Raw genomic sequence first — 72,089 nt, 5'->3', positions numbered from 1 at the left:
GGGGTGATCCTCCGCTGAATAACTTGTACAAATTTTTGAAATGAAATGAAATGGAATGCCTCTTTTGTTCGATGAATGGTTGTGATCGGAAAATTTCTAAATTATTAAACACTTGATTGTTTGAGTATCTTGAAATAACTGAAAGTGATTATCAACCCAAGTGTGAGAGATCGGAAAACACAATGAGCATAAGATCGGTAGAGAACCAACGCTAAACGGAACTTGATTAAAATTAGAAATTTGGCTTGAACATTTAAGATCGGAATCATCCTTAAACCGGAACGGAACCTTTGATTATTCTTAAACTTTTGAAAGGGAGATCGGCAATAAAACTGGTAAGAAAAGATCTAGTGTCAGTTCATTTCGTTTGCCAACAGAGATCAGGAATATACTTGACTGGTCCGGGGATTCGACAATGGGTTTGAGAGATCGGTGAGTGATTTAATAGTCAAAGGGATACTTGGTATTGGGGATATGTTTCAAAGTTTATTGATTCTGGGGATCGGTTTCAAGGTTTATTGATTCTAGGGATCGGCCAAAATATGGTGTCGACAATATATTTTATAGATTACCGGTAGGCAAAGTTCGGTAATTTATTAGGTATGCTATGGGATCATGCCACATCTTACAGAGGGGTAAGGTGTGACAGCACGGTATACTTGACATAGAACTATTTGATGTGTGGAGAATAGACTTCATGGGTCCATTCCCATCTTCATGCAGAAACAAGTATATTCTGGTTGGTATTGAATATATGTCAAAATAGGTAGAAGCAATAGCCACACCAACAAATAATACCAAAGTAGTCACAAAATTCCTTAAGAAGAACATCTTCACAAGATTTGGCACACCACGGGCAGTAATCAGCGATGAAGGAAGTCACTTCTGTAATCAAAAATTTGAAACACTATTGAAGAAATATGGAGTGACTCACAAAGTGGCAACACCTTACCATCCTCAAACCAGTGGTCAAGTAGAAGTTTCAAATAGAGAATTGAAACATATCCTTGAAAAAATAGTCAATCTCTCAAGGAAGGACTGGTCTATGAAATTAGATGATGCACTGTGGGCATACTGCACAGCATATAAAACTCTCATTGGAACAACACCCTTTCTCTTGGTTTATGGAAAATCATGCCACCTCCTTGCCGAGCTAGAACATAAAGCCTATTGGGCAATTCAGACCCTAAATTTTGACCTAAAAGCTGCTGGAGGAAAAAGGCTTCTACAGCTCAATAAGTTGGAAGAAATCAAGCAGGATGCCTATGAGAATGCTAAGATCTTCAAGGACAAGACTAAAAGATGGCAATGACAGACGCATAACAAGGAAAGAAATCAAGGAAGGAGACCTTGTCCTGCTATTCAATTCAAGGTTAAAACTCTTCCCAGGAAAATTGAGGTCAAAATGGTCCAGACCCTTCAAGGTAACTCAAGTCTTCCCGCATGGAGCAGTAGAAATATGAAGTGAAACCTCAGGTACCTTCAAGGTTAATGGGCCGAGATTGAAGCCATACTTCTCAGGGGATACAATTGAGAAGGGATTCACCCAATCTTACAGCACCCCTCCAGCTCAACCATAAAGCTAAAGAACAGTCCAGCTAATGACTATAAACAAGCGCTACTTGGGAGGGAACCCAAAACTTTTGTAACCTTTCTTTTAATTTGCATTATTTTACTTTCTGTTTTTAATTTTTTATATTCTATTTTGAAGGTACCCCAAATCAAAATTCTACAAAAGCAAGGAACTAAAAGCAAGGGAGGAGTGGAAATGTCAAGTCAAAACCACACAAGAGAAGATTTCACAAAACTGGGGACGTAACTCTATTGCTAATCTTTGCATTCATTTCACTCATATAGATAGGGACATTTTAGCATAAATAATATACATATATAAAGAAAAGAGCCAGAAAGTTACACAGCAAGTGTATATAGTTTTACACGCCCCGTGTAAAAACCTGGAATCCCAAAAACACGCTCGCATAAGCTCCAGAAACTTACACGGGCTAGACCCTATGTAATGTTACACGCCCCTTGCATCATATAGGGAGAGAAAAATTTTAAGTTTAAGGGAGATAAAAAGTTACACGGGTCCTTGAAATGCAACCTGTGTAGTGATACACGACCCGTGTATCAAGTCGTAGACTCAACACCCAGGGTCACGAAAACGCTCAAAACGAATAGACAAATGGCCTCTTTAAATGCTCTTCCCACCATTAAACTCCCATCCATTCAAGAATTCTTCCTCTCCATAACTCTTCCTCTTCAAATACCTCTCAAATCTCCACTCCATTCACAAACCCTAGCTTTTTTTCCTCTTCAAACATCCATGGCACATACTAAACGTCCAACAAGAAGAATCAGATCTTCCTCAAGGCAAGGAAGAGATTCTCCATCCTCACCACCCAAGCCATCACCACAACGCCCAAGAACGATGCAACCACAGCAAGCCCCACCTCAAGCACCTCAACCACAGCCCCAAACTGCACCCCAACCTCACCTACAGCCCCAAGCTGCACCCCAACCTCAACCAACTAGCACAATCAGAATTCTCCATTATTTAGCCATTTCGCGATTCCACCCACAATGATTCATGTGCACTGCTTCAAAACAGGAGAATTATCTCAAAAAAAATACATGGACTTCCGATTGTTAGAACAACTCAGACTGTAAGAGGAGATAGATGGGCTGCTTGAAAGCATTGGATGGACTCAATTTGCCCAACTCTAGTTCTCAGCCTATAGAGACACCACACTTGAGCTCCTGTGGAGCTTTAAGGTCTCCTTATAGCCTACAGATAGAGAGGACAGAGGCAGGATTGAGTTTAGACTGCTTGGTGTTGATTGAGTAATGAACATTGATAAATTTAATGCAATATTTAGTTTTGACAGCATTGGGCACCAGGAGATTCCACAAAATAGGATGATCTATAACAGTATTGACTTCTGGCTCTCCATTACACCAAACACCAATGTCTACAACTCCTGCAAGTCCAAATCTTCTGGTATCACTAGCCGGGCTCTGAGATATAAGCACAGGCTAGCCGCTCACACCATCACAGGATATGGTGATAGCTCGGGCGTTGTAAATGCCAATGAGCTTTTCTTCTTATGGTGCATGATCACTGACCAACTTTGCAGCACCAACTTTTTCCTATGCAACCATCTGTGTCACATATGCCACCAGCCTACAAGGCACATAGTGCTTAGCAGCCTCATCACAGCCATAGCACTCCACTTTGGATTCGTCCCTGGACATCACAGGTTACGTTCCATCACCGGTATCACTAGGATCAATCAAACCATCTGCATATCCATGGGGATATGTAAGAAGGTTGGAAACACATGCTTCCTCATCGATGCAGAAGGGAACCTCATCCCTAGGTAGGAAGAATTAAGGGAAGAGCCGGGTGAACCCTCACAGGCCCAGGAAGAAGCACAAGAGCCAGTTCACCATGAGTCTACTGCTAGAGTACCTCCATACACACCACCACCTACAGACCCCGTCCTCGTATACGTTCAGCGCATGGAGACCACCTTCAACAACAGGATGTAGGCACTCGAAGATAGCCTCCAAGAAGCCCACAGTAAGATCAATATGATAATTAAGAGGTTCAATGCAGAGGGACCATCATCACCATCAGAGACCTTCTAGATTTAGGACTTTAGGATAAGTTCTTTCATGTAAAACTTATATATCTTAGTCCTAAACTGTGTTTATAGGTCTCTACTCCTTGCTATTTTGCCCAAACTTTGAACTCTTAATACATGGTATGCCTTTTCGTAAATTTTTATGCTATCTCTTAATTTTACATATTGTGTTGCCATTGAGGACAATATCAAATTTGAGTTTGTGGGTACAGATGCATTTTATGCATTGCATTCACCTTACATTTCATTATATTGCTTAACTATATCCATATTATACTTGTGTATTAAAATCTAGAAAATTTCTTTACAAATTTTGAGAATTTCAAATGGTTTTTAACTTAGAATTATAACCAAAAATATTAATAAACTAATAATTGGACTCCATTGAATTGAGGAATGAATATATCTGGATAGGTAAAAAGGCTTTAATACGTTGTTTGCAAAAAAACTTAATCACCTTAGTGGAGCTAGACTAGTTAAACCCCTTCATAGCTATTAATCTATCACATTGAACTTGCAAAATTAAGAGAAGATTTTTGAAATACAAACAAATAAAAAAAATTGCCTCACCAGCTCTAGAACATGTCTTATAGACCTATCGAGGTGAAATCCTAGCATATGCTTGACAAAGAGATGATTAAGGCATTCTTTGATATAGCCTCATTGAGCCTTAGTCACCCCTAGTTACAATATATCTCTTGTACTCAACTTGAGCCCATATTTTTACCTATATGATTTTCCTTGTTTACCCATAATTATTTACCTAGCCCCTAGCCTAACCACTAACCATTACCCTTTTTGAGGAAACCTAATGCATAAAAGAATAGGTATTTCAGGTACAAAAAGAGAAAGATAGGGAGAAGGTGTGGAAACCAAGAAAAGTGCAAGTGTGCAATTAAAATTAAAGAAAAATTTACCTTTCCAACCCAACAAAAGTAATGAGTTTGAGGGAGAGGACAAAAAGAGACATTAAAAAAAAAAGGTCCCAAAAGTATCATGAAAGTATGCTTAGCACTATAAAGAACCCTTCTTCCCCACACAAAATCAGCAGAATAAACTTGGTATGCTTAGAACTTTGTGCATGAAAGCTATGCTCATATTTGCATTCCTTAAAACCTTTCACTGGTAACCAAGTCATTATCCCTTAGCACCATTACAACCTTTCTAAAGACCTTTTGATCTTTTAGAAGTATGTGCTACACTAGTGGAGATAGGGAATTAAGATGTGCCTATGGAGTTAGAATTAAATCAAACTCACCAATAATCTTCAATAGAGGCAAATTTGGGGGGAGTAAGTGTTTCTTAAATCTATCCTAATAAAACAAGTTATTTGTGACTTACTAATAGCCTTGCATAGAGGAATAATTAGTTGAAACATCATGAAGGGGGTAAAGCTTTAAACAGACAGCTATTGAAACCCTTATGCCTTAAAAGAGGGCAGTTGGTATGGAGGATTAAAGGAGTTTAATTGTATGCATATTGAATTTATAGTTATGTTTCTAAGTTTTCCCCTAAAATGTGTTCTAAAAAGGTTTTGATTTGCTTGAGGATAAGCAAAAGTTTGAGTTTGGGGGCATTTGATATACTTGTATTATATAGATGTTTTTAAGCACATTTATACAGCATTTCGTAGCATTTAGATAGGTAATTTCAAACATAATCATCAAATTCATTAACTTCCATAAATCTCACTGCTCTGCACTAAATTCTATGTTTTCTGCATATTTTCAGGTGTTTTAAGCGAGTTCCAAAGCATAGAAGTAAAGAAGGAAGCTTGGAAAAACTCAAGAAGAAGAGTATTGTTGTTGATTCACTTTACACGAGTCGTGTAAACATACCATAGACCCATGTAACTTACTGCTAGGAGAAAACTAATGAAGTCAAAGAGGAGACATAGTACACGGGCCGTGTAACACAACCCATGTAACCTGCGGAGACCCGTGTAAGATTCTGCCTGGCAAAGCTTAAAGATTTTCCAGAAAAACACTAAAACATGGGCCGTGTAATTGGACCCGTGTAACTAGCCAAGACCCATGTAACCTTCTACCCAAATATGAGATGCAACCTTTAAGTTCCAGTAAGTTACACGGCCCTGGGCTGTGTAGTGACACACGGGCTGTGTATCAACTGACAACCAGTTTTCTAATTTGATTTCAGCTCCAGTTTTTACACTCAGAACAGACTTTTGATACCTTTGGGACTCTAAAAACTTAACCCTAGGATATTGAATATAAATAGAAGCAGCAAAAAATAGAGAAAGGGATCCGATCTTCATACACACATCCTCTTATACATACATATTCATCATTCTCTCCAAGCCGTCTTGAAAAACAGTGCATTAGCATCAAGGGGGAGTCCTCAGCCAAAGTTCCACAAGTTTAAAGCTGCAAAGAATTCTCCTCGGTTCTTTTGTTCTATTTCTTTAGGCTATTTTTATGTTCTTTTGTTTTACTTTTGTTATATTTGTTAGACTCACCATGAGTGAGTAGTTTCTTTATTCTGAAATTAGTAGAGTAACGCTTGTAATCATTATTATGGATAAATATTAAGTTTATCTATTGGATTTGAGTTTTGTTCTTTGATTTAATATTTTATGTTCTTAATGCATGCTATGTGTCGGTACCCACTTAGACATGATATAAGATACTAATCGAAGAATTGAAAGGTGAAGGTTAGTATTGGAAAATTAGAGTATTAAACTTAGGAAATCTAACCTAGAAATAGGTTGAAATCCTTCGTGAAATTCCATAATTAATCATAGATCTTAAAGAGTTTTTATTAAGACTAATCACCAATGAAAGTAGGGTTTACTCTAATTGAAATACACCTTAGGTGCCTTGAGAGAGGACCTAGGATACCTTAGGATTAATTTCCATCAAAACAACGATTCTCAATCCAATGAATAGACAAGATTGAATCCATAATAAGGTTAAAGTGTAAAATATTAATTCTGAAATTGTTTTGACGGATTGTTTCATTTTAAGTTCATTGTTCTCTTAGTTTTTAGCACTCAAAATAGATTAGGTTCACTCTCCCATTATATTCAGTAGCCTAGACAGTCATGATTGCTGTGTAGTTTAATACTTGCTAATTAAATTTCTCGTGAAACTATACTCTACTCACTACTTTATTACTTGTTAGCGATCCGTGCACTTGCAGGGTTGTAAAACCAGCAAATAGTAATGGAATGTGTTAGTCCTGTTTCTTACTCTTTGTAGATTAATGGACATACAGTGGGCTTCTTTACTCCATCTAAAGGATTGAGATAGGGGGGTCCCCTTTCCCCCTATCTATTTTTATTTTGTGTGGAAGGATTATCACATCGTATAAACTAATCGCACTTACAGGGTCTTAAGATTTCTAGTCATGTTCCTATTATTTCACATCTCCTTTTTGTAGATGACTCTCTTTTATATTCCAAGGCATCGATGGCAAATGCAGAAGAGATAAATGCCATCCTTTCTTCATATTTAGCAACTAGTGGCATCAAGTCTTATCTTCAGTGCCAACACCCCTCTTCACTTAAGGAGACAAATAGCATCTACCCTTGGTATAGATAAGGTAGATAAGCCAAATGTCTTTCTTAGTCTTCTACCTGAATTTTTGAGGTCCAAGTAAAAATGTTCGCCTTTCTTAAAGATCGTGTGTATAGCAAGACAAAGGGCTAGAAGGAGCAACTTTTCTCAAAAGAGGGACAAGAAGTTTTGATAAAAGTTATTATAACAACTATTCCAGTATACGCCATGTTCAATTTTTTACTTCCTTCTAGATTATGTAATTTTATCAATTCTCTAATTGTTAATTTTTAGTGGGGCCAATAAAATTAAGAGAGGAAAATTCATTAAGCATCTTGGAATTCTCTTTGTGATCCGAAAGTCAAGGGCAGTCTGGGTTTCAAGAATCTTGAAAGTTTTAATATGGCCTTGTTAACCAAGCAGGTTGGCATATCATGACCCAACCAAACTCTATATTGGCTCAAGTATTCAAAGGGAAGTATTTCCCATTCACTTCTTTTTTTCAAGCTCAAGTTGGTAGCAGGCCCTCATGGGGCTGAAAAAGCATCTTATGGGGTCGGCGTATTTTAGAAAGGGGTATGTGTAGGCACTTGGGTGATGGCAAATCCATTCTCTGTAAGCAAGATCGGTGGATCCCTAAATCATTTCCTTCTCCTCCGTAAGTTATGAATTAGCACAATCTTGACATTGTTTGGGTATCCCAACTCCTTGAGGAATCAACTAAAATGTGGAATGTCAATTTGCTTAAGGAAATTTTTCATGAAGAGGAGGTTAAACATATCTTGTCAATTTTGATTACTATCTATAATCAAGAAGATAATATGGTCAGGCATTTTGAAAGGCATGGCTCTTATACAGTCAAGTCAAGCTACTTCATTACCCATTGAAGTCAAAATGAGGCTTAAATAGCCACCATGGCAGGCCCAGGGCCATACTCACAAGCTCGACTAGATGCCATATGAAACACCTTTGGTTTATTACCCTTCCATCTAAAATTTCCATTTTCCTCTGGAGTATTTTAAAGGAAAAACTGTTGTGTAGTGTGATGGTGAATAGACTTTTATCCCATAAAATAAGGTTTAATGTGGGATTTCGTAAATATTCCATTCCATAAAAAAAATAAAAAAATAAAAAGTTCTTCTGATTGCAAATTTTGTGGAGAAAGATAGACGTTGCAACATATTTTCTTGAGTTGTCCAAGAGCAGCAACAATTTGGTTCAACTCACCTCTTCATTTTATCTACTATTGATGATCGTCGAATCCACCAAAAATTAAATTAACTGAAATTATCAGTAATGAAATATTTTCTGCAGTAAGTGTTAATCCAGGTCGAACCCTAGAGACTGAATTACTAAATTTCGTGCACTTGTGTAATAGGAAAAGAAAAAGTGGAAGGAGGGGGGGGTTTATAACACTGAATCAGAAGAAATCAAGTTCAAAAATTAAAGAACTAAATTTAGGAATAAAACTCTCAATTTAAACAAACTTCAGTTCAAAGTAATTCACATTCCTATGCATGACTCGATCATAGACAAAAGAAATACAATTATCACTTATTGAATACTTAACGTAGATTTACCAAACAGCGAGGTAAAACCCCTTACTTCCCTATACTCATCAATTAAAGCTCAGCACTCTTGTTGACTCTAATTATTAACTAAATTGGTATTAAGCAATCCTCATCAAATTAATAACTGCTTTAAGAACAGGAAGTATTTAAGCTGAACAACGATTTATAAAGCATAAATCATTTAATTCACCCTATTGTTTCCTTAGGTTATTATCGAAAACTTGGATCATAATCAATAAAACCTAATTGCTACTCACATTCAATCTTGCACAACAATTACGGATTATGAAGATGAATTAGCAATTGATCAAATCAAACAATTAACTAATAGGCCTTTTTAGCAAATCATTCAATAGATCAAAAATAATTAAATTAGGAAACAATAGATATTCAAAATGGCATAATTTAAATTAAGAACCTGGTCTCACAAATCATGCATAAGAACTAGAATCCCTTGAACTGAATTTAGAAACTTAGCCACTCATCATGGCATACAAAAGAAAAATAAAATGGAGAAATCTAAAACTATGGACATGAATAAAGAATGAAGGTGTTGAAGATGTCGAAACTACTAAATGGATGTCTCTCCGCTGCTGCCAAAGACAATCTTTATAATAAAAAAACCTAATCCACAAAATTGGAAAACTTTTGAATTTCGAAAAGCTTTGTAATCATGGCTAATTTTCAGCATCTTCCCTTGTGATTCTGCCTCTTCCTTCTTCAGGAAAGTTGTAGCCCTACTTCTTAGCTTTCCAATGGGTACTCATTTGCCCAAATCGGAATTCTACAGCTCAAGTTATGGGCTAAAATTCGAGACTGGTTCTGACAGAGTATCGAGCCCATAATGACGACTTCATTGCCATTTTTGACAATTAAAACGGTCTTATCTCGCTTCCAGCCCTTGATAGAAATTGTAGAGGTGGCTCTTAAGGTTCAGTTGGGCCTAGGTTTGCTTTATTTGGACCTCCAAAGCTCCAAATATAAAATAAATCCCAAGATTGGTTGCAACACATTAAGAGTGGGCTTTTATAATAGATCCATAGCTCATTTTGACAACCTTGGAGACTGATTTGGGCTTTGGTCCCTCTTTACCATTTGTAGTGCTCTGACTTAGCTTTTCAATGAATTAAACAGCACTCAATTTGGAGACCCACAACTTTAGAAACACCTGAAAAATATAGCAAATGTCAAATTAATGCAAATGCTGAAAATTTCTCCATTTAACACAATTATTCCAACAACTCTCTAGAAATATGCCTAATTGATAATTATACTTTAATCAACTGAATTAGGTATAAAAATACCCTAGAAACACTAAATGCGATGGCAGTAAAATTAATAAATTATGCACTTATCAACTATGATTAATGGTGTCTCATTTATAGATTATTGGGAAGACATTATTCACTTTCTTTAAGGTCTGGATGAAGGAATCCATCATATTCAACTTGTGGCTTTTATCCTTTGGCATATATGGAAATATAAAAACTCTCTTGTGTTTCAAAACCAGCACCAGTCTTGGTAGAAGGTGATTCGATCAATAATGCTAATATCGTTTCCACCTCTCAAAGGAGGCCTCCATCTTCCCCCATCCAATCATGGATGCCACCAGCAAGAAATATACTCAAGGCTAATTTTGATGCAGCAGTATATTGTAAAAATGGGAAGGGAGCTATTGTAATTATCATTCGGGATTTCCAAGGTAGAATTGTGGATTAGAGATGAAAGGCCTGTTTGACATTGCTGTTGAAACTACTGTTGAGAAAATTACTTTTTTAAATATACTAGTTAGAGAGTGTTAAAAAATTATTAAAAATTAAATTTGATTAGTTTTAGTCATAAGAATACTAAAATAACAAAACAGCTTTTTCCAAACTGTTTTTCTCAACAGCATCTAAAATGATGTTTTTATTCAGAAAATCAATTTCAGGCTCTGAAACTCAATGCCAAACAGGGTTGAAGATTTTTCATCATATAGTGGAACCACTAGTTCTTGAAGCTTTAAAACGTAGGGAAGCTATTCTCCTCATCCCAGCTAGAGGTTTTCAAGAAGCCATTTTTGAAGGGGACTGTCAAATACTAATCAATTCCATTAACGACCGGCAACCTTCCTTTGAGATCCATACACTCACCAAGGACATCCAAAAGCTTAGCAAGCAAATGTCTCAGCCATGTTCAGCTTTGTCAAGCGTTCTTGCAATAGAGCAGCCCATAGCCTAGCTCAAATAACTCTTTATGATCTTTCTTTTATTTGAAACTATGGCCATCAGTGGCAAGTTGTATTTGGGTCCTTACCCACTTAATCCTTTCTATAAAATCTGTCTTTGCTTAAAAAAAAAATCCTGTGCTTGGCGATAATCCCAATGTCCAAGCTAGTTGATGCTCTAGTGGAGGTGTAATATGCATATGGTCTGTGGATTCAATTTGCCATGATTGGTCAGGTACTTTTCAACCAATACATTTTTGTGCTTTTCTTGAACCTGTGTGTATGTGTATTTATTTTTTATAAAAAAAAAAATCAAAACTTAATGATAAGATATGAGAGTGACAATAATTAGCAAGTTCACAAGATGCACTTAGGCTACCAAATATTGGAAAAAACCACACAAACGTATATCCACCAACAACATCCACATTCTGCGTCAAATCCAGCATTTCTTTGTTTGACAAATTTCTTTAAAAAAATGAAATTAATTAAATTACTAAACATTATATTAAAGACATCTAAGTTTTATGTACAAGATGGCACCATAAAAAGCAAGTGAAAAAGAAGTTTCATTTGATATAAGAGGAAAAATTACACACTTTTTCCCTCGTGGATTGCTTGTATTATGGGTGCAAAAGTGGATAAATGATTGTACTATTTGTTTAGTTACCTTTCATTAACAGGCACCAATCAATATTTACATATCTAAATCGAATCTCATGTTGGATATGGCTTTGTTAGGACCATTACCTCTGTTTTATACATATATATATATATATATATATATATATATATATATATATATATATATATATATATGAAACCATACTATTTTAAATGAAAATTTAATTTAAAATGTATTTTTTAAAATATTTATAAATATAACTTTAAACGGCCGTGTATGTATAATTATATATTGTCAAAGTAAATTATATTATATTCTATATAAATAAATTTTTTTATAAAATTTTTCTTGCAAATTATGTTAAAAAATTTTTTATAATTATTTATTTATTAAATAATATTAATATAAATAAATTTTTTTTTTGCAAAATTATAGTTCATAATGTAAAAAATTTAAAAATTTAGTAAAACATATTATTTGTTATGAATTATTTTTTACGGTTTTATATTTAAATAATTATAAGTATAAAAAAATTAATATTTTATAAATATATAACTATTTAAATATAAAATTTAGATGTAAGACTAATTTATTAATAAAATAAAATTTTTAAAATCAAATTATTTTAAATTGAAAAATAATTAACGGAGTTAACAACAGTCAATTTAGATTATCAGAACTAATTTGTTAACAAAATTTAAATTTAGGATCAAATTATTAGTCAAACAAATGAGGAATTCACCTGTCAATTTTGCTATTTCTCAAGGATTTAATTATTGTAATTTACCAAACTTGATATGATGGACTTTGTATTGAGAATATTTGATGAAATGGTGGAAAAAGGATGAGAGTTAAACATAATAATATTTGACAATTTTTTCAATATATTTTATATTGTATTCTAATGAGTTTTAGGCTCCATTTATTTTATAAAAATTATTTTTTTAAAAAATATTTTTTAAATTTTATAGTACAAAAGCATTTAAAAAAATAAATTTTAAGGAAGATGACTTCATTTTTTCAAAAAATAAAGTTATTTTTCATCTTCTAAACTTAGATAATCTTATTAAAATGTGAAAATACTTATACATATATAAAATAAACACATATTATTAATTTAATATTATAATCAAATAATAAAAAATATTTTCATGAAAATTTTTTTGAAAAAGATATTTTTCATGAAAAATATTTTATATATATAAGTTATTTTTTATAAAACAAAAGGAGACTTAATCTATACTTTATTTTGTCAAATAAGATAGAAATGATAGGAAAGAAAATTGTGTATATTCTTCAAACGTGATGTACATAATTTATACACAGAGACTGCACTAATCAATACATTTACAGCACTAACTACTCCCTTATTATAGGCTAATATAAAGCTTATTACTATATTTATACAGCAGCTAATTTAGGTAAAGATAATTACATAAAGGGTAACAAATATCTTTTCCAATACTCCCCCTCAAGTTGGTAAGTGGAGATCTAACACTCCCAACTTGCTGCGTAAAAATTCAAAGGTTTCTTTGCCTAAGGGCTTAGTAAAAATATCTGCCAATTGCATCTTAGTTGAAACATACGCCGGACGAATAATTCCTGACATCATTTTTTCTCGAACAATGTGGCAGTCTATCTCAATATGCTTTGTCCTCTCATGAAACACTGGATTTGCAGCAATGTGAAGTGCTGCTTGATTATCACAGTAAAGTGGCGAAGGACCTACTTGTGATACTCTTAAATCATGAAGGATATACCTTAACCAAGTTAGCTCCAAACAAGTATTCGCCATTGCTCGGTATTCTGCCTCAGCAGATGATCTAGAAACATTTGTCTGTTTTTTTGATTTCCAAGATATGAGAGAAGGACCAAGGAAAATACAATATCCTGATACCAATCTTGAGTTGTTCGGCAACCTCCCAATCGAGTCACAAAATGCTTTTAATTGCAAATTATTATTAGATGGCAAAAATAATCCATGACCAGGATTTCCTTTCACATATTTGAGGACACGAATTGCCGCATTCCAATGAGATTTACATGGCTCATGCTTAAATTGGCTCAACACACGAACTGAATAAACAATGTCCGGTCTAGTCACGATTAGATAAATTAATCGCCAACTAACCTTCTATATTTGGTAGCATCGTGTAATTTTTCCTTGTCATCAAGATCCAATTTGCAATTTTGTTCCATCGGAAACTTCTCCGGTTTAGCTCCTGTGTGTACTGCGTCGTGTAGCACATCCAAGGCATATTTTCTGTGACATAAAAATGCCTTGATTGGAACGGAAAACTCAATCCCCAAAAATATTTGAGGTCGCCCAAATCCTTGATATGAAAGTGCTTTGAAGTAAATATGATTTGAGGCGATTAATTTCTGCTCATCATTCCACATCAATAATATGTCATCAACATATATGAGAATAATAATAGATGATGCATTAACTTTGGTGAATAAGGAATAGTCGACTTTAGACGTGTATAGCCGCCTTCTTATAGAACATTGGATAATGTAGAGAACCAATTTACGGAGGCCTGCTTTAAACCGTAGAGGACTTATGAAGCCGACACCGTGTTCTCCCCACAGCGCAATCCGGTGGCGGTTGCATATATACCACTTCATTTAATTTACCATGTAAAAATGCATTACGCACATCTAATTGATAGGTAAACCGGTTTAGCGTAGAAGAATCAAAAGACATCTCAAAGTGGTGAGCTTAGCGGTTGGGGAAAAGGTTTCCTTATGTCGATCCCTTCAACCTGTGTATAGCCCTTAGCGACTAATCGAGCTTTATAGCGTTCAATAGTTCCATCAGAATTATATTTAATTTTATAAACCCAACGACATCCAATAGGCTTAATACCATGAGGTAAAGGAACCAATGACCAAGTGTGATTCCGTTCTAATGCTTCAAGTTCAGCAGTCATAGCCTTCTCCCATTGGGGATGACCATGGCCCGATCATATGTCCGTGGTTCCAGTATGAGTAGAAATGCTTGCCAGAAAATGTTTATGAGAAGAAGAGAAACGATTAAAAGAAAGGAAAGATGAGAGTGGATACCTTGTACCTGTTTGTGAAACCCTTTTACCGGTAGGATCATTGGTTTGAGTAGACAGAATGTAAGAATCATGCCATGCAGGAGGATGTTTATCTCGAGTGGAACGGCGTGGAGGATCAGGTGGTGATATATTGGGTTGATCAATGAGTGGCTGGGTTTCGATAGGTGCAGAAGGATTTGGTGATGGACTGTGAATGGAGGAATCGATATTATTATGGAAGGTATCATCTAAATTTGTTGAGGAAGGATCAGAATTTATTTTTGGTAAGGTGGCAGGATCTATGGCAAGATTTGGCAATAATGGTGGAGGTGAGGATAATGGTGAATCAGTTCTAGAAGAGGAATGTAATTCAGAAGTCATGAATGGGAAGATATTCTCATTAAAGGTAACATCTCGGCTGATAATAATTTGATTAGAGACAAGATCAAGTAATTTATATCCCTTTTGATGATGTGGGTAGCCAAGAAAAACACAATGTGTAGCTCGGGGAGAAAATTTTTGCTTAGGTTGGACAATAGTGGCATAGCACTCACACCCAAACACACGGAGATGTTGAAGAGGAGGTGGCTTTTGGTATAATTTTTCATAAGGGGACTGATTAGAGAGTAAGGGTGAAGGAAGCCGATTGATTAAATATACGGCTGTTAAAACACATTCTCCCCAAAAATGAAGTGGCACATTTGATTGAAAAAGTAAGGAGCGAGCAACATTTAAGATGTGACGATGTTTTCGTTCAACGACTCCGTTCTGCTGCGGAGTATAGACACATGTATTTTGAAACTCAATACCATTTTTTTGTAGAAAAGAAATTATGGGAAGAAACTCAGTACCATTGTCTGTACGAAGTATTTTAATTGATTTATGAAATTGATTTTGAACAAAAACCACAAATCGTTGTAACAAAGATGTTGTTTCAGATTTATTGTGCATTAAAAAGACCCAAGAACAACGAGTGTAGTCATCGACAATGCTAAGGAAAAATCTCGCCCCTGAATGTGTAGGGACTTTATGTGGTCCCCAAACATCACAATGTAAGATTTCAAAAGAACTTTTTGTAGATATAGAACTTGTAGGAAAGGGCAGACGAGTCTGCTTTGCTAAAGGACAAGTGTTACATTTATTATCAATATTGCTGGAAAGTTTTAAAAAAGATAGAATGGGTGCAAGTCGTGATGAGGATGGGTGACCCATTCGCAAATGCCATAGATAAGAAGACTGAGATGTGTGATATGCAGCTGGTAAAAGGGTTGAAGGATGTATGTAGTAGAGTCCGCCATTCTGTCTACCCGAGCCAATCATCTTCCCCGTAGCCAGGTCCTGTAAAACACAGAAATTTGGAAAAAGAATAACACAACAATTGAGTGCATTAGTGATTTCTTGTGGACATTAGATTCAATTTGAATGAGGGAACACACAACACATTTTTTAAAACTAGTTGAGAATTAAAAGACATTGTGCCAGTATGTGTAATGTTGGCAGTGGCACCAGTCGGCAAATTAACAAGAGGAACAGAAGGAAGCTGAATTTGTGTGAGAAGAGAAGGATCAGAGGTGATATGATCAGTAGCCCCGCTGTCCAGAATCCAAGGCTTAACAACTGAATTTGAAAAAGCATTAAATGGAGAGATTATACTGCGCATTAGCGAATATATCTCCATTGCCAAAATTTTTATTTTGATTAATCATCGTCAAAGCACATGCTAATTTTTGCAATTGTTCATTTGTAAAATTAAATGGAAATCCGGAGCTTTCCGTTCTGGTTTTGCCCCCAATTGTTGTTTCAACAGCATTGGCTGAACGTCCCCCAGTTCGATTGTTGCTAGATTGTATGGATCTAGCATTTTGGTTAGCCTTTTTGAGTCGACAACGATCTTCTGTGTGCCCACTATTGTCACAAAATTTGCAATGATATTTTAACTTGAGACACTCATCATTATTATGGCCTGACAATTTGCAGTGTTCACAAAATTTTTATTTAGCACCTTTTTGTGTGGTGACCGACTCTGAGCAATGCTACTGAGAGAAATTCTCGGTGATGCTTGGACCAATCTGTTCTTTGGGTTTCTTCTTGAATGATCATGGAGTATGCTTGAGCGTTGGGTAATGGTTTCATCGAATATGTTGGATCTCACAATCTTGTAAGGATCATTGAGCCCCATGAGAAATTGCATCAATTTATCCTCCTCTCTTTCGATGCAGTGATCATTGGTGCGATTGCAAGTCATCGTGTCGATGAATCTCTAATTCATCCCACAAAGCTTTGATTTTGATGTAGTAGGTGCCACGGACATTGTACCGAGTGATTGTTGCTATTGCTTTTGGATTTGGAATAAAGCGACATTCTTACGAGAAAAGCGATCCGAAGATCATCCCACACTTGTTTGGTGTCTCGGCATTCATGAGGCGGATGCTATATCGAGTTCGATGAATGAGATATCCATGAGAGTATCATCTTTGTTACATTGGTTCCATTTTTCAAATTCGGTTGGTCATTCGTGGATGATGGCATTTTGATAGATCCATCAATGAAACCCAATTTTTCTTGGCAATGAGTGCGTCATACTTTTATACAAGGATTGATAATTTGTTCCGTTTAACTTAGTTGGAACCAACAAGTGTCCTGGTTGATCAGAATGGTGGATGTAATATGGATGTGATGGATCCATAATGTCTGATTTGGATTGGTCTGAAACTTCTTTTGACATTGAAAAACGAGCGGAAGAAGGTGAACAATTTTATACAGAGTACCAAGATCGGCGCTCTGATACCATGTCAAATAAGATAGAAATGATAGGAAAGAAAATTGTGTATATTCTTCAAACGTGATGTACATAATTTATACACAGAGACTGCACTAATCAATACATTTACAGCACTAACTACTCCCTTATTATAGGCTAATATAAAGCTTATTACTATATTTATACAGCAGCTAATTTAGGTAAAGATAATTACATAAAGGGTAACAAATATCTTTTCCAATATATTTATATTTTTTAAATCGACAAACTGGTAAAAGTAAAGTAACAACTATAAAGATAAATCTAGTCTTGATTAAAAGATAAATGCCCTTAAAAAATGTTTATTTAATCTAAAATAATTAGATTCTCTATTAACCTTTATAATAAAAAAAGAAAATGACTACCCTTTACTATATAATTCATCAATTATTACTTGATTCAGTTAATTAAACATAATCAAATTATTATTTTGTTCAATCTGATTTTATTTTTAATTAATTATTATCATTAAATTTTAAATTTTATTTTTTTTATTTATTTAGTTTGGATTTGAAATAGAACTCTAAAAATTACAATCCTGACCTAAAAATTAATAATATGACAAGAAAATGGGTGAATATGCCAAAGAGAATGTACAATGTGAATGAAGCATTTGAAAAGAAAAAAAAAAAAAATGGGAACTCTTGATCTAACATCACAATCCATGTATATTTTTGTCCCCTAATATTGAATAGGGTTATGCAAGCGTGGGGTTATGCTCATAGAAATGATTGCAGCGTAATTTGTTTTTATGCTTTTGTTCATATTTAAAAATCTATAATTTACCGTTAACCCACCTGAGTTTAGGGTTAGACATTAAAATGGGAAATGTGAGGATGACAAGCGAAGGCAATTATCAATCCTGACTGACCCATCTCAATTATTTAAAAGTTGAATAAAGCTGACAGCTTATCCTTGATGGGGCTTGCATTGCCTGTGATATTATCCACAAAGCAGTCACAAATTTGGGAACTGTACTCGCCCACTATTCAGCATCAGGGTCCAGAATAAATGGACTACATTTCTTATAGATAGATGTTTTGGGCCACCCTATGTCCAACTTGACAATTAATTCTCATCCCATTTAAATATTTAATGGTGGGATAAATACAAATATTAGAGAAAAAAATTTTATATGGCTTACAATCTCACCTAATTATATTAAAAAAAAATTATTTAGATTTAATTTATTATATATTTAAAATAAAAATATATAATTCATATATTTAATAAATGAGTCATATAATATATTTTATATTTTAAATTTATGATATATTGAATCTAAGTAAAAACAAAAAATATATATATAATAGGTATTTATTCCGATTATGTTGTTATGTGATATTCTATTTCATGATATTACCACAAAGCATTGTTTATTATATTACCACATAGCTTTTTCAATTAAATTTTCTCTATTTTAATTAATTATTTATTTAATTTTTTTGAATAAATTAATTATTTAATTACTTTAAATTATTATTAAGTTATTAATTTTCATTGGCATATGTAACTTATAAATTATTTAATAGTCACTCTTTTAATACTATAATAAATTATTATTATTATTATAAAGTAAGTTACAATATATTAATATCTATTAATTACGTATATTTAATAGATAGATTTTATATATTTATATTATGAAATATTTATTAAAAAATTTGAGAGATAAAAATAATAAAAAATATAATAATTAATAAAAAAATTAAAATATTATATTATTTTTATATATTAAAATTTAAAAATATATAAATTAAAATTATTAATAATCACGTGTATTAATCGGGGCAATTCCTTAATTTATTATATTATATATTACTCCCTCCTCCCTTCACTTTTATTTATCATTTAAGGTTTTTACATGATGATTATAAAAATAATTACATCACTTAAATTATAATAAAATACTTTTTAATTTAATTAAATTATTTTTTATTTTGCTAATTAAAAGAGAGGGAGTAAGGTGATAAAGTGGTTTTAGAAAATTGTAAAAATAGTTATTGTGTTTCGTAGAGATAGAGATAAAATTGAAAAGAATTAATTAATACCTATTAATATTCTTAGAACAATAAATAATTTTAGATAAAATAACTTTTAAAAATAACAGATAAAAATAAATGAAAAAAAAGTATATATTTAATTATAAAATAAATACAAATATTTTAAATTTTTTATTAAATTTACATAAATGGTTCTTAGCTCAAGTCGATTCAACGTGGATCAATGCATTTCCAGTAACATGAAAGGTCTCCAATCCCCTTATTTATTTTGGAGGTAATTAGTCAAACTTTTTTCCCTTCAATTGATTTTTATTGCTTTTTAATTTATGAGCAAAGAACAATAAATTTATTCTCATTTTCATTAAGTATCTTCGATGAGTTGTTTTAAATATATATAAAAAATAATATTTCTATTACACTGTATAACTATTTTTTTTTTTTATCAATAAAGTCATTATTCGTTCTATTGCATTCAATAACTATGTCCTAATGAAATTGAAATAATTTATAGAAACTATGCGATTGAAATATTTTTTAAAAAAAGAAAAAAAAAAGAATGAAGAGGTCAATATATTGTCCCAATGATTTCAATTAAGCACGTTTATATATGGTCATCCAAAAATTGGTAAAGCTGAGTTGCATAATTTTGTATCATTTTTGAAATAATGAACATGAGGCGTGGACATAAAGTTGCAAGCCCTACCTAATGTCTAGGCCTGTGTGAATATATGTAATTACCTTTATTATATAATCATATACAAAATATAAAATCTAAAAATATATAAATAGATAATTTTAATTATTATATATATATAATGTGATAATATATAAATATTATAAATATAAATTTACAATGAAAGATTAATTGATTAATTAGAATCTTAATATGTGATTTCTTAATTAAATAAGAGATTGTATGAATAAATCAAATTGTAAAATGAAATTACTTATTATACTATAAGAAATTTGAAAAATAACTAAAAAATTACTAACCATCGAATTTTATTGGTAATTTATCGATGATTTACTAACAAAAAAAAAATAAAATTTAAACAAATTTGTATCGATAAAATTACTAATTGATTACCGACGAACAATTTACTGATGATGTAATTTTGAAAGTAAAAGTGGTGCCTAATATTGATAATAAAATTAGCGATCAAATAAAAAAAAATACTAACAAAAAGATTTATCGGTAATTACCACTAACTCATATTTTGTTAATAATATTAAAAAGAAAATTAAAAAAAATTCAAAACTTGAAAAATTTTAACTATGAAAATTTTTCATCGGTAATTATCAACAAACTCATTTTTTGTGGATAATATTAAGAAGAAAATAAAAAAATAAAATTTTAAAATAAATTACTTACAAAAAAATTTTATCAGTAATCACCGATGAACTGTAATTAATCAGTAATATTTGAAAAAAAAACAAAAAAAATCTAAAAAAGCTTTAAAACTTTTACCTATAAAAATTTTTCATTAATAATTACTAACGAACTGCATTTAGTTAGTAATATTAAAAGAAAATAAAAAAAATTAAAATAAATTACCCACAAAAATTTTTTATTGGCAATTATCAATGAACTTGTTTTTGATCGATAATATTAAAAAGAAAATAAAAAATAAAACTTTTAAAATAAATTACTTATGATAATTTTTTATTGGTAATTACTAACAACCATATTTAGTCGATAATATTAAGAAGAAAATAGAAAAAATTTATAAAAGTTTAAAATATTTTAGCGATAAAAATATTTCGTCGGTAATTACCAATAAATATCTATCCAATAATTCGTTAATAAATCACAAAAAATATACAATTTTCACATTATTTGTGAATATACAGAGAAGAATTAGTTTATCCATAAAAGAAAAACTAGTCCCCAATATATGGCAATTGTTGCATAGATAATATGTGGGACCTACTTAGGCCCCACTAGTTATTATTTTTTTTAAGTCATTTAAATCTTAAAAAATTAAAATATAATTTTACATTTAAATTAAAATATTTAATATTTAATTTAAAAATAATAAAAATTTTGAAAAAGTAAAAATAAATTAAAAATTAAAGTAAATGAAAATTAAAATTAAATTTAAAAATTAAATTAAATTTAAAAGTTAGATTAAATTTAAAATTAAAAAAATTAAAAATTAAATTAAAAATATAAAATAAAAATTAACTACGAAAAGTTATTGTTTGTAATTACCTTCGACAACTTATTGTTATCAGTAATTACCTATGATAATTTGTTGTCGTCGATTAGTACCAATAAAATGTGTTATTAGTAAATAGTTGGTAATTTATTAGTATACGATCTAGCATGAAATTATCTAAAAAAAATCTTAATTTATCTATGAAATAGTTTGTTAGTAAATTTAGCGACACTACTTTTTTATTGGTAAAAATTACTTGCACTAAAATTTGTGAACGAAAAAATTTCATCAATAATTTATTGGTAATCCTAATTATCAACGAAATATAGACATATTTAATCGGTAATTTTCATAGCTATTTTTTTAATTTCTTGTAGTGTTATTTTTGAAAATCATAAACCTAATTATCGATTTTTCAAATTATTATAAGAATTTAAATTGTGATATTTAAACACATATTAAAAGCCTAAATCAGTCATATTAAATGAAGTTTGGCTTATATTTATACTTTTATTAATACTTTCAAATGAAGATTAATTAAATAGTATTTACCATACTTGCACCATCAAAATTAAAGCATATACGGTAAAGTTTTAAATTAGAGCTTGTATGATAATAAAGGTATTCACATTACTAGTATTACGATATTTATTATAAATTTTTAAATTAAGGCTCCAGTACTCATGATAGTTGTATTATTATAATTATGATATATATGATAAACTTTCAAATTAAGCATATCATAATTAGGGCATATAGGTTTTTGAATTAAAACATATATAATATTTATGGTATTCATACTATCAGAATTAGGAAATATATGCTAAACTTTTAAGTTAGGGTATGTATAATACTTATGATACTCATCCTATTTGAATTAGAGCGTACATGTTAGATTTTCAAATTAGGCCAGTATAGTACTTCTAATACTTATATTATCAAAATTAGGGACTATTAGGGTTGTAAATGAGCCAAAGCATATTTTACAAGTTAAAAAGAAATACTAACATATTTTATGTGAATATCAATTTTTTTTGATAAAATAAAATTATCTATTACCAATATACTCGTTGCTTTTATATACAAAAACTATTGGAAAATATATTATTGAATATCTCAATACTAAAATAAAATTATAGTCAAATACTATATATTTAAATAATAAATATGTATTATTATTATTATTATTATTATTATTATTATTATAAGAACATTAATATTTACTTGATAATAATTTTTATGCATTATATCAAAATATTTTCATAAAAATAAACAAGCAGCATATTTATCAACGAAAATATTGATAAATTTAAGAGCCAAAGAATCTTAATTTAAATTTTGATATAATGCACAAATATAATAATAAAAATTTTGAAATTCAAATTCTCTCTCTTACGTTTATATTAATTTTAAAAGCATCACAAGTTTTAAAACAAATTACAACTTACAATAAAAATTACTACTTTTATACACATGCTAATAAATTATGTTTGCCACAATTAAAAAACTTTAGTTTATTACCTTAATCTTACTAATGTGTAAACTCATAAATTATTGTATAAGCATTATTTAATTTATCTTATATATAATATATATATCATTAGACTTTAAATACTATATAATATACTTATTCTTAAAGTAAAACTTATTAATCTTAGCGCAATATGTAAGTAGGTGTTAAAAATATATTTAAGAATTATAATATGAGTATTATTTATCTTATATATGTATCATTATGTTTTAAATACTATAAATTATATATTTACATATAGTCCCAATATAAACCTTATTAATCATAGTAACGTGTTATTAGGTGTTAAATATATATTTATAAATTACTATATGTAGTCATTATTTTTCAAATCAGATATGTTATATATTTTTAAAATACAATATAAGACTTAATTACACACTCATGAAGTGCTTTGTCGGTCTTAGTTATCTTATTAATGTGTTATTATGGTTTAAATCGACTATATTATATATTCATAATAAATAAACCTTAATTATCTTGTCAATGTATTATTATTTTTTACATCACATATGTTATACACTTTAAATATCATAGAAGACTTAATTACACACTCATAAAATACCATGTAAACCTTAATTATCTTATCAACATGTCATTAAATTCAATACATGATATATTATATACTTATAAAATACTATATAAAACTTAATTTCTCTTATCAATATTTAATTATAGTTTAAATTAGCTATGCTATATACTTATGAGTAAGCCTATAAACTTTAATTATCTTATTAATGTATCATTATTTATTAAATTCGATATACTATATACTTTTAAAATACTATATAATACTAAGTTATACACTCGTAAAATATTATATAAGTATTAATTATCTTATTAATATGTCATTATAGTTTAAATTGGTTTTACTATATACTCATAAGTAATATATAAACATTAATTATCTTATCAATGTATCATTATTCTTTAAATTATATAAATTATAAATGTTTAAAATACTATGTAAAACTTAATTTATATACTCATAAAGTACTATATAAGTTTTAATTATTTGGGATAGCAATGAGTCAGGTATTTGTGGGTATTCAACTCGACCGAACTCTAATATGATATGTTTGAATAATATATAATCGAATTTGGGATGGGTTCGGATTTGAATAATAATATCCATGACGATACGAGTCGGTTTGGGTTTTATATATTGGGTATCCGTTACTCAAACTTGTTTACATAAAAAATAAATTAAATATAAAATATATGTTTTTGTAATAATTTTTATACATTTTATTTTAAAAAATAGAATTTAATTATTTTATGGAATTATTAAATTTTAAACTATAAATTACTAATTAAAAGCTTTTTATGTAAATTATTAATTAAAATATATAAAATTAAACGGGTTTGGGTATTTTTCAAATAATAATAATTAGGTTTAGGATAGGTTATGGTATTTTAGAATAAATTTTAATCGGGTTTGGGATAGATTCGGGTTCAGGTAGGATGATTTTTGTGGATAACCTACCTGTCGCCATCTTTATTAATTATCTTATCACTGTATTATTAAATTTCATATTTGATATATTATATACTTACAAAATATTGTATAATACTTATATAGAATATACTATATACTCATAATATATATATATATATATATATATATCATTTAATGTATAAATTAGTCAATATTATACTTAAATTTTTATGTAATATGAAAATATATTATTCTCCTGGCTATTCTAGCAGATTCAAGTTTCCACCGACAAAAGATAGAGAAGCAGTCTTTGGATATATTAGAAGAAAGAATATGAATATTTTGTTAAACGTGTGTTCTCTTCAATATGTGTAAGAAAAAAATATAGAGAAGAAAGTTGATGTTCAATTTTTATTTACAAGAATTCATTTAAGAGATATTGGAAATAAAAACATAATAATGATGTTTGCTCCAAAAACGAAAAATAATAAAAGAAAATGGAGGAAAAGTATAAAATGAGAGAAGAGAGTACAATTGAGGGAAAAACCTCTCACTTTGCCTCCGAGACTAATTGAGGATATTAAGGGTATTTTATATTGTTAGAAATCCTTTAATCTATATTAATTATGGATCAACTTGATTTAAGAACCTTTTTCGTAATATTAAAACTAATAACAAAGTTATGTCTATTATTAAATTTCGTTGTTAAATTATTCACTAACTTTTTTTTTGGTAAATTGAAAAATAAAATTTTTTCATAGCTAATTTATTATTAATTTTGCTATATAAATTTAATTTTTATTTCGTTATGAATTTATTGTTAATTTTTGTTATTGAACTGTGTAATTCTTTTCTTATATATTCAAAGAGTGAAGGAAGAAGGCCTTGAGTTCACTCATAAAGATAGGGTCAGTACCAGAAAATTTTTATTGAGGGATCGAGTTAATTATAATATATCAATAAAATTATTACACACCTACACATGTATAAATAGAGCATAAAATATCTAAAAAAATAATGCAAAATATCAAATTATAAGAATTCAAAAAAATTATAACAAAATCTCTATAATAATATATAAGCATTATAAAATTGTAATTTTGATTACCATATAACTTCATAATATAAATTATATTTAAAAAAAAATAAAAATCAATCGGCATCAAAATATTATATTAAATTCTTATATAAAATTCGGTGGTTCAAAGTCCAAAAATAAATATAAACCCCAAATAGTTAGATTACATGGCATAATAATATAAGATAAAAAATAATAGTCATTAAATTTAAACATATATGAAAAATTAGATATTAATAAACAATCAATTAAATATATCATATACAAATAAATGTATATTTAATTTAATCTATCTAAAATTTATATAAGATTTGAGATTACTAATTTTATTTACTTATATATATATATATATATATGTAAATAAATTAAATTTTCAATTTAAATGAAACAAAGGAGAGAAAGCGAAATGAGAGGGAGAAAAAAAGGAAAAAATTTACATTTACCCGTACAAGGAGAGGAAGAGCAAAAATAAAATAGCAAAATAATTCTAATGTGTAAATATTAAAGTCTGAATAATTAATATGTAATTAAAATTAATTATTTAATGACAATTAAAATAATTTAATATTTAAATTTATGTCATAATATATAAATTATAAATTGTTAGAGACCAATAGGAAATTTGAGGGCCAATAGTATTTTTTATAAATATTTAGAGAAATTAATACAAAATTTTCAAAAATAATTAATAAAAATATTAAACTTATATCTATTAAAATATTTTAAAAAATGTTTGGAGGAGCCAAGGGCATCTCTAGCCCCTTTGCTTCACCTCTGCATAAAGGCTCAAGACCTAAGCCCTGGTTATTGGAAGCTAATTCCCCTTTACTTGCTGGGCGTGAGAAAGTAGAATACAAAATGGACTAAAGTGTCCACTACAAGAACATGTGCATGGAAGTTTCATAGAGGTTACATAGGTTAGCTAATAAGCCATCACTTTATGATGAGAAATGTTAGCATTCTAGAGAAGCATTAGTGGTGTGAAATCAATCGATTTTATTTTGAATCAAATCGAATTGAGAGATAAAAGATAAATAAAATTGAATCAAATCAAATTGATTCGTTCTAATTTTCAATTAACTCAATAGATTCATTCAATTCCATGTCGTTTTCCTCAATAGCCATTCATTTGGATCCCCAAATAGTCCACTTAATCTCTTAATCACAGATTGCATATACAACAAGACAAGAAAGGAAACAGAACAAAGGACCCATTTACAAATTACAACAGATTGCAGACCTAAACACCTATTTAAATTTGCAAAATAGAAGACCCAAACAGGACATAAAAGAATAAATCAATAAGAAAGACAATAGGCTGATAAAAAGCATATGGTAAACCCAAATATCAATCATCACTGGAACGATCTTATATCAAAAATCAATAGGCTGATAAGTAAAAGGCGAAGGCGAGGCGGTGTGCAGGGGCGTCATCATCATCGTCGTAAATGGGCATTGTTGTCATCAGTGGATTTGAGAATCTTGAGGAAAATGATTGAGGAAAAACACTGAGAAAACAATTAAGTGAAAATTAAAAAGGCTTGAGATAAATGTATGAAATGAAAGCCTTTTTTATGCATGAATGCATGAAATTACACAATAGAACACCAGTAATTGATTTGGCTTGGCTTATTTATTTTTTTGTTGGATTAAACATACAGAACCGAATAACTAATTTTTTTTTTAAAAATAAATAGATACTTAACTAATTAACTGACAAATTGTGACACCCCTTACCCGTCTACAGTGTAGCTGAGCAAGATATGCCACACAGTGTGCCGGAGCACCAAATCATATTTCAATTCAATTTACCCTTTTTACTTATTTATTTACAATTTTTTGATTAATCTAAATTTTTTCGTAAATTTTATAGAAAATTCGGCAGAGTGCCGGCTGTAAATTGAAAAAATAGTTCTTCTGAATCTATTAAAAATACTTTCAATAAAATCATCACATCATTCTCAGTCAACCACCAATATATTCTCAACAATTTCTTAAATGACTTCAGTATCTCAAAATTCAATTCATTTCATTTCACACTCAATTCAATGAGAAATGCTCACATTTATTACTGAACATAATTCATAGATAATTACATCAAAAACATAATTACATGAGTTTATAATATACATTATAAAAGTTTACAAAATACAAAATACCAAAATATCAAAAGTGGCCTAATGTCCTACCAAATGCACTGCAATGTGAGGTGACTCTGAACTCTGTGTGCAGATCTGAAAGCTCACCCTGTATGAGGTCTGCTAGACTCCCCAGCTATGTCTCCAGTACCTGTGCGCGGCAAACGCGACGCGCTAAGCAATTCTGCTTAGTGGTGACAATATAAAATAAAATAACTAAAGTAATATAAATATGCAGAATGTATGTTTACATTTTAGGTATGCTTAATTTCTGGCATTTATTGCAATATAATTTGATTAAAATTTTGTAAAATTCATTATCGTTGCCCGAGTAATCCATACTAGTCGTCTGGATTGGATAAACGGGTAAACTGGCACTGGGTACTAAGTACCTCAGATCATCACACCATCGGTCACATTGTGTCTCCCGGTGTGCAACAGAATAGCTAATAAGCTGTAATAATCATCAATGATATAATTTAAGTATAATAACTCAATTAACATAGCCAAAGACTATTTTATCACAGAATGACATAGGAGGCCATGAAACACAGAATGGCATGAAGCCATATGCAGTACTGCTAACAGAACCCTATTAGCATGCCAACCTATCCAAACCAATCTTGCTAGGTGTACTAGGGCATATTACACTTTTAAGTTTTATAATTCTTGAAATTCAAGTTTTGATGTTACTATTCAATTTATTTAGTCAACAAAATGTTGACTTTTATATGGATAATAGGCATATTGGTTTTAATACTCCCAACATACCACATTTTGCATTCTAAAATTGTTGGTATTGGTTGCCAATACCATTTCTAAGCTTAATGTTAATTGTTCAAAATTTTCAGATTTCAAGTTTTGTTTAGTCATTTTTGCAGTGGGAATTTGGCAAAATGATCAACATGAAAGTTGTTCTTTATTTTGTCTAGTTACATTTCCTTTTTTGAGTTACTCCATTTGGAGTTTTGTAGCTCAAGTTATGGCCCAAAAACCATAATTGGCCGGATTATAATTTTTTCAAAATTTTTGGACTGACCAAATCTACAGTATTTTGAGCAGTGACTGCAGGTCACTTTTTGAATATGTTATGATCATAATTTGGGTTAGATTTCTTTATGAAAGTTGTAGGTCTATATCTCACTTGTTTCTGATAAAATTGCAGTTCAATTGGACCTTTCTACACTGAGTTATGACTAAATGACTAAACACTATTCATTCGGTCATTTTGCCCAGGCATAATGCAGGTCACCCGGATTAGGGCAATCTTTAGGTCAACTTGATTTGGTTTTCTGGGCATGGTTTCTTCACCAAAGTTGTGCCATTATGTGTCTAATTTCATGTCCAATTGGCCTTGCACCAATTGAACCTCTACAATTCCAGTTATTGCTGCCCAAACCTGCTGGACTCATGCCCAGTACTGCAGGTCATCAAGGGCAGCCACACCAAACTCAATTCTCACTACACAAACCACTTCATTTTTTATTCAAACAAAACCAAATATCATTAATTGACTATTAAAACCTAATTTCATCATCACATGATCAAAGTCTCATTTTCATCCCAAATCCTAACTCAACTATCTCAAACCATGCATTATAACTTGCATTTTATTACTCCACTTAAGAGATTAATACCAAGGGCAGCCATACTACCATTTTAGCTCCATGAAAATTATCAAAATCTACCACAACCAAGGCTGCCAAAAATATGGGATGGGCATACATATAGTATTTATTAAATTTCTTTGTAATTTTTACACTCAATCATACTCCTTTAACATGAATTTAAAGAGAAAATCATGTTTAGGTCACTAACCTCTAATTGAGTGAAATTCCAACTTGCTAGGGTTCTTCTTTTTCTTTTCTTTTTGCTCCCAAAAGACTCACCAAGATGTAAGAACATGTTTTTGTGTTGGGAACATAGGGTTTAGTGGGTGAAAAACTATGGAAATCAAGCTTTGAAAAGCTTGACAATGGTGGCCATGGAGGAAGAGTGAGACGGAAAGGAAGAAGGATAAGAAGCTTTCTGATTTTTTTCTTTTGTTTTCTGTCCATTAAGTCTTTTTAAACATATTAGTGCCATGTGTCAACATTTGATTGGGTGGGAGAATAGTAATGACATCATAATGATGTCAAAATCCTCATTTTTTCTTATTTTCTATTCTTTTCTTGTCTATTTAATTTCAATTAAAATTTTAACAACATTTATTCATATTTTTTGTCATATAAATTATTTATTTAACTAGACAAGTTGGCTAAAAATCATCTTTGAAGACGAAATGACCAAAATACCCTCCGTTTGGCTTCATGAGTCAAAATTGTCTGTACCGATTGAAAAATTTTTCTAAGTATTTTCTTGGCATTATAATGCCATAAGAACCTCAATGACCCTTTTCTGGAGTCCCAAAAATTATTTAATAAATTTTTCTCCGGGTCTAGGATTGCTAACGGCCTTCACTGTCACTTCCCTTTCGGGTTACTTATCCCTGAAGTTTCGGCTCGTTTAACCTTAGTGTATTTGGTTTCTAAAATTTTTCCTTAATTTTTATGAGCATTATTTGGTTTATTTATAACTACTCACTCTAGTCTATTTATAATTTCAAACATTCTAACTGCTCAGACAGATATTGGTCGCCTGAACAGTAGACTGTACGGACTAGCTAAAGTGAGGATGTTACAAAAATCGAATTAAATCAATTTAATTTGATTTTTCATTAAAATCTATCAATGCTCATTTATAAGGACAAGAGATCAAAACAGAATGAACCAGGAAAAGATCTGAAAAATAATTTAGAAACAGAAATTTAATCCATTTGAAAAATAGAAATAGAAACCTGTCTGTTTAGTGTGAGATATACTTTCCTTATTAATTTTTTTATTATTTAAAATTAATCACATATATATGTTATAAAAAAAATAAAGTTGAATATTATTTGATAAAAGTGCCATCTATAAATTTTTATAATTATAGTAATTATATAATTATTTAAATTTTTGTCTCTCAATTTTTAATTCTATATTCGGTTTTAATTTTGGAGATATTGCTTGGCCTAGATTAATGTCTCGTAGAGTTGTTGTTTGGATTTGCAACCTCTTTTTGTGTGTGTATATAAAACACATTCTTATTACCTAACTTGACTTAGAGGGTGTTGTGTTTTGTTTAAAAAGATTAACTCATCATAATGTCTTATGCAATTACTTAAAAGTTTAAATTCTTATAAGCTTAGTACGTTTAAGCTCATTTTTATAAATTAAATCAAATATTCTCTTTTTTTTTTTCTTGCAAACATAATTTATAAGTTTTAAAAATATTAAACAAATAAATCATATTAAAATTATATCTTATAAATCAGCTTAAAAGTTAATTCAATTACTAAAATCATATTACTCGTATATAAACTCATATTGAAATTTCCATTTTCTTTATTGAAATTTCCATTTTCTTTATTCTCATGCTCCAAGAAAAAAAACCTCAAGCCTCTCTGTCTCATTTTTTTTTTTTGAAATCTAGTTTCGTTCTGTCTCAATGCCTAATGGATGGCGAAATTCGATCAAGCACTGTTGCCATTCCTACCGAGAACATTAAAGCCCATTGGACCAAAGATTCCTTCATTCTTAAGATAGAACAAATCGAATTCTCAAACCAAGCCCAGGTGATAATTTCCCCTTTTTTTTTTATATGCCGGATTAAAGGGTTGAAAATTTCCTTGATTCGTTAATATGGCCTACACAATTCCCGACGATGTGTTGGCAATTGTGGCAAGCGCGTGTCCCCTAAGCTCAAGCTCTTCACAGGCAAATTGATCGGATTCTTCCTCGAGTACCCACTCCGCTATATATTCCCTAAAAACGTCGTCGTTTGCGCTTCATCGATGAACTATGTGACAGTATCTGAACGGCCATGGTTGAATCTGTAAAAGGCTCGGCCTTTTTATTGGGATGTGTGAGAGCTCTGACGTAGAACGTCGAAGACAAAAGAAAAGAAAGGTGGCGTGCGGTTATGTAGTAATTCGGGGTAAATAGCGTGTGGTTGTTTCTTTCTTTTTAACCTCAAACTTCACAATGCACGAGAACTCAAACGCAGCCTGCTGCAACTTCTGTAACTGCAACAGCTACAGCTACAGAATCTGTCCATTTCCCAATAAATATTCACTAAAATTTTCAAACCCCACATTGTTTCGCTTCACACTAATCTATCAAGATTAAAGTCAAGTAAAGTAATGAGCTTTCTCTCTTTCTATCTCTCTCTTGTTCATCTGCCAAATGTAAACCCGACTAAATGCCATTTTTAAGCCCCTATTTCGATGTTTTGAGCAAAATCCCAGAAAAACTTTGATACCGGTGGCTTTTAGATTGCAGACAAAGGGGGAGGGCTAAAACCGTCTTCTTTTTCTTCTTTATTTTTCTTCTTTTCCCGGTAAGAATAAGAAGGATTTGCTTTATCTTTGCGGGTGTTGTTTGATTGCGGGATTGTGTTTTGTGGTACTTTCTTTGAATCTTTTGTTTTAGTATTTTGATGATGAAAGCATGTTCAGGTTTAAAGCTCTAACTTTTCTTAATCTTTGGTCAGTTGGTTGGTTGGCTAATTTGGTTTCTTGCTTTTTTAAACCCATTGATTGATTGAATCATTATGGATTTTTAATTAGTTTGAATCTCTTCACTCTCTTTTGAGCGCAAATCCAATATGTTAATATTTGTTTAATCAACCTTTTGATGTCATAATTAACTCTGATAACCTTCTTTGTTTCTTTAATCTTAGCTGTTTGTAGCCACTACCCATAGTTTAAGGCACTTGACCCGTAATGTTGTTTCTTCTTAGAGCTTGCTGTGCATTGTTTAAACCCATTTTTATAATGATTTCCATTTTCCTATTCATTTGCTTCAATTCTACTGTTTTTGAAAGCTAAATATTCCTTTCAACGTATCATTGTTAGATCTGACTCAGTTTAGGGTTTTAATCTTTCAAAGGGATGGAGTATGCCACCACTAAACCCTCTAAACCCTCTTCAAACATATCAGAAATGGTCTCTAAATTTACAAAAGTTTGCAAACTGAGATCCATTGGTGTGTTTTCCAATGAAAACCCAAATCAGAACCCCCACCGTTATCACCGCAGCCTGAATGACAACAATATTCAATCAGTGGGTGAAGATAGCAGTGATGCCACTGAAGAAACAGAGTGTGCTGATGAGAAAATCCATCCACAGCCTGCTGTAGTTCCCGTCAAAGCCAATATGTATGGTGGAGACTTCATTCTTCAGTTATTTGAATCGATTTCTGCCATGAAATTAGCTTATATTCAGCTTCAGGAAGCTCATGTTCCTTATAACCCTGATAAGATTATAGCTGCTGATGAATGTGTTGTGGCTCAACTTGAAGCACTTTGTAAGATCAAGCGCAGTTTTAAAGAGAAACAATTCATTAAAGCCAAGCCTGATTCCTCTTATGTTGATTGTGTACAAGCTGAAATTGAAGTTAATGAGAAGCTGTTAGAGAAACTAAAGACCCAAAAAAGATTTAAAGATGCTGAGATTGTTCATTTGCGACAACAACTCCATGATTTGGATTTGGGGAATGCCATCTTGGTAGAGAAGGTAAGACAGAAAAGTTTGGAGAGAAAAAATGTGAGGGCTTTAAATATTGCCATGTTTCAGGACACCTTTATAGCAGCTTCAAAGTCTATTCATGATTTCGCAAAGCCAGTAATTAGCTTGATGAAAGCTTCAGGTTGGGACTTAGACCAGGCAGCCAATTCAGTTGAACCTGGGGCTGTTTACTCCAAAAGGTCTCATAAGAAGTATGTGTTTGAGGCCTACATTGCGCGAAGAATGTTTCATGGGATATCACTTAAATCCTACAATGTCGATGATGTTATGAGGTTTGATGATCCCATTGATTCTCTGATAGAAAATCATAATTCAGGTTTTGCCAAGTTCTGCAGAAAAAAGTACTTATTTGTTGTTCATCCAGTAATGGAGATGTCCTTCTTTGGTAATTTGGATCAGAGGATGTTTGTATTGGGTGGCAAGCATCCAAGGACACCATTCTATCAAATATTTGCAAGAATGGCAAAGTGGGTTTGGGTTCTAAAGGGGATTGCAACCTCAGTTGATCCCAAAGCCGAAATATTTGCTGTGAGTAGGGGAAGCAAATTCTCAGATGTTTATATGGAATCTATAGAAGGGGAAGAGACATTCATCCCTAATGGAGAACAGTCTGATATCAAAGTCGAGTTTATGGTGATGCCTGGGTTCAGAATTGGAGACACATTGGTGAGGTCGCAGGTTTATCTTTCGGAAGTGAAGCCAATTTGCTGTGCATGATAGATGGAGGTGCTCTAATGACGGGTAACCTTGCAAAACTAATTCTGTTATTTTGAACATGTCAATTCCTAGCTAAGTTAGTTTAGAGCTACTATTTTTGTTTTTGAGATTATAGCTAGGTACAATGTGGTGGCTGGTGGGATTAGAAAACTAGAAGCTCAAAGCTTGTACTTCTTACCCGTCGTTTCTTTTACATCTATAATTGTCATAAGCTGCAAAAGTTTTGTTGCATGCTTCTTGAATTGTAAATAGATATCTACTTGTTGATGCCATTATATTTATTCCTTCGTTACTTCCTGACTGTAGACTTTAGGATTAAAAATGTGTTGGTGTAATCTGTCTAATCACCTGCAAACTGTACTGTGTCCTTATCTCATGTGTAATTATATTAAAGAACATGCTAAGTTTCTCTTCAATGGAATTGTAGGAAATCTTGCTATATGACACTTTTATTGTCTGGGAAAGAAGTTATATATTTTGCTTCAAAGCTCAGGAGTTAAAATATTCCTGTGTTTTATTTTAGAGGGACATGATCTAATATTTAGATATATCCATATCTTAGGTTTTATTTTATGTCCATTTATATATTATCTTATAGGCATAGAGGCACAATGGATTGAATTTTAGTTTCTTAGTTTTCAACAGAGTCGTGTTTTACCTTTTTTCAAATTTAAGCTTCTGGTCTCGCTAGTAAAAGTAATGTCAAGTTTGCTTGTAATTTAATATCATGAATCTTGGAATAAGCAGGAACATTGCATTTCAATTTCTTTCAGTGGCTTTGTTATGGAAAGTCAATCATTATATTATTTCTGTGTATATTCTGTATTCTGTATTCCTATTTAGGATTTCTTATTTAGGATTTCTTCCTAATTAGTATAACACAATTATAGGAATCAATTGTATATAAATACCCATGTACAGATTAATTGAAATCAATGAGAATCATCTCTTTCTACATCTCTTTCTACATGGTATCAGAGCAGGCCATCTAGGGTGACTATTTGTTCTCACCACCCATTTCAGAGAGACCTTGGCCGTTCGATTCCGATTAACATTGCCGTCGCCTCAATCCCCTCATTCCACCACTGTGTCTTTGTTGCACGATCCAAGACACCATTAAAGGACTTCGAGGTTTGGCTCTCGATCCTATTTCGATTTACTTGATTTGTGATTTTGGATTATTTTGTTGTCACAAGACTTTGGATTAGCGTTTTGGTTAGTTTCTTTGTCTCAACAAATGGCGGACAATAAGAATGTTATTTACGATGTGATTCCGATGATGACTAAGATCACGAACACAAACTTAATGGTTCAAATTACAGGTGGAGTAAGATCGTTAGGGTCTATTTGCGTAGCATTGATAAGGATGATCACCTTACTAAAGATCCACCTCATCGATGATACACAACAAACTTGGCTAAGGGAGGACGCTCGGTTGTTTTTGCGGCTTGAACTCGATTCACGGTGAGGTAATTAGTTTAATTAATCATTGTGAATTTGTTAAAGAATTGATGGATTACTTAGATTTTCTCAGATTCGTAAAGGGAATATCTCCGTATTTATGATGTTTGTAAGGCATTCTACCGTCGAGAAAGAGAATAAGTCTCTCACGGCTTATTTTATGGATTTTAAACGTATATGAGGAACTTAATGTATTGTTGCCTTTTAGTTACGATGTGAAAGTTCAAAGCCCAACGGAGCAACTGGTTATGAGTTTTCTTGCAGGCCTTCCTTGAGTATGAGATCGCTAAATCTCGATTCTTTCCGATTACGAGATTTCCTCTTTGCATGAAACATTCACACGGGTCCTTCAGTGCAGAGTACCCAATCTTCACGACTGCAAGAGTGCTCTTATTAGCCGTAATCCAAATGGACAACGGGTAATAGAAGAGGAAGTAGAGGAGGAATTACAGCAAATGTAAGTAATCAGCGTAATGGAGAGGCTAGTTCTAATCGGGACTCAAGAGGAGTCATTTGTTATTATTGTCATGAGCACAGCCATACAAAATATAATTGTCCGCACTTCAGAGGAAAAATCGGCGATCACAGATGGCAAATATGGCGCAGAGGATTCTACGGTATCTTCCTCCGAGAAACTGCTTTGGTATCTGCAGAAGATTTTGCACGCTTTTCCCGATGATCGAGCATCTCTAAAGCCTACCAGTTCCCTATTATCGCGATCACGAGTCGAGTAAATCCACTACATGCCTTGTGTCTTCCTCATCCAAATGGGTTATTGATTACGGTGCAACAGATCACATGACGAGTAATTCTAGTCTTCTATCCGCTTTACCTAATCCCACTTCCTCATCATTACTTTAGGTGATGGTTCTACTTCTTGTGTCATGGGTTCTGGAACTGCGAATCCGACTTCGTCAATTTCTTTGTCAGCTGTTTTGTGTCTACCAAATTTCTCTTTTAATCTACTTTCTGTTAGTAAACTTACTCGTACCTTAAATTGTTCTCTTTCCTTTTTTACGATCGGTGTTTGTTTGAGGATCTTACGACGGCGATTATTGGTAGAGGGCGTGAGTCGGTGGTCTCTACATTCGGAAAATCATGTACCATGTCGCTTGTTTGCTCCAGATCTGTAACACCTCTTGAAGCTCATTGTAGATTGGGTCATCCTTCTTTGTCTACCATGAAGAAGTTGTGTCCTCGATTTGATCTTTATCGATTTAGAATGTGAGTCGTGTCGGTTTGCAAAACATCATCGTTTGCCTTACGTGTCTAGAGTCAATAAACGGGCTTCCCTTTTGAGTTAGTTCATTCGATGTTTGGGGTCCTTGTTACTTCTAAAACTGGATTTCGTTATTTTGTTACTTTTGTTGATGATTACTCTCGTGTTACTTGGTTATATTTAATGAAGAATCGTTCTGAGTTGTTTTCTATCTTTTGTGCCTTTTGTAATGAAATCAAAACTCAATTTAATATTTCTGTGCGCATATTAAGAAGTGACAATGCTAAAGAATATTTTTCAGCACAATTTCAGTCTTACATGACACAAAATGGCATTCTTCATCAGTCTTCCTGTGTGGATACCCCATCCCAAAATGGCGTGGCCGAAAGAAAAAATCGGCATCTTCTTGAGGTAACTCGTGCTCTTCTTTTTCAGATGAAAGTTCCTAAACACTTTTGGGCGGATGCAATTTCTACGGCATGTTTTTGATCAATCGTATGCCGTCTTACATCCTTAATGGGGATATTCCTTATACCGCTTTGTTCCCTACAAAATCTTTGTTTCCTGTTGAACCCCGTATTTTTTGTTGTACTTGTTTTGTACGTGATGTTCGTCCGCAGGTTACTAAATTGGATCCAAAGTCTCTCAAATGTGTCTTCCTTGGGTACTCCCGGATTCAAAAAGGGTACCATTGCTTTCTCTCCTACTCTTAATCGTTATCTTGTTTCGCAGATGTCACATTTTTGAGTCCACTCCATTTTTTCTCAATCATCCGTATGAGAGTCGGGGAGGAGGATGATATCTTAATATATCTTGCCCAATCAATGTCTAGTCCTCTCTCACAGCCTGTTTCTTCTGTCTCTAGACCTACTCGGCCTCCCGTTGTTCATGTTTATTCCAGGAGATTGGAGATTACTGACTCAGATCCTCCACTAGCTACTTCGTTGGGAGATCCTGTACCTCATACTGATCATGATTCTGATCTAGATTTACCCATTGCTCTTCGTAAAGGTAAACGTTCATGTACTTACCCTATCTCTTCTTTTGTTTCTTATAATCAATTGTCTTCTTGTTCTCGGTGTTTTGTTACTTCTTTAGACTCTGTTCCTATCCCTAATACTGTTGGTGAGGCACTGTCTCATCCTGGCTGGTGTGCTGCTATGAAAGAAGAAATGGAGGCTTTAGATGCTAATGGTACATGGGAACTGTTGCCTTTGCCCACTGGTAAGAAAGCTATTGGTTGCAAATGGGTATTTACAGTAAAGGTAAATCCTGATGGTTCTGTGGCTAGGTTAAAAGCACGCCTTGTAGCAAAAGGATATGCTCAGACATATGGGGTTGAATACTCGACACTTTTTCTCCTGTAGCTAAACTTACTGCATTCGCTTGTTTATCTCTTTAGCAACTACATATGATTGGCCTCGCACCAATTGGATATCAAGTATGCGTTCGTTCATGGTGATCTTCTGGAGGAGGTGTATATGGTGCAACATCCGGGGTTTGTTGCTCAGGTGGAGTTGGTTAAATTTTGTAGGCTTATAAAGTCTCTTTATGGCTTGAAACAAAGTCCTAGGGCCTTGTTTTGGAGATTCAGTTAAACTGTACAGTAATTTGGTTTTCAAAATAGTAAGTGTGATCACTCAGTATTTTATAAGCAACTGAGGTGGTCTAATTCTCCGTAGTCTATGTGGATGACATTATCATCACCGGGAGTGACTCTGCAGTATTTCATCTCTTAAAACCTTCCTCCAAACCAGTTTGGACCAAAGACTTGGGATTATTAAAGTATTTTTTGGGTATTGAAGTTATGAGAAGTAAGAAGGGTATTTTCTTGTCTCAAAGAAAATATGTCATCGATCTATTGACAGAGACAGAAAAATTAGGTGCTAAGCCTTGTAGTGCACCAATGACTCCAAATTTACAAGCATAGGGGATAGTGAGTTGTTTGAAGATCAAGAGATATACAGGATATTGGTAGGAAAATTTAACTAACTTACTGTCACTCGTACTGAAATTGATTATGCCGTTAGTTTGGTAATTCAGTTTATGTCTTCCACAACTGTTTCTCATTGGGAAGCCTTGGGACAAATCTTGTGCTATCCAAGGGAGCTCCAGAAGAGGTTTGTTATATGGTAATCATGGGCATTTGAATGTTGAATGTTTTTCGATGCCGACTTTTGGATCTAAGGTTGATAGGAGGTCAACTACTGGATATTGCGTTTTTGTTGGAGGAAATTTGGTGTCTTGGAAAAGCAAGAAGCAGAGTGTAGTTTCTCGATCTAGTGCTGAATCCGAATACAGAGCCATGGCACAATCAGTATGTGAGGTAATGTGGATATTTCAATTATTAGATGAGACAGGTTTTAAGACCCCCCAACCTGCGAAATTGTGGTGTGATAATCAAGCTGCTCTCCATATTGCTTCTAATCCGGTATTTCATGAGCGGACCAAACATATTGAGATTGATTGTCACTTTGTTCGTGAAAAGATTCAACAATGATCATCTCAACAGACATATCAAAGCGGAGAGCAGTTAGGAGATATTTTCACAAAAGCTCTGAATGGAGCTAGGATTGACTACATTTGTAACAAGTTGGGCATGATTAACATCTATGCTCCAACTTGAGGGGGAGTGTTATGGAAAGTCAATCATTATATTATTTCTGTGTATATTCTGTATTCTGTATTCCTATTTAGGATTTCTTATTTAGGATTTCTTCCTAATTAGTATAACACAATTATAGGAATCAATTGTATATAAATACCCATGTACAGATTAATTGAAATCAATGAGAATCATCTCTTTCTACATCTCTTTCTACAGGCTTAAAATTTCTTTTTTTCCCCTCTGCTTACACATGTCATAGTGTTTGGATAGATGTGTTATACACCCATTAGAAATAAACCTTTGAAAATTGGCTTTATTCCTTCAATTATCTACTGTGTTACAATGATCTAATACAGTTAAATCAAAGAAAGCTGCTGCTTCTTCTTCGTCTTCTTCTTCTTCATTCCTTTTCTTGGAAGAGGGAAAAGGGTGGGGTGCGTGGGGGAGCAAAGTTTAGATGCAGAGTCAGTTTGCAGTATCAGTATCATTGTCATCCTCTGGGGAGAACAGGTCCTTGCATAGTTCTCCATAGAATCTACACACCAAATCAATGAAGAGAGGACACTTGAGATTCTTCCAGCAATACAGAAGCTCTTCCACATCCGTCAAGTCCCTCACTTTTCCCTCTTCAACTATCATCTCCACCAAATAGTTCTCAAAACTTCTGCATGCATCTTCTATGTCTTCATTGCCAAAGGCTTCCTTCATGGCAACTCTGCTGGCTTTGATATAGGCTGGAGTAAGAGGTGACTGAAAGAGCTTTGGTGATGGAAAGAACTTTCTATCGTGCTCTTCTTTGGAAACACTTCTAAGCTCCCCAACTCTGTCCATCTGTCTTGAATGCTTAGGGGAGCGGAAAAATGAAAACAAGGCAGTAGACATTCGATTCCTTGTAAGAGTTTTTCTAGTCTTGTTGCGTTGAGCACGAAATCCGAAAGCTCTTATGAAGATAGGTTTTCCGAGTTTGATTCTGAAGAATAAAAATATATTTCTGCATGGGCTGAAAAGCTTGGATTGGAAGGCAACTAATGCTTTCACTTTCATCTCTAATTATTGGGAAGTGTGGTTGAAGAAATGGGATCGGATGGTGGTGTCTGTTGCTTCTAAGTACTTTTTAAGGAGAAATGGTCTGTAGTAGAGACAGATATATGTTATATTGACGGTTGGTGTACCATAGAGAGAGAGAGATTAAAGTAGAGTTAGTTGCAGGAGATTATGAAGAGATGGTGGGTAGGCATAAGGGACTTTGTTGAATTCACGTATTGGGGTGAGGAAAGTGGCATCCATTAAAAATATGCCTGTACCAAATCTGATCAGAAATATGATGTTTTTCATTGGTGGAAAACTTCAATTAATATAAAACTCTTCACGTCTTTAAACACAAGATTGTATTGCTTGACCGTGTGCCAACTTTGTTTCAGTTTACAACAACTATGGATGTGTAGCGCTCGGCATGTTTGTTTTCCAAATATTTGGTGCTTAGTTAATAAAATAGAATGGTGGTCCTGCTCCCTTTTTGATTGCTTGATTTCCCTCCACGTCTTCAGGCTGAATTGGGCTTTCCTTTTGCCTTTGATTACCTAATTGGGCTTTATAATTGTACTATAAAACACTTGGAATCTGTTGGGCTTTTTCCAATGTACTTAGAGACTTGTTTATTTAGGGAAAATTGTAATAATTTTTTTGAAAAAAGTTTTATAAGAAAACTGAAAAAATAGAATTTCATATTAAATATGTCAGTTTTTTAAAAGAAAAATTAAAAAAACCAATTTTTTAAAATTTAATTAAAATTTTAAACAAATTTAAGTTGTTTTCTACCGTTTTTTCTAAAAGAAAACAATGTATTTTCTATAATAAAAATTATAATTGAAATTAAATAATTATTTCAAAAATATTTATTTATAATGATAAAATTTAATTATATTATTATAAAATAAATGAATAACACACACTAATATAATTTTAATAATAAAATGGGATGAAATACATTTTATAGTGATTTATTTCTTTTAATTAGAAAATCGTTTGAGTTGAATATATTTTCTATTTTTTTATTTTTTACGAAAAATAAAATTAATTTTTTGTAGAAAAAAAAAAAAAAACCGTTTTAGTAAGCAGCATAGAATTTTTGTTATTGTGGTTGAACAGCTAACCGTGGTATTTTGTATTGTGTTCGTATTTTGCTTCAACATTAAGCTTATAGTTTTGCTCAGGGGATGCCGTCAAAGGCCTATTTCCAGGATCCATTCCATCAGCAGCCTGAATAAACTTGTATTCTTGCCAAAGATTTGAGCTAGAGGATATTACCGAATGCTCTTTAAGCAACTATCTCATTTCGGCTTTCCAAACGGGCCAAGAGGTTATAGCAAAAGGTTCAAGAGGATGTTAAAATTAAAAAAAAATTGATTAATGATTCATTTGTTTCAAGGAAAATATTATGTTAAAAAATAATTTTTATATTTTTTTTAATTATTTAGACATTCAGAAAAATAAATCGATGAAAAATATTTTTTAAGAGAAAAAATTATTTTTTATTTTTTAAATTTTGATAATTTTATTAAAATATAAATTTATTTATACTTACAATATATATGTATAATATAAACATATATAATTAGTTTAAAATCAATATAAGATAATAAAAATGTTTTTATGAAAAATATTTTTCATGAAATTTTTTTTCATATATAAATTATTTTTTCATGAAATAAACAGAGGCTAATAAAATTAATAATTTATTTTTTTTTATTGTTATCCATTTTTCTTAAAAAAAAATGGAAATATGATTGTTAATATAGTTAGTGCACATGGCATTTTCATAACTTAATTATTTCTTTTACAACATGTGTGTCATATATTATTTATACTCGTTTTCGCATTTGTAATTTAACTTTTTATATGTAATTTTCTTATTAATTTTTTTTATGTAATATACTACTATTATAATATATTAATATTTAATAATTAACTAAATTTAATCACTCATTGTCATAATAAATTAATATAATTATATTTTATCCCTAATTAAAGTTGATTTATATTTAGTTTGTTAATTTTAAGCATAGTTAGAATTTTTTTTTTAAATCATTCTCTTTGATTAATTTTTTTTAATTATTCTCTTTGATTTTCATAATTAATTAAATTTAATTTTTTTTTTATAAATAAACACGATCAATAATAGTATTATATATATTGAATACGTCACCACAATTTCATATTATTTTTAGACAAAAGCATGCATCTTTTATATTCATAGATGGAAAATACATCTTGATGATAGATCACAAAGTATATCTATTTGATATTGTTATTATAACTTGAAAAAAAAACTTATTTAAATATATTAATTAAAATTTATTAAAAATTAATAAAAAATTAAATTTTATATATTTTAAGTATAATAGTATTAAAATAGCAAAATATTTTTTTAATAATATGTAAAATATTTATAAAAAATAGCATCTAAAATAATTTTTTTTTTTAAAAAATCGTTTTATTACTCAAACTCAATGATAAATGGCATTAAAATATGCTTAAATCGTTCAATAGTTATTGTAATTCACAAATTGATTTTCTTCTTCTTAACCAATTCGATAACTTGAATTAATATTAAAAATTATTAACAACTTCAACTCTAAAACTTCTAGAAAACCTAAGAGAACACAACATTTTCCTGAAAAAGAAAATGCATTCAAGAAAAAGGACTCAATAAATCTCAACAAGAGCAAGATTTGTGTTTAATTATTAAAAAAAAGGAAATTTAAAATATATTGGCCAATCTAAGTGTTATGATGATGAGATTTAAAATTTTAGATATATTTTTATGAGTTTAAATTATGATCCGTTTGAAAAGTTTGTGGTATAATTCAAATATATTATTTTGCGAGGTCTCTAAAAATAGACTTTTACTGATTATAAATTATTTTTTATTAAAATATAATTTTCTTTTATATCTTGCCGGTAAATAGAGGCTTTATAGTCAAATTATATAAAAAAATTAATTTCACCACTGTATTTATTAAAAATTTCAATTTAGTTTATTTTTATTTTTTAAAATTAATTCAAAAGTTTCAATTTAAGGTTAATTTAGCTTAAAATTAAGAAAATTAAAAAGTTGTAAATCAATTGAGCTTTTTAATTTTTAGGCTAAATAAAAAAATAAATAAATTTAATTTAAAAATTACGAAATTGAATTTTTTTTTCTAAAGATTAGAAATTTTAATTTTTGAGTTAAATTGAATTGAAATTAAAATTTCTGAATTAATTGAAAAAAAATTGAAAATGCACTAAGTTGACTAATAAGTATAAGAGTGAAATTTAATATTTAATTTATAAAAAAAATCTTATACTTTCATTTTTTTATGCTATATTTATCCAATTATATGTATTCAAATTCCTTACAACACTTAAAAAAAAAAAAAAAATTGCGAATGGAAGATAGCTTATAAGTTAAAAAATTCTCTCAGCGAAATGAAGATCCACTTGAGAAGGTATGTTCCATGCTTCAGAGAATGAGTGAACAGAAGATGATTGTTGAACGACCATGGACCACCATCCACTACTCTTTTGATATCCACCGCATGAAAGAACTGAAAAAGAAAGCGCTGCGGCCCTATTTGCTTGATGCATACACCATTGCCAGGTCTCCAAAGATTTGCCAGATTACTTCTTATCGCATTAAAATTGATCCTCCTTTTGTGAGAAAGAGTCCAAGAAGGCAAAACTCAAAGTTGGCACACTGATCAGAGGGTTCTGAAGACTCCAAAACCAATTCTTCTTCTTCATCATCCATGAGAGAGAGTTGTTCTAGAGACGGTTCCTTGAACAGAAAAAAAAAAAAAAAAAACCCAGACTTGCACCAGGCCGCAAGACTATCTGCATTTTTTTTGTGGGCTTGAACTCTAAACCGCATAAGATTTTGTTTTTTCCTTTTTTAGAAGGCATAATTAGATTATTTTAATTTTAAAAAAATTATATTAATGCTATTAGAAATTAAGTAATGATAATTATTGACTTGATTCAAAAGCTCACGTTTTGTAGAAAATAATTTTTGTGTGAAAAATATTTTCTGTGAAAATATTTTCTATTATTTAGTAATGTTAAATTAATGGTATGTGTTTATATTATATATGTATAAGTATTTTTACATTTCAATAAAATTATAACAGTATAGAAAATAAAAAATAACTTTTTTTTTCTTAAAAAATATTTAATTTTCTCTTTAATTAAAAAAATATTTTCTGTTAACTCATTTTCCTGAATACCTCAAATTCTAAAATTACGAAAAATATTTGTCATAAAATAAATAGATTTAAATATTTAAATAATAATTTTATATGACGGATAACTCAGTCTAGATTTAATTATTTAATGATTAGACTTTGAAAAATTAATTTATATTGCATGCACTATCAGTTACAAAACAATAGAAACAACTATTTTTATTTAAGTGATAAATATACTATTTTTTAATGCATGATGCAATGTATAATTTGCTTTAGATTTTACCCCACTTGATATATATATATATATATATATATATATATATATATATATATATATATATAGACTAAAAAAAAGCTTATAAAAGTAAGCCACTTAATTTAATAATAAATCGCTACATGGCATATTAAAATTAATATAATTTAAAAACAATAAAATTAAGATATTAATTAACTTATTTAACATTCAAAATTAAATAATATATATTTATATCTTTTATTAACGAACTTCGCCTAAGTAGTTTGTGCTTAACCGGTCCCAAGCCCAGATAAAGGAGGAGAGTTGTTGTAGGTGACAACCAGCATAAAAATTTCATTACACCTCATGATATGGATTCAAATGACATAAATGTTGGGGCAACTTCTACTTTCAACGTGCTACATCGGAGCTTGAGTGTAGTGAGAAATATGCAAGAGTGTAGGCATTCACCGAAAATGATGTGCCATGCCGACGCCCGGGTGTGGTGTTAAATGAGCAAGGGTTCCCACATTATGGACAGGTGTGGGTAAAGAAGTTAGTCCATAGGACAGATAGTAGAACAGATAGTGAAACAGAACATAAGATAGGCATAGAGAATAATAGAAGATATCATAGAAGGAGATCAATTAGGAAGGAACAGGATAGGAGGAGAATCAGGGTTGGTACTTAAAATATTTGATCACTTACGAGAAAATTAATGAAGCTTGTGGATACCTTAGAAAGGAGAAGGTTGGATATTGCTTGCATTGAGGAGACTAAATAGGTAGGAGAGAAACGCAAGGAAGTGGGTAATTTATAGTACAAACTGTGGTTTATCGGAAAGGAGAGGAACAAGAATGGAGTGGGTATAAGCATAGACAGGACATTGAAAGATACTGTAATAGCTGTGAAAAGAGTAGAATATAGAATTGTACTAGTAAAGCTAGTACTAGAAGGAGAAACAATAAATGTAGTTAGTGCTTATGCCCCATAAATAGGACTAGATAGTGAGAGTAAACAAAGGTTTTGAGAAGATATGGATGATCTAATGCAAATCATATCGAATGAAGAGAATATTTTCATCGGTGGAGATTTGAATGGACATGTAGGAAGTAATAGGCAAGGTTATGAGAATATTCATAGAGGTTTTGATTTTTACAGCCAAAATGAGGAGGGAAAAAATATTCTGGATTTTGCTATGGCATACAACCTAATACTAGCAAATACCTACTTTATAAAAAGAGAGTCATATTTAGTGACTTTCGAAAGTGGACAACATAAAAGCCAAATTGACTTCCTCTTAACTATGAAGACAAATAGAGCTCTATGCAAGGATTGTAAGATCATTCTGGGAGAGGCTTTAACAAGTCAACATTAGTTAGTGGTCTTAGATGTCAAGTTTAGGAACAATTCAAGTAAGGTTAGAAGAAATCATGTAGCTTGAACAAATTAGTGGGAGTTCAAAGGAGTAAAGTAAGTGAAGTTCAAAAATAAGCTTCTCGAGTCCGAAGCATGGAAGTTGGATATGGAGGCCAATGGTATGTGGATACAAATAGCATGAAAGATTAGAGAAGTAGCTAGAAAAATATTTGGAGGGTCTAGAGACATGGACCATCCTCAAAAGAGAGGTGGTGGTGGAATGAGAAAGTACAAAAGGCAGTGAAGAGAAAGATGGAATGGTATAAGAAATTATCTAAGTGTGATAATAATGAGACATATGAATAGTACAAGATACTAAAGAAAGAGGCAAAAAAGGCAGTTAGTGAAGCAAGAGCGCAGGACTTTGAAAAGTTATATGAGAAACTTGAAACTAAAGAACGGGAAAAAGATATTTATAGATTAGCAAGTAGGAGAGAAAAGAAATGTCAAGATCTCAATCAAGTTAAGTGTATTAAGGATAAAGAAGGAAAAGTGTTGGTGAAAGATGAGGACATTAAAGAAAGATAGAGAAATTATTTTGATGATCTCTTTAATAATAGTCAAAGTGGTAATAGCGTGAATATAGACTACAGAGCAATAGAAAATAATGTGAATTATACTAAAAGGATTAGATCTTTAGAAGTAAAGAAAGCACTTAAGAGAATGAAAGTGGGTAAAGCCTGTAGACCTGATGGAATACCAATTGAAGTGTGAAAGTGTTTGGGAGATATTAGAGTGACATGGTTAACTAAATTGTTTAATAAGATTCTAAACTCAAAGAAAATGCCTGATGAATGGAGAAGGAGTATTTTAGTACCTATTTTTAAAAATAAGGGAGACATACAGAGTTACTCAAACTATAGGAGAATTAAACTCATGAGCCATACTATGAAGTTGTGGGAGAAAGTTATAGAACATTGATTGCATCATGACACTTCTTTCTCTCTCAATCAATTTCGCTTCATGCCCGGTCGTTCAACTATGGAAGCGATCTTTCTCATTAGAAGCTTGGTGGAAAAATATAGATATGTGAAGAAAGATCTACACATAGTTTTTATCGATTTGGAGAAGGCTTATCATAGTGTTCCAAGAGATGTCTTATGGAGAGTGTTAGGATAAAAGAGGATATCTATTAGGTATATATATGTGTTAAAAGATATATATGAAGGAGCAACTGCTATTGTGCTCACAGTAGGAGGAGACACAAGAAATTTTCCTATCTCAGTTGGATTATACCAAGGTTCAGCTGTAAGCCCTTACCTTTTTACATTAGTTTTAGATGAATTGACGAAACACATACAAGAGAGTATCCCTTGGTGCATGATGTTTGCGGATGATATTGTTCTGATAGATGAGACGGGAGAAGGAGTCAATAGAAAACTAGAGCTTTAGAGAAGTTGTAACACCCCTCACCCGACTATAGTGTAGCCGAACAAGGCGTGCTACAATCGGTGCCGGAGCTCCCTAACTTATCTTACTTTATTTTTTTAATAATTTTGAATTCGTTTAATTTAATATGAATTATTTTTCGAGAGAAACCAGTGGAGTTTCCCCTATTTTATTATCGTTTGGCGTATTTCGATATTCACTTGTTTGAAATTCAACAATATTTTAAAATAAAAATCTCATCCATGCTAATCATAATTATTTCCATACTCATATCATCATTTGAAAAATCATTATGTAATTCAAATCTATACTCATTTGTACAAATTCATTCATGCTCCGTTCTTATAGCAAAATTCTCAAATTTGCATTAATTTACATCATTTGCAATAATTAAATAAATCCTTAATTTACATGATATACAAATTAATTACAATTTGCTAATTTACATTACAATATAAGAAATAAATAACATACACAAAATACATGATATGCTTAATGTGAGCCCTATCTACATGCATTGCTGAGGAGGTGACAACCTTGAACGCTTTGCAGATCAAAACTCCAAAATCTCTGTTTAGTACTCACTGGGCTTTAACTTCAGTACCTGCGCGAGGAAACAATTCAATCGCGCTAAGCATTGCTGCTTAGTAGTGCAATAATATAACAAGAAAATAAAATATACAAATAAAGAAAGAACGAAGCATAATTTGAATATTTAAGAATCAATTTAATTTAATACAATGTGTCTAATAATAATTATCTTTTGTTCTAATTTGTTCCGCTTTGGAAGCGTTTAATTCCTAAATTCACAGTGATAATGTATAATATACAGAATTAATAAAAATACTCAGTTTATATTCATATGGCAATAGAAGGTACTTTTAAAATATTTAGTTAAGTTATACCTATTTTTGCAACTCTTTTATCATTTTACTTAATAATTTTTATGTGGTTTGGATCATTTCATAATTCTAACTAATTCTTTTGAAGTCTTATTAACTCATTTATTTGATTTTTAATATTTTTAATTACTAATAGTCTTAATTTATTTCAATAAATTACACTGTCCAAGTAACCCACGACAGGCTAACTAAACTGGATAACGGGTCGTTGGCACTGGACACCGCGGTGCCTCGGGCCGTCATACCATGGGACGCAGAACGTCAACCACGTATGTAGTCAGTATGGCTAAAAAGCCATGATAACACATAATCGGGCATAAAAGCCATGAATGTTGGCATAAAGCCATGAATGCGGGCACAAAGCCATGAATACAAGCATAAAGCCTTTCGCAGTACTGCTAAAACAATACCCTATTGGCATGCCGAACTATCCAATCTGACACACATGTCTAGGCAATACAAGGGCACATAATATCATTAAATATTAATATATTGTATTTTATGACTTCATTATTTCATGATAAATTTCATAATTTATACATTCATCATAATATTCATACATTCCTTACATCATTCATATTGATCACAATTCATAACAATGGTGTTCATATACCATTGTACTCAAAACGTTCTTCCTTTCCCTTATAAAGAAAACTAATGTTCCATTCATATTTTCATGTGATTCATTTATTCATTACAATATTTATATGGATTCATAACTCATACAATGTGTTATTATCTTATTTGTAATGGAAACAAAGATCTTAATGTAAACCTCATCCCATTTATACTCAACAATCCATCTAGGTTAATTTTATTTCATATTGAAGTGGTATCACTCATGTTTTATTAGACCTACTAGTAATGGGAATACAAATTTTAACTATATACTCACATAACTTAAATGTTCATTAAGTCATTTAGGTGAATTACTATTTCTATTCCAAGTAATCCATGAATGTTTCATGGATTCCAAATTTCATACCTTAATTTCCTCTACCAATTTAGTTATTATACTTTGTGTCTTTGTATTACTATTCACATTACTATTTACTCAAATTGTTTACTTTTTAATACATAATAAATTTATTGAACCTAATCTCACCAAGATACCACATTTTGCATTTTATTTTTGTTGGTATTGATTTCCGATACCATTTCAAAGCTTATCTTATATTATTCAAAATTTTCAGATTTCATGCCCTAGGTTTACTATTCCATTAGTCATTTTTGCAGTGGGAATTTGGCAAAATGATCACCATGAAAGTTTTTCCTTATTTTGTCTAGTTGAATTTCTTTTTTTGGATCACTCCATTTGGAGTTTTGTAGCTCAAGTTATGGTCATTTTACCATAACTGGCCGGAGTGACCTGTACCCAGATTTTCTGGGCAATTTGGTTCTGCCAGATTTGGTGACCTAAGTTTGGTTGGCAATTTGACTAGGTTATGGTCAGAATTTGAATTTGTGTTCTTCATAAAAGTTGTTGGTCTATATCTCAGCTTGTTTTTGGTAAAATTTCAAGTCAATTGGACCTTTCTACACTGAGTTATGGCCAAATGACCAAACACTGTTTATTTGGTCATTTTGCCCAGGCAGACTGCAGGTCACCCAGATTAGGGCAAACTTTTGGTCCACTTGGTTTGGTTTTCTGGGCATAGTTTCTTCACCAAAGTTGTGCCATTATGTGTCTAGTTTCATGTCCAATTGGCTTTGCACCAATTGAACCTCTACAATTCAAGTTATTGCTGCCCAAACCTGCTGGACTCATGCTCAGTCCTGCAGGTCACCAAGGGCAGCCCATTCACTCAATTTCCTCATGTCACTCATTTCTAGACCAGAAATGGGCCTCCACCTTATTAATTTCTACATGTAACTTCATTAAATCAAAGCATGCTTAATCATTTTTCCTCTAAAATTTCTAGCTCATGCAATATACATGTTACTAGAATGAATAGTGCACTCAGTGCACAATCAGCATGCAGAAACAGGATGCAAAAATAATCACCATAATTTATAGAAACAAGATTTCAAGACCATATTTTCCAGAAATCAACCTTCATATGTTTAACTCAATCTCCAATTGGAATCACATCAAAATCAGATCGGAAATTGCAGAACTAATTAAAAAGGTGCAACCTGTCCAGAATCTAGTACATGCAGGATAGTAGTAAGGAAATACAAAAATATCAACCAGCAGCTACCACAATTAGCTCTTGGCCATAACTACAAGGTTTTAGAGCATTCAATAAGCGTTTCAAGGACTCAAGAATCACATCATTTCGAGTTTTGTGGCTCTAGTTATGATTTATTGAAGGTGGCTGTCCTGTTGCAGGAAATCAGCAGAACAGAGTCCACATCTGAGCAATAAAATGTTTTGTCCTCAAACCCTAACCTAACATTAGAATCAGGTCTGCCATAAAACTACAAAGTTTTAGAACATTCCTTAAGGTTTCTTTTGACATAAAAATCACCCTGATCTGAGATCCCTAACTCCAGTTATGAATTTTTAAAATTTACTGTTCATTCATATACTGTACAGATTCCAGATTTTCACTCATCTATAATTTCCTATGGCACCTAGTTGTAGGATTTACTAATTTCTTTCATAAAACACAGAAATAACTATAAGTTAAAGCACTAACCTTTGTGTGTGTCAACCCAAGCTTGAAGAAAAATCTTTCTCTCCTTTTCTTTTGCTGCCTTAGGCTTGTTCTAGTTGCAAGGAGCAATTTTTGTGAAATCAACAAGTGATTTTATGGTGTGTTTACAAGGAACTTTTAGAGAGAAGTAAAAGCATCCATGGAGAATAGAGAGGGAGAGAGTTTCGGCTGGTTGAAGAAGAAGGGCAGCAGATTGTTGTTTTTCATTTTAACTCATTTTATCCTTTTTCAATTAGTTTATAAGGTGTGTGTTACAATATGATTGGTGGAGGACTTTTAATGACACAATAATGATGCCATAATTTATATTTTATTTCATTTTCTTTTCTACTCATTTTTAATTAAATTTTTAACAATATTTATTTACATTGTAGATCATAATAATTATTTACTTAATTGGACAAGTCGGTCAAAAATCACCTCTGAAGGTGAAATGACCAAAATGCCCTCCGTTTGGCTTAACAGACTAAAATTATCTGTACCGATTGAAAAATTTTTTTAAGCATTTCTTTGGCATTCTAATGCCATAAGAACCTTAATGACCCTTCTCTGGAGTCTCAAAAATTATTTTATAATTTTTCCCCGGGGTCTAGGGCTCCTAGTTGCGAGAATCGCAACTTCTCACTAGGTTACCCATCGCTAGGGCACCGGCTCATTTAACTTGGTTGTATTTTATTTCTAAAATTTTTTTCTTAATTTTTTTTATTAATATTTGAGTTATTTATGACTCTTCACTCTAGTCTAATTATTTTTCCAAACGTTCTAGCTGTCCGAACCGACACCGGTCATCGGAACAGTAGAATGTATGGAATTGCTACAGTGAGGGTGTTACAATTCTTCCCCTCTAATTTAAATTTCGTCCTCGAAATTTACTGGGTGTAGGTATCTAAGATAATTCTTTTACCTTTCTATTGCTCCCTCTGTCTACTTCTTTTATATATATGGTACTATTTAGTCTTTTTGAATCTATCATTATACATTTAGGCATATCATAAAGGAAATACTTTACCTCAAATTCACATCTGGGGCTTCTTGCTCCTCTCCGGCTTGGGTGACATTTGGAAGTGGTGTTACTGTTATACTTGGTCTTTCCACGACCTCATGCAGGTCCGTGGTAAATTCCTCTTAGGACAATCTTTTAGACGATGGTCTATGGCCCCACATCTATAACAGGCTCCAGTCAATCCTCTACATTCACCTTTATGCCACTTGTTACAATGGCCACATTTTCTTGCTAGTCCTGGCGCACTCACTATTAGTGTTTCTGGTTGATCTCTTCTGGGTATAGGCCTGGGTCTAGATCTCCTACTTTGATCAGATGTCTGACTTAATTGTTCTCTCGGCCTCTTATTACTAGACTGTCCAAATTTCCTCTTTTGCTGATCACCATTCCTCTTCTGTTCCTCTTCATGAACACAGCTAATATATTTCTTTCTGAACTCTATCAGAAAGAATTCCCAAGTTACGTCGGCTGGTGGCACTACCTTGGTTACGACATCCCACCATTGATATGCAGCTTCTTGTAACAACGAAACTGCACACTCCAAACTCTGTTCTGGTGTGCAATGGAGCTGCTGCAGGACTCTTTCAGTCCTTTCTAACCAATACTCGGCCGCTGAAGAATCGTCTTCCTTTTTACCATTGAAATCTACAGCTCCATACTTCCTAATTTTTCCTAGAGGTGATTTCTACTGAGACAGTGGTGGAATAACCCCAGTCATCTGTCGAAAGAATCTAGTCATCTGCTCAAACAAGGCCTGTTGGGGTTGTACAGGCACCTCTTGCACTGGTGGAATAGGATCTCCCCGATTTCCAATATCACTCCCAGTTGGGATACGGCTTACTACTTCTTCTTCTACTGTCCTCTGCGATTCTGAGTCCATACCTTAACCTAAAATAACCAAGAAAATAGATCTGCATTAGTGTCACCTCAACTCATATGAATGCAATGCATGTTATGAAGGAACGGAAGCGTGAAAAACACAAGTTTATACCATTGAATTCAAAAATTTTCACCTAGGGTCACATGCATCATGCAAGATTTATTTTTATCTATTTGATATCAATGATAAACAACATATTAAAACTCTTTTAATATGTTTTTGGATCTGTATTTGCCATTTAAGATTTTAAAATTAATCAGATTAATTTTAGAACCCTAGATTAAATCAAGAACGATTACACTAACCTCTTGATGCACTGCAGGGTGTTTGCGCCTTTGAGATTCGTCTTCAGGACACCAGATGTTGTCCCTCTAGCTTGTCCACACCAAGAATACCTATGGCAGCCCTTGAACAGCTTCTAAAGCCTTTTCTATTAATTAGAAATTCAAGTTCTACCTTTTAAGAGATTAGAGATGTAAACAGGACACTAGAAACAATTTCTAGTGTTCTTAATTCAAGAGATTGATGGCTAATCTCTTTGAATTGATGAGAGATGAAGAAGAATAGAGGGAGGGCTGCAAAATGGTGTGACCAAGGAGTGTGGCTGCTGGTTGTATTTTATTTTCTCATAACAACACTTAAATAGCTAGGTTAACACATTAAACCCTTGCCACATGTCACCCTTTGATTAGCTCTAGGTTTAAGTGACCCAATCACATTGTGCCAAATGTCAAACCTATATGTAATCTTGATTTTAATCATCTTACATGATTAAAAAACATTTGGAAAGCTTATGTGTTATGCCATGTGTCACCATCTCATGGTGCCACGTGTCACACTGCAAAATGATCAAAATGCCCCTGTGTCTTAATTTTGAGTTCTCAACCCAAAATAATTATTTTTCTTCTTCTAATTAATTTATATCAAATATAAATTAATTAATTAATCTCTATTAATTAATTTCTCATTAATTAAATTCATATTTAAACACTTTAAATATAAATTTAACTTATATTATACATCCAATAATCTAGATTTGGTTTCAAGTCATGCTAGGGACTTTGCAAACTAATTGCAAACCAAACCTATTTAATTAATTAATTACACTCTTTAATTAATTAATTAAATCATATTTAATTAGGTGATAACTTGTGTATGTGTGTGACTTACTAGGCTCATCACTAATTGGCAATGAGACATGATATCAACTCTTAATATCATCAGAACTCTTTCTTACCATAAATGATTTCTTTAAATCATTTTATGAACCTCATAGACCATGGTTAACACCTAGCATAGCATGCCATGGCCGCCCAATTAGTAATAAGGTTTACCTTAAATGAACCTATAATCATATATTACCATGCACTAGAATCTCTCTGTTACAAAATCCCAACTTAAGCTGGAGTCATGGTTTATGTCAAACTCCATTTGTTATGAATATTATGTTCTCTTTTAATTCTAGTTCTTGATTAAAAAGATTTTCTCATCAGAAACTCTTTTCTGAATAAATCTATCTGTCTTGGCCAGGAACTTGAAACATCAAGAACAATTAAATGAACATAGGATTTTATCTCTATTTACTTAGAGGAACAGATTTCATCTTGATCAACACCTACCTCCATATATAACTAGTAGGAGCCAACACATGCCCATATACCCATACACAGTACAAGTATGAAAGCAGTATCAAACTCAAACTACCTATATACAAGATAACTGTGCTATCTCAGGTCTAAAAATTATATGCACTGATATGATTTATGACAAAACATTGACAAGAGTAAACTCCATGTGCTTGTCATAAGTGTCACTGGTTCGGCCTACTTATCATTTATAAGTGCCTATCATGTTTGTTATATGGCATGAGACTCACCATTCCATCTTATTTATATCTCATATAAATAACTTGGGAACAAACATGGATACAATCTTTCTGGATAAGTCATGTCCTTATTATGAAGTATCCTCGATTGTGAACCTATTTATGATACTTCGTGCTAGAAATATTGTCACTCATATTCTTAACAACTTAAGAATAATATTTCTAATAAAATATCAATGGACCTTTTCTATTACACATAAATATATTATGTAAACGGAAAAGTGGAAATGCCTTTTATTAATAAAAATATGTACAAGATACATACTAAATGATATGCTCTAGGGCATACTACTAACATGTTATGCACACAATCTTATTCTATCTATCTATGCCTAGGAATGCCTAAACCGTGCTCTAGTACCAATAAATGTAACACCCCTCACCCGACTATAGTGTAGCCGAGTAAGGCGTGCTACAATCGGTGCCGGAGCACCCTAACTTATCTTACTTTATTTTTTTAATAATTTTGAATTCGTTTAATTTAATATGAATTATTTTTCGAGAGAAACAAATGGAGTTTCCCCTATTTTATTATCGTTTGGCGTATTTCGATATTCACTTGTTCGAAATTCAACAATATTTTAAAATAAAAATCTCATCCATGCTAATCATAATTATTTCCATACTCATATCATCATTTGAAAAATCATTATGTAATTCAAATCTATACTCATTTGTACAAATTCATTCATGCTCCGTTCTTATAGCAAAATTCTCAAATTTGCATTAATTTACATCATTTGCAATAATTAAATAAATCCTTAATTTACATGATATACAAATTAATTACAATTTACTAATTTACATTACAATATAAGAAATAAATAACATACACAAAATACATGATATGCTTAATGTGAGCCTTATCTACATGCATTGCTGAGGAGGTGACAACCTTGAACGCTTTGCAGATCAAAACTCCAAAATCTCTGTTTAGTACTCACTGGGCTTTAACTTCAGTACCTGCGTGAGGAAACAATTCCATCGCGCTAAGCATTGCTGCTTAGTGGTGCAATAATATAACAAGGAAATAAAATATACAAATAAAGAAAGAACGAAGCATAATTTGAATATTTAAGAATCAATTTAATTTAATACAATGTGTCTAATAATAATTATCTTTTGTTCTAATTTGTTCCGCTTTGGAAGCATTTAATTCCTAAATTCACAATGATAATGTACAATATACAGAATTAATAAAAATACTCAGTTTATATTCATATGGCAATAGAAGGTACTTTTAAAATATTTAGTTAAGTTATACCTATTTTTGCAACTCTTTTATCATTTTACTTAATAATTTTTATGTGGTTTGGATCATTTCATAATTCTAACTAATTCTTTTGAAGTCTTATTAACTCATTTATTTGATTTTTAATATTTTTAATTACTAATAGTCTTAATTTATTTCAATAAATTACACTGCCCAAGTAATCCACGACAGGCTGACTAAACTGGATAACGGGTCGTTGGCACTGGACACCGCGGTGCCTCGGGCCGTCATACCATGGGACGCAGAACGTCAACCACGTATGCAGTCAGTATGGCTAAAAAGCCACGATAACACATAATCGGGCATAAAAGCCATGAATGTTGGCATAAAGCCATGAATGCGGGCACAAAGCCATGAATGCGGGCACAAAGCCATGAATACAGGCATAAAGCCTTTCGCAGTACTGCTAAAACAATACCCTATTGGCATGCCAAACTATCCAATCTGACACACATGTCTAGGCAATACAAGGGCACATAATATCATTAAATATTAATATATTGTATTTTATGACTTCATTATTTCATAATAAATTTCATAATTTATACATTCATCATAATATTCATACATTCCTTACATCATTCATATTGATCACAATTCATAACAATGGTGTTCATATACCATTGTACTCAAAACGTTCTTCCTTTCCCTTATAAAGAAAACTAATGTTCCTGTGACACCCCTTACACGTCTACAGTATATCCGAGTAAGTTATGTCACACGGTGTATCGGAACACTTTATTTTATCTTAATTAATTTTCATCATAATTTTGAGTACAACTTGTGAAATATAATCTATTTAAGTCATTTGTTGAAATTTTAATTTATTTGAGGTTCCGAAAATTTTATAGAAAATCCGGCAGAGTACCGGCTAAAAATGGAGAAAACAGTTCTTCGGAACCTGTGAAAAACACTTCCTATAATCATATTCAATCATCACAAACTCCAACATCAAAATCTCAACTTTTCAATTTCATTTCTCAATCATTCATCTCATGTGATAATCATGTATATATCACAGATAAACATTCATTTTTTCCATTCACAAACACAATTCTCATTATTTACATGAACATCAAAATACATTATATAAGTTCAATTACATATGATAAAATAATAATTAGTTACAAAATACCAAAATGAAACCTAGTGTCCTACCAATGCACTGTAGAAGGTGAGGTGACATGGACACTCTGCAGAGCTGCAGGATGGTCTCACCCAGTCTGCGGTCTACTGGGCTCTCGATCAGTAGCTCCAGAACCTACGCGTGGCAAAAGCAACGCGCTAAGAAATAATGCTTAGTGGTGCAATAATAAAATAACAGAAAATAGCAGAAAATAAATATGTATTGAATGTATATGTCTTATTTGTTTGTGTTTGTTATATTCATTTATTTCGTTAACTTTGCCCACTTTCATTCTTTTGGTTGCCCAAGTAACCTATCTTGAGCATCGATGGATAAACGGGTAAACTGGCACTGGGTATCTAGTACCTCGGGCCGTCACACCATCGGTCACATATGCATCTCCCGGTGTGCAACAGAACAGCTAATAAGCTGTAATAACATCAGGCACAAGGCCAAATCTCAACACAAGGTCAGAATGGCTAAAAGCCATAAAATCACAGAATGGCATAATGCCATGTGCAATACTGCTAACTGAACCCTATTGGCATGCCAAACTATCCAAACCAATCTTGTTAGGTATACTAGGGCAATTGATACTTTTGAATTCTTCAATTTTTGAATTTCAAGTTTTGGTGTCACTATTCACTTCATTGGTCAACAAAAATGTTGACTTTTGGATAGAAAATAGGTACATTGGTTTTAACACCCCCAAGGTACCACATTTTGCATTCAAAACTTGTTGGAATTAATCACCAATACCATTTCTAAGTTTAGAACTAAGGGGGCAGAATTTTTAGTTTTTGTACCCTAATTTTACTGTTCCATTAGTGACTGTTACAGTGGAAATTTGAGAAAATGGTAAACATAAAAGTTGTTCCTTATTTTGTCTAGTTGAATTTCTTTTTTTGAATCACTCCATTTGGAGTTTCTTAGCTCCAGATATGGTCCAAAAACCACAGCTGGCCGGATTGTAAAACTGCAGAATTGACCATATCTACAGTGCAGTGAACAGTGATTTCCACTGCCTTGTTGGATAGGTTCTGGTCATAATTTGGGGTAGGTTTCTTCATGAAAGTTGTTTTTCTATATCTTATCTTGTTGCTGTAAAAATTTCAGGTCAATTGGACCATTCTACAGTGAGTTATGGCCAAATGAACAGTTACTGTTCATTTGGTCATTCTGCAGAATTTGATTGCAGGGTATCCGGATTGGGGCCAATTTTTGGTCTACTTGCTTTGGTCTTTTGGGCCTGGTTTCTTCAGCAAAATTGTGCCATTATATGTCTAGTTTCATGTCCAATTGGCCAAACACCAATTGAACCTACACAGCCAAAGTTATGGCTGTCTAATTGGGCTGGAATCACAGCCACCCTGCTGCACTCACTAGGCAGCATACCCATTTCAGTTTGCCATGCAATAGTTCACTCCAAATTATGGTCAACTTACCTTAAATGGTCACTAATTGACCATTAGAATGTTCTTTAACAATTTCATAAGCAAAGTCCAAGTTTCACTCCCAAACCCTAGCTCATATTCAAGGTTTACACAAATTACCTTAGTTAACTAACTAATTCATTATCCTTATGTTTATAAACTTTAAACATGATTTCTAGTTCACTATAAGTCCATCAAAAACACTCCATCTTGTTCCTTCCTTAGGGCTGCCGAATTCCATGGGGTATATACACATAAATTTCATTCATTTGATTCACAAATTCTTACTTATATTAAGTCTTTAACATGGAATAAAAGAAGTATAAGTGTAAATAGGCACTAACCTCTTGTAGGGCAGAATTTTCCAAGCTTAAACTTCACTTTTTTTTTTCTTTTCTAGGCTGCCTAAGGGTTATTCAAGGTGAAAGGATGAATTTTAATGAAAAGAGTAGGAGGATTTATGGTGAAACAAAGAGAGAAATGGAGCTTGTTGAGGTGTTAATGGAGGTTTGGTCAAGGGCATGGATTTCGGCTGGTTTGGGGAAGAAGAAGGCAGCTGGTATTTTTAATTCCTTTGGTCTCATTTGTCTCTTTTTATTAGTTAATTAGATGGTTGTTTAATTGTGATTGGTAAGAACTTTTAAATGACATCATAATGATGTCATTATTTGCATTATATTGGTTTTTCTTTTCTTTTCTTTTCTACTAAATTTAAATTAATTTTTCATCAACATTAATTCATATTTTATGTCATAATAATTATTTACTCAACTAGACAAGTCGGCCAAAAATCACCTCTGAAGGCGAAATGACCAAAATGCCCTCTGTTTGGCTTAATAGGTCAAAATCGTCTGTACCGATTGAAAATTTTTTCTAAATATTTTCTTGGCATTCTAATGCCATAGGAACCTCAATGACCCTTCTCTGGAGTCCCAAAAATTATTTTATGAATTTTTCCCCGGGTCTAGGGCTCCTAGTTGCGAGAACCGCAACTTCCCACTGGGTTACCCATCGCTTGGGCACTGGCTCATTTGACTTAGTTGTATTTTATTTCTAAAATTTTTACTAAATTTTTCTTATTAATATTTGAGTTAATTATGGTCCCTCACTTTAGTTTAAATATTTTTCCGATCATTCTAGCTGTCCGGACCGACACTGGTCACCGGAACAGTAGAATGTACGGAGTTGCTACAGGGAGGGTGTTACAACTCTTCCCCTCTAATTTAAATTTCGTTCTCGAAATTTTACCTGATGCAAACAGTTGAGGGAACTGTTGCCTCATTGTCTCTTCACTTTCCCAAGTTGCCTCCTCGGTGTTGTGGTGCCTCCAAAGCACTTTCACCAATGGAATCTGCTTATTTCTCAACTCTTTCACTTCTCGAGCCAGGATCCGTATGGGTTCTTCTTCATATGTCAAATCCGGTTGTACTTCAATTTCTTCCCTGGAGATGACATGTGAAGGATCGGAGCGGTATCTTCTTAACATAGACACGTGGAACACATTATGGATCTTGTCCAGCTTTGGTGGTAAAGCTAGCCTATAAGCCACTGGACCCACACGTTCAATGATTTCATATGGGCCAATGAACCTAGGGCTTAACTTACCTTTTCTTCCAAACCTCAGTACTTTCTTGCACGGTGATACCTTGAGGAACACTTTGTTGCCAACCACATATTCTATTTCTTATCTCTTCAGGTCGGCATAAGATTTCTGTCTGTCTGAGGCAACCTTCAGATTGGCTTTGATTAGTTTTACTTTCTCCTCAGTCCGTTTCACCAGGTCTGGCCCCACCAGTTTGTCTTCACCTAATTCAGTCCAGCACACTGGAGTTCTACATTTTCTCCCATACAGTGCTTTATACGGGGCCATTTGAATGCTAGCTTGGTAGCTATTGTTGTATGCAAATTCTGCCAGTGGGAGGTATCTATCCCAACTTCCCTCAAACTCAATGACACAACCTCAAAGATATCCTCAAGGACTCGACATATATTTCATGTTATTATTATCATTTTAATTCAATAGTTGTATTAATTCAATTGGTTCAATTATTTACGGATTACTCTTTTCGGATTGCCCATCCGTCGAGGATGGAATCTTTGTCTTGAAGTGGAGTTGTGTACCCAAGGACTCATGCAACTTCTTCCAAAATCTCGATGTAAACCTTGGGTCTCGATCAGATATGATGGAAAGTGGAATTCCATGTAGTCTAACTATCTCACTGATATACAATTCTGCTAACTTCTCCAGTGAGTAGTCAGTCCTAACTGGCAGAAAGTGTGCTGACTTTGTCAATCTATCAACTATCACCCATACTGCATCATGTTTCTTCTGGGTGAGAGGTAGACCACTTACAAAATCCATGGTGACCCGATCCCATTTCCATTCAGGTATGCGTATAGGCTGTAGCAAACCCGATGGAACTTGATGTTCTGCCTTGACTTGCTGACATGTCAAGCATTTAGTCACATAGTCAGCTATGTCCTTCTTCATACCAGGCCACCAATACTGAAGTTTCAGATCATGATACATTTTTGTACTTCCTGGGTGCATAGCATAAACACTGGTATGTGCCTCTTTCAGAATACTGGCTTTTAATTCCCCATTGTCTGGTACACACAGTCTTCCTTTGTAATACAAATACCCATCTGCTTTCACTTCATAATCAGTTGCTTTTCCCTCTGAGATTTTGCTCATAATAGCCATTAATTTTTCATCTGCCTTTTGCCCATCTAAAATCTGCTATAGCAGGTTTGGCCTCACTTGCAACTCAGCCAAAATAGCTCCATCTCGAATCAAAGTTAGACGGGCATTCAATGATCTCAAAGCTGTGATGGACTTTCTGCTCAAAGCATCAGCAACTACATTTGCCTTCCCAGGATGGTAGTCAATTACACAATCATAGTCCTTCAGGAACTCAATCCATCGTCTCTGTTTAAGGTTGAGCTCCTTCTGGGTCGGCAAGTATTTCAGGCTTTTGTGGTTCGTGTAAATGTAGCACTTTTCACCAAACAAGTAATGCCTCCATATCTTCAGTGCGAAGATAATTGCTGCAAGCTCTAGATCATGGGTAGGGTAGTTCTGTTCATGTAGCCTTAACTGCCTGGAAGCATAGGCAATCACTTTCCCCTTTTGCATCAATACACACCCTAGCCCATTATGTGAGGCATCACTGTAGACTACAAAGTCCTTTCCTGACAATGGTGCCTCCGTCAGCATAGCCTTCAACTTCTCAAAACTGGTCTGACATTTATCATTCCAATCAAATCTAATATTCTTGTGTAACATCTTGGTCATTGGAGCAGCTATTAGGGAAAATCCTTTCACAAATCTTCTGAATTACCCAGCTAGCCCCAAGAAGCTTCTGACCTCAGTTGTATTCCTGGGAGGCTTCCATTCCATCACTGCTTCTATTTTCTTGGGATCCACTCTAATCCCATCAGCTGACACTATGTGTCCAAGGAATGCAATCTCATTCAACCAAAAGTCACACTTGGACAACTTAGCATACAGCTTCTTTTCTCTTAGGGTTTGCAGAACAATCCTCAAATGTTCATCATGTTCTTCCCTGGTCTTGGAATACACCAAAATATCATCAATAAAGACCACTACGAACCGATCTAAGTGTGGATGGAAGATATGGTTCATAAGGTCTATAAATGCAGCTGGTGCATTTGTTAAGCCAAAGGGCATCACTAGAAACTCATAATGCCCATATCGGGTCCTGAATGCAGTCTTTGGCACATCTGCATCCTTCACCCTCAACTGATGATACCCTGAACTGAGATCAATCTTAGAAAATACTCCTGCTCCCTTCAACTGATCAAACAGGTTATCAATTCTAGGCAACGGATATTTGTTCTTCACAGTCACTTTATTCAACTGCCGGTAATCAATGTAAAGCCTCAAAGTCCCATCCTTCTTCTTTACAAATAGCACTGGAGCTCCCCATGGTGACACACTGGGGCGTATGAACCCCTTATCCAAAGAATCTTGCAACCGAAGTTTTCAACTCCTCAATTCGATGGGTGCCATCCTATAAGGAGCAATGGAAATGGGTGTCAGATCTTACAGTGTCTCAATAGCAAACTCGACTTCCCTTTCTGGTGGCAAACCAGGCAATTCTTCAGGGAATACATCTGGGAAGTCTCTTACTGTGGGTATATCACTCAGGTTTGGCTTAGCCTGCCTAGTATCCAACACATGTGCTAGGTAGGCTTCACAGCCTTTTCTCATCATTCTTCTTGCAGCTGTGGCTGAGATGACATTGGACAGGAAATCTGTCCTTTCACCCACAACAGTGATCTCATTACCCTCTGAAGTTTTCAGAGAAATTCTCTTCAATTTGCAATCAACTATTGCCTGATGACGTGACAACCAGTCCATTCCCAAAATCACGTCAAACTCGTGGAAGGGCAACTCAATCAGGTCTGCCAAAAATTCATACCCCTGAATCCTTAACGGGCAACCCTTGTATACTTTATTCACCACTACACTATGGCCCAATGGATTAGTGACCAGAATGTCTTGGTCACTCTCCCTTACTAGTATCCCCCTTTCTACGGGTAGGTTGATGCAGATGTACGAATGAGTGGATCCTGGATCCACCAATGCATGCACAGATGTATTGTAGAGGGAGAACGTACCCCTGATGACGTCCGGGGCATCTTGCTCCTCCTGGGCTCTAATGGCATAGGCTCTGGCAGGTGGTCTGTTATCTGGCCTCTCTGCTGGCTCAGATGCAGGCCTCTGTGATGGTCCCACTACGTCAGATTTGCCAGATTTTCTACCCCTTTGTGGTGCAGGAGCAGGTCTGTCTGCTTGTGTTGGAGCAGCTGTAGTAGTTCTGCGTGGACAGTTCTTCAACTGATGCTCTGTTGACCCACACCTTAAGCAGGCACCAGTCACTCTCCAACACTCCCCCTTATGCCATTTCAAACAGTGTGGACATGCAGAAGATGCTGGGGCTGGTCCCCTGAACCCCATCCCTGGAGAGCTGCCCACTGATGGTGTGGACTGACCTCTCCTAGGGGTAAACTGTGGCCTGGGCCCCTGAGACTGACCCTGACCTTGTGGTTGACCTGAACTCTGTGCAGGTGGACCCTTGAACTTCTTCCTTGGTGCAGGAGATGAACTAGACTGACCCGGGCCCCTCTTCTGCTGTCTTTCCCTTCTAGTCTGCTCACTGATTCTTACTTTTTCAACCTTTATTGCAGCTTCCACTAACTTAGTGAAGTCGGTAATTCCCAAGGCAGTGATCATGATCTTTATGTTGTCATTTAGTCCCTCTTCAAATCTCTTGCACCTTTCAGCTTCATTAGGGACTATCTCCCTTCCATAGCGGCTCAATCTAACGAATTCCTTCTCATACTCTACTACCACCGATACCGCTTTGCCTCAGGTTAATGAACTCTCTTCTTCTCTCTTCCAGGTATACACTACCCACATATTTCTTCTTAAATTCGAAGAGGAAGAAGTCCCAAGTTACTATTTCTGGCTGTACTTCACTGGACACAGTATCCCACCATTTATATGCATCATCTTGTAACAGGGATATGGCAGCTTCCAAGTTTTGCTCTGGAGTGCAGTGGAGTTGTTTTAAAACTCTGCCTGTTCTGTTCAACCAATTCTAGGCTGCAACAGAATCATCTTCTCTCTTGCCAAAGAAGTCCACTGCTCCAAACTTCCTCAATTTTTCTAGATGTGATTTTGGTTGTGGAGGTGGTAGTGGTGGTGCTGGCATTACCCCGGCCATTTGTCTGAAAAATTCGGCCATTTGCTGGAACATGGCCTGTGGAGGCCGAAAGGTGCTCGCTTGAGTCGTGAGCGAGTTCTCCCATACCCCAATCTCACCGCTGCAGTGGAGCATGACTCTCCACTTCCTCCTCAACTGCCCTCTGAGATGTAGGGTCCATATCCTATTCAAAATAAGAAAGACAAACAGATCTGCATTAGTGTCACCTCGACTCTTACAAATGCAATGCATGGTATGGACTCAATCTAGGCCCAAAAATGCCTAAACCGTGCTCTGATACCACTAAATGTGACACCCCTTACCCGTCTACAGTATATCCGAGTAAGTTATGTCACACGGTGTATCGGAACACTTTATTTTATCTTAATTAATTTTCATCATAATTTTGAATATATCTTGTGAAATATAATCTATTTAAGTCATTTGTTGAAATTTTAATTTATTTGAGGTTCCGAAAATTTTATAGAAAATTCGGCAGAGTACCGGCTAAAAATGGAGAAAACAGTTCTTCGGAACCTGTGAAAAACACTTCCTATAATCATATTCAATCATCACAAACTCCAACATCAAAATCTCAACAATTTTCAATTTCATTTCTCAATCATTCATCTCATGTGATAATCATGTATATATCACAGATAAACATTCACTTTTTCCATTCACAAACACAATTCTCATTATTTACATGAACATCAAAATACATTACATAAGTTCAATTACATATGATAAAATAATAATTAGTTACAAAATACCAAAATGAAACCTAGTGTCCTACCAATGCACTGTAGAAGGTGAGGTGACACGAACACTATGCAGAGCTGCAGGATGGTCTCACCCAGTCTGCGGTCTACTGGGCTCTCGATCAGTAGCTCCAGAACCTACGCGTGGTAAAAGCAACGCGCTAAGCAATAATGCTTAGTGGTGCAATAATAAAATAACAGGAAATAGCAGAAAATAAATATGTATTGAATGTATATGTCTTATTTGTTTGTGTTTGTTATATTCATTTATTTCGTTAACTTTGCCCACTTTCATTCTTTTGGTTGCCAAAGTAACCTATACTGAACGACTGGACTGGATAAACGGGTAAACTGGCACTGGGTATCTAGTACCTTGGGCCGTCACACCATCTGTCACATATGCATCTCCCGGTGTGCAGTAATGTAGCTAATAAGTCAATAACATCAGGCACAAGGCCAAATCTCAACACAAGGTCAGAATGGCTAAAAGCCATGAAATCACAGAATGGCATAATGCCATGTGCAGTACTGCTAACTGAACCCTATTGGCATGCCAAACTATTCAAACCAATCTTGTTAGGTTTACTAGGGCAATTGATACTTTTGAATTCTTCAATTTTTGAATTTCAAGTTTTGGTGTCACTATTCACTTCATTGGTCAACAAAAATGTTGAATTTTGGATAGAAAATAGGTACATTGGTTTTAACACCCCCAAGGTACCACATTTTGCATTCAAAACTTGTTGGAATTAATCACCAATACCATTTCTAAGTTTAGAACTAAGGGGGCAGAATTTTCAGTTTTTGTACCCTAATTTTACTGTTCCATTAGTGACTGTTACAGTGGAAATTTGAGAAAATGGTAAACATGAAAGTTGTTCCTTATTTTGTCTAGTTGAATTTCTTTTTTTGAATCACTCCATTTGGAGTTTCGTACTCCAGATATAGTCCAAAAACCACAGCTGGCCGGATTGCAAAATTGCAGAATTGACCATATCTACAGTGTAGTGAACAGTGAATGCCACTGCCTTGTTGGATAGGTTCTGGTCATAATTTGGGATAGGTTTCTTCATGAAAGTTGTTTTTCTATATCTTATCTTGTTGCTGTAAAAATTTCAGGTCAATTGGACCATTCTACAGTGAGTTATGGCCAAATGAACAGTTACTGTTCATTTGGTCATTCTGCAGAATTTGATTGCAGGGTATCCGGATTGGGGCCAATTTTTGGTCTACTTGCTTTGGTCTTTTGGGCCTGGTTTCTTCAGCAAAATTGTGCCATTATATGTCTAGTTTCATGTCCAATTGGCCAAACACCAATTGAACCTACACAGCCAAAGTTATGGCTGTCTAATTGGGCTGGAATCACAGCCACCCTGCTGCACTCATTAGGCAGCATACCCATTTCAGTTTGCCATGCAATAGTTCACTCCAAATTATGGTCAACTTACCTTAAATGGTCACTAATTGACCATTAGATTGTTCTTTAACAATTTCATAAGCAAAGTCCAAGTTTCACTCCCAAACCCTAGCTCATATTCAAGGTTTACACAAATTACCTTAGTTAACTAACTAATTCATTATCCTTATGTTTATATACTTTAAACATGATTTCTAGTTCACTCCAAGTCCATCAAAAACACTCCATCTTGTTCCTTCCTTAGGGCTGCCGAATTCCATGGGGTATATACACATAAATTTCATTCATTTGATTCACAAATTCTTACTTATATTAAGTCTTTAACATGGAATAAAAGAAGTATAAGTGTAAATAGGCACTAACCTCTTGTAGGGTAGAATTTTTCAAGCTTAAACTTCACTTTTTTTTTTCTTTTCTAGGCTGCCTAAGGGTTATTCAAGGTGAAAGGATGAATTTTAATGAAAAGAGTAGGAGGATTTACGGTGAAACAAAGAGAGAAATGGAGCTTGTTGAGGTGTTAATGGAGGTTTGGTCAAGGGCATGGATTTCGGCTGGTTTGGGGAAGAAGAAGGCAGCTGGTATTTTTAATTCCTTTGGTCTCATTTGTCTCTTTTTATTAGTTAATTAGATGGTTGTTTAATTGTGATTGGTAAGAACTTTTAAATGACATCATAATGATGTCATTATTTGCATTATATTGGTTTTTCTTTTCTTTTCTACTAACTTTAAATTAATTTTTCATCAACATTAATTCATATTTTATGTCATAATAATTATTTACTCAACTGGACAAGTCGGCCAAAAATCACCTCTGAAGGCGAAATGACCAAAATGCCCTCCGTTTGGCTTAACGGGTCAAAATCGTCTGTACCGATTGAAAAATTTTTCTAAATATTTTCTTGGCATTCTAATGCCATAGGAACCTCAATGACCCTTCTCTGGAGTCCCAAAAATTATTTTATGAATTTTTCCCTGGGTCTAGGGCTCCTAGTTGCGAGAACCGCAACTTCCCACTGGGTTACCCATCGCTTGGGCACCGGCTCATTTGACTTAGTTGTATTTTATTTCTAAAATTTTTACTAAATTTTTCTTATTAATATTTGAGTTAATTATGGTCCTTCACTTTAGTTTAAATATTTTTCCGATCGTTCTAGCTGTCCGGACCGACACTGGTCACCGGAACAGTAGAATGTACGAAGTTGCTACAGGGAGGGTGTTACAGTTCCATTCATATTTTCATGTGATTCATTTATTCATTACAATATTTATATGGATTCATAACTCATACAAGGTGTTATTATCTTATTTGTAATGGAAACAAAGATCCTAATGTAAACCTCATCCCATTTATACTCAACAATCCATCTAGGTTAATTTTCTTTCATATTGAAGTGGTATCACTCATGTTTTATTAGACCTACTAGTAATGGGAATAAAAATTTTAACTATATACTCATATAACTTAAATGTTCATTAAGTCATTTAGGTGAATTACTATTTCTATTCCAAGTAATCCATGAATGTTTCATGGATTCCAAATTTCATACCTTAATTTCTTCTACCAATTTAGTTATTATACTTTGTGTCTTTGTATTACTATTCACATTACTATTCACTCAAATTGTTGACTTTTTAATACATAATAAATTTATTGAACCTAAGTTCACCAAGATACCACATTTTGCATTTTATTTTTGTTGGTATTGATTTCCTATACCATTTCAAAGCTTATCTTATATTATTCAAAATTTTCAGATTTCATGCCCTAGGTTTACTATTCCATTAGTCATTTTTGCAGTGGGAATTTGGCAAAATGATCAACATAAAAGTTGTTCCTTATTTTGTCTAGTTGAATTTCTTTTTTTGGATCACTCCATTTGGAGTTTTTTAGCTCAAGTTATGGTCATTTTACCATAACTGACCGGAGTGACCTGTACCCAGATTTTCTGGGCAATTTGGTTCTGCCAGATTTGGTGACCTAAGTTTGGTTGGCAATTTGACTAGGTTATGGTCAGAATTTGAATTTATGTTCTTCATGAAAGTTGTTGGTCTATATCTCAGATTGTTTCTGGTAAAATTTCAGGTCAATTGGACCTTTCTACACTGAGTTATGGCCAAATAACCAAACACTGTTCATTTAATCATTTTGCCCAGGCAGACTGCAGGTCACCCGGATTAGGGCAAACTTTTGGTCTACTTGGTTTGGTTTTCTGGGCATGGTTTCTTCACCAAAGTTGTGCCATTATGTGTCTAGTTTCATGTCCAATTGGCTTTGCACCAATTGAACCTCTACAATTCAAGTTATTGCTGCCCAAACCTGCTGGACTCATGCCCAGTCCTGCAGGTCACCAAGGGCAGCCCATTCACTCAATTTCCTCATGTCACTCATTTCTAGACCAGAAATGGGCCTCCACCTTATTAATTTCTACATGTAACTTCATTAAATCAAAGCATGCTTAATCATTTTTCCTCTAAAATTTCTAGCTCATGCAATATACATGTTACTAGAATGAATAGTGCACTCAGTGCACAATCAGCATGCAGAAACAGGGTGCAAAAATAATCACCATAATTTATAGAAACAAGATTTCAAGACCATATTTTCCAGAAATCAACCTTCATATGTTTAACTCAATCTCCAATTGGAATCACATCAAAATCAGATCGGAAATTGCAGAACTAATTAAAAAGGTGCAACCTGTCCAGAATCTAGTACATGCAGGATAGTAGTAAGGAAATACAAAAATATCAACTAGCAGCTACCACAATTAGCTCTTGGCCATAACTACAAGGTTTTAGAGCATTCAATAAGCGTTTCAAGGACTCAAGAATCACATCATTTCGAGTTTTGTGGCTCTAGTTATGATTTATTGAATGTGGCTGTCCTGTTGCAGGAAATCAGCAGAACAGAGTCCACATCTGAGCAATAAAATGTTTTGTCCTCAAACCCTAACCTAACATTAGAATCAGGTCTGCCATAAAACTACAAAGTTTTAGAACATTCCTTAAGGTTTCTTTTGACATAAAAATCACCCTGATCTGAGATCCCTAACTCCAGTTATGAATTTTTAAAATTTACTGTTCACGCATATACTGTACAGATTCCAGATTTTCACTCATCTATAATTTCCTATGGCACCTAGTTGTAGGATTTACTAATTTCTTTCATAAAACACAGAAATAACTATAAGTTAAAGCACTAACCTTTGTGTGTGTCAACCCAAGCTTGAAGAAAAATCTTTCTCTCCTTTTCTTTTGCTGCCTTAGGCTTGTTCTAGTTGCAAGGAGCAATTTTTGTGAAATCAACAAGTGATTTTATGGTGTGTTTACAAGGAACTTTTAGAGAGAAGTAAAAGCATCCATGGAGAATAGAGAGGGAGAGAGTTTCGGCTGGTTGAAGAAGAAGGGCAGCAGATTGTTGTTTTTCATTTTAACTCATTTTATCCTTTTTTAATTAGTTTATAAGGTGTGTGTTACAATATGATTAGTGGAGGACTTTTAATGACACAATAATGATGCCATAATTTATATTTTATTTCATTTTCTTTTCTACTCATTTTCAACTAAATTTTTAACAATATTTATTTACATTGTAGATCATAATAATTATTTACTTAATTGGACAAGTCGGTCAAAAATCACCTCTGAAGGTGAAATGACCAAAATGTCCTCCATTTGGCTTAACAGACTAAAATTATCTGTACCGATTGAAAATTTTTTTTAAGCATTTCTTTGGCATTCTAATGCCATAAGAATCTTAATGACCCTTCTCTGGAGTCTCAAAAATTATTTTATAATTTTTTCCCTGGGTCTAGGGATCCTAGATGCGAGAACCGCAACTTCTCACTGGGTTACCCATCGCTAGGGCACCGGCTCATTTAACTTGGTTGTATTTTATTTCTAAAATTTTTTTCTTAATTTTTCTTATTAATATTTGAGTTATTTATGACTCCTCACTCTAGTCTAATTATTTTTCCAGACGTTCTAGCTGTCCGAACCGATACCGGTCATCGGAACAGTAGAATGTATGGAATTGCTACAGTGAGGGTGTTACAGAAGTACTCTAGAGTCAAAGGGCTTTAAGTTAAGTAGAACGAACACAGAATATATACATTGCAAGTTCAGTGAAGGCCGAACTAGTGATAGGGAAGGAGTTAGTTTGGATGGAGTGGTATTACCTCAAAGTAATCACTTTAAATATTTCAGCTCAATCTTTCAAGTAGATGGGGGATGTGAGAAGGATGTTAGTCATAGGATTAAAGCTGGATGGTTAAAGTGGAGACGTTTCACGGGAGTTTTATGTGATCGCAAGATTCCCAATAAGTTGAAAGTAAAATTTTACCGTACAGTCATACGACCGGCCATGTTATACGGTAGTGAGTATTGGGCACTGAAGAAGTCATATGTGTCTAAGATAAGAGTTGCGGAGATGAGAATGTTTAGGTGGATGAGTGGCCATACTAGACTAGATAAAGCCCATAATAAGAGTATTAGAGAAAAAAGTAGGAGTGGTACCAATTGAGGATAAGCTGAGAGAAGGGAGATTGAGGTGATTTGATCATGTGAAACGTAGACATACGAGACTCCAGTTAGACAAGTAGAGCGCATTATGTTAGAGGATAGAAAGAAAAGAAGAGGTAGACCTAAACTGATTGGGAGGAGAGTAGTACAACATGGCCTAGAAGTATTACACATTTTTGAGGATTTAACCCAAAATTGTTTAGAGTGGAGAAAGAGAATCCATATAGCTAACCCAAAATTTTTGAGATAAAAATTTAGTTGAGTTGAGTTGAGTTATTTTTTATCAACGGTTATTATTAAAAATATAAAATATTATATTGTCATATTCTTTTTTTATTTAAATTATATTTTAGATTCCTATAAAGAATTATTTAAAAGATAATAACTATTTAAAAAATAAAAATTTAAATTAATTTTATTAAGCATATAATTATTCAAAATATTTTATAAATTTAAATTACATTTAATATAATTAATTAAAAATTTTATCTTTAACAAAATTTTATAATAAGATTTTAAAAATATAAATAAAGAAAAAATTATTAATTATATTATTAAAATAAAATAATAAATAATATGTTAGTGTGCAGGTAAAAGTTACTGGTTAAGTAAGGTGCCTTCTATGATTATTTGGTTTTATACAAAGTATAATTACTTTATTATAGGAAATAAGATAATTTCACATAAATTTATAATTTATCTCATAAAATTTTTGTAAAATGATTTTTTTTTCATAAATTAGTTAATTACAAAAATTTTATTAATTTAACGAAAAGGAATAAAGTTTTTCATGTAAAAAAAGCTCATATAATATTTTTTAAAAATCTAATAAATAGTATTTACTAGACCTAAACTTGTTC

General features: G+C 32.9%; 2 protein-coding genes across 2 annotated transcripts; one reads left to right on the top strand and one right to left on the bottom strand.

Annotated features, from left to right (window-relative positions):
- The first annotated feature begins 31,641 nt into the window (after nucleotides 1-31,641).
- LOC110665177 (protein GRAVITROPIC IN THE LIGHT 1) lies at nucleotides 31,642-34,372 on the top strand. The gene is made up of 2 exons (XM_021825191.2): nucleotides 31,642-32,174; nucleotides 32,726-34,372. The coding sequence occupies exon 2, from the start codon at nucleotides 32,728-32,730 to the stop codon at nucleotides 34,078-34,080; it is 1,353 nt and encodes a 450-aa protein (XP_021680883.2). The 5' UTR covers nucleotides 31,642-32,174; nucleotides 32,726-32,727; the 3' UTR covers nucleotides 34,081-34,372.
- A 5,295-nt stretch (nucleotides 34,373-39,667) lies between these two features.
- Nucleotides 39,668-40,492, bottom strand: LOC110665178 (transcription repressor OFP17). Its single transcript, XM_021825192.2, has one exon. It carries the CDS (start codon nucleotides 40,410-40,412, stop codon nucleotides 39,834-39,836), a length of 579 nt encoding a protein of 192 aa, XP_021680884.2. The 5' UTR covers nucleotides 40,413-40,492; the 3' UTR covers nucleotides 39,668-39,833.
- Between the last annotated feature and the right edge of the window lie 31,597 nt (nucleotides 40,493-72,089).

Source organism: Hevea brasiliensis, chromosome 12 (genome assembly GCF_030052815.1).
Source record: "Hevea brasiliensis isolate MT/VB/25A 57/8 chromosome 12, ASM3005281v1, whole genome shotgun sequence".
Lineage (NCBI taxonomy): Eukaryota > Viridiplantae > Streptophyta > Magnoliopsida > Malpighiales > Euphorbiaceae > Hevea > Hevea brasiliensis.
Note: the sequence above shows the minus strand (reverse complement) of the source record. Positions and strands in the feature narration are given on the sequence as shown.

Bases quoted from the DNA above. Each gene is read 5' to 3' on its own strand.
- LOC110665178 (XM_021825192.2), bottom strand. From the start codon at position 40,412: ATGAAAGTGAAAGCATTAGTTGCCTTCCAATCCAAGCTTTTCAGCCCA.
- LOC110665177 (XM_021825191.2), top strand. From the start codon at position 32,728: ATGGAGTATGCCACCACTAAACCCTCTAAACCCTCTTCAAACATATCA.